General features: G+C 46.7%; 1 protein-coding gene across 1 annotated transcript; it reads left to right on the top strand.

Moving 5' to 3' along the window:
* The first annotated feature begins 36,921 nt into the window (after positions 1–36,921).
* Positions 36,922–67,859, top strand: GTPBP4 (GTP binding protein 4). Its single transcript, XM_056519525.1, has 17 exons — positions 36,922–37,078; positions 44,292–44,462; positions 44,746–44,849; positions 44,925–45,061; positions 53,710–53,810; positions 55,924–56,016; positions 56,971–57,162; positions 57,256–57,321; positions 58,998–59,087; positions 59,168–59,278; positions 60,708–60,785; positions 62,638–62,689; positions 63,574–63,674; positions 64,224–64,421; positions 65,665–65,730; positions 66,544–66,684; positions 67,237–67,859. The coding sequence occupies exons 1-17, from the start codon at positions 37,031–37,033 to the stop codon at positions 67,387–67,389; spliced, it is 1,902 nt and encodes a 633-aa protein (XP_056375500.1). The 5' UTR covers positions 36,922–37,030; the 3' UTR covers positions 67,390–67,859.
* The last annotated feature ends 4,230 nt before the right edge of the window (positions 67,860–72,089 follow it).

Genomic DNA, 72,089 nt, shown 5'->3' with positions numbered 1-72,089 from the left:
TGGTAACAATATCGCCTAGAAATGGTAGGCTGGTCTTGACAAAAGAACACTTTTCAAGTTTTGCGTAGAGTTGGTTGTCACGAAGAAGTTGTAATACTTGACGGAGATGGAGACGATGAGTGTGGATGTCATCTAAATATACAACAACACAGGAGTAGAGCAGATCCCGAAATATGTCACTGACAAACTCCTGGAAGACTGCAGGTGCGTTGCATAGTCCGAAAGGCATAACAAGATACTGAAAATGTCCGTCTCAAGTATTAAACGCAGTCTTCCATTCGTCCCCTTCCCTAATACGAATCAAGTTGTAGGCACCTCTGAGATTTGGAGAAGACCTTGGCACCTCGCAAGCGATTGAACAACTCAGAGATTAAGTGAGGAGGATAACGTTTTTTTACTGTAATTTTATTCAGTCCCCGATAATCGATACAAGGACCCATCTTTCTTTTCCACGAAGAACAAACCAGCTCCGGCAGGAGAAGAGGATTTCCTTATAAACCTTTTCTGTAGATTCTCCTGAATATAGGTAGACATGGCCTGGGTTTCTGGAACAGACAAAGGGTAGATACGGCCTCTGGGAGGCGTGGTACCAGGCAGCAAGTCAATAGGACAGTCGTATGGACGATGTGGAGGCAAAACGTCTGCTTGTTTTTCGCAAAAGACATCAGCAAAGTCTTGGAGGAATGGATGTAATCCTGGTTGAGGAATAAACGAGGATTCTAACTTGGTTACACGTATGTAAATACAGTGATCGTTGCAGTATGGACCCCAGCGTAGGACTTCTCCGGTTTTCCAATTCAACTGGGGAGCATGGAGCTGCAACCAAGGTAGACCAAGCAGAAGAGTGGAAGTACAGTGTGAGAGTACGTAGAAGCACAAGTTCTCCCTATGGGAGACTCCGACCTGCATCAACAGGGGTTCAGTGCGGTAAAGCATGGTACAGTCCAGTTTTTCTCCATTGACTGTAGAGATATAGAGGGGCTTCTGGAGGCAGACGATACTTATGCACTAAGGAAGCATCAATAAAGTTTCCCGCAGAGCCAGAGTCCAAGAAGGCCAGTACTGAGAGAGTCTGTTTGAAGGGGAGAAGAAGCTGGACCGTCAAATTTAAGCGTGGAGAGGAAGGATTTACACCTAGGGAGGCCTCTCCTACGTAGCCTAGGTGCGAGCATTTCCCTGCGGCTGAGGGCGTAGAGGACAATCTTTGAGGAAGTGGTCAGCACTGGCGCAGTGTAGACAAAGGTTTTTGGTTCGTCTAGGTGTCCTTTCCTGCAGGGTCAGATGTGATCGATCCACTTGCATAGCCTCCGCTGCGGGAAGCAGAGAAGAAGGTTGCGGAGGTTGGTGGAAGACAGGCACCAGACGAGGGAAGCGCCGAGGTCGTGCAGATTCCCTTTCTTGTCTCAGTTCCTCAGGTCGCTCGGAGAACCGGATATCGATCCAGGATGCCAACTCTATCAGTTCATTCAGGGAGGCTGGCAATTCCCGGGCAGCGAGGACATCTTTAATTTGGCTCGATAAACCCCTCTTAAAAGTAGCGCAGAGGGCTTCGTTATTCCAGGACAAGCACGGGCAGGTTCCTCGAAGACAGTGCGAAATTCCGTAAGGAATGCCTGGAGATTTGAAGTGATTATATCATTGCGATCCCATAGCAGAGTTGCCCAGGCCAAAGCCTTACCAGACAAGAGACTGATGACGAAGGCCACCTTTGCACGTTCCGTGGAGAACTGGTCCGCCATGAGCTCAAGGTGCATGGAGCACTGTGTCACGAAGCCTCGACAGGACTTGGGATCCCTCTCATATTTTTCAGGAAGGGACAAGCGGAGTCTGGTCTCGGAGGAGACTGCAGCGGAAGGCTGTACTGGAGCTGGAGGAGGCTGTGGCAGTGGTGGTTGCTGCTGAGCGGATAACAACTGCTGCATCATGGCGGATAGCTGGTTAAGTTGCTGTGCCTGCTGGGTCAACTGCTGGGACTGGAGCGCCACAGTTGTATCCATGGCCGGATCTTGCTGTCACGTACCTAGATGCGGATGTCACAGAGCAGGTACTGGATCCTCCACCTGTGTGGCTGATGACACAGACCGTATCGAGGAGCAGAGTCTAAGGTGCCGCTTGTCACGATGCCGGCTGGCAGGTAGTGGATCCTCTGTGCCAGAGAGGGATGGCGAGGACCGCGCTAGTGGACCGGTTCTAAGCCACTACAGGTTTTCACCAGAGCCCGCCGCAAAGCGGGATGGTCTTGCTGCGGCGGTAGTGACCAGGTCGTATCCACTAGCAACGGCTCACCTCTCTGGCTGCTGAAGATGCTGAAGATAGGCGCGGTACAAGGGAGTAGGCAGAAGCAAGGTCGGACGTAGCAGAAGGTCGGGGGCAGGCGGCAAGGATCGTAGTCAGGGGCAACGGCAGGAGGTCAGGAACACGGACTAGGAACAGACAAGGGAACGCTTTCACTAGGCACAAGTGCATCAAGATCCGGCAAGGGAGTGCAAGGGAAGTGACTAGATATAGGGGAGTGCACAGGTGGGAGCCAATGAAGCTAATTGGGAAGATTGGGCCAGGCACCATCATTGGTGCACTGGCCCTTTAAATCGCAGAGACCCGGCGCGCGCGCGCCCTAGGGAGCGGGGCCGCGCGCGCCGGGACAGGACCGAGGGAGAGCGAGTCAGGTACGGGGGCCGGGGTGCGCATCGCGAGCGGGCGCCACCCGCATCGCGAATCGCATCCCGGCTGGAGGCGGTACCGCAGCGCACCCGGTCAGTGGATCTGACCGGGGCGCTGCAACAACGAAGATGAGGCGAGCGCTCCGGGGAGGAACGGGGACCCGGAGCGCTCGGCGTAACAGTACCCCCCCCTTGGGTCTCCCCCTCTTCTTGGGGCCAAAGAACCTGAGGAAAAAAAATTCAATTTTTCCGTGATGAGGTCCGATGCAAATTAGGAGGGGTTCTGTGTGGAAACGTACGAGACAGTCCAATCTTTTATTGTAAAAACAATAGATGTAGAGGGGTCTGGTGAGACTGGTCACAGGAACGTAGAACCTGTTGATGAGAGAGGCCAAAAAAATTTTTCCTGCAGATCCGGAATCCAAGAAGAGCATAGTAGAGAAGGAGAAGGTAGAGGCAGATATCCGCACAGGCACAGTAAGGCGTGGAGAAGCAGAGTTGACATCAAGAACTGTGTCACCTTTGTGCGGAGTCAGCGTACGTCTTTCCAGGCGGGGAGGACGGATAGGACAATCCTTCAGGAAGTGTTCGGTACCGGCATAGTACAGGCAAAGATTCTCCATGCGGCGTCGTGTCCTCTCTTGAGGTGTCAAGCGAGACCGGTCAACTTGCATAGCCTCCGCGGCGGGAAGCACAGGAACAGATTGCAGAGGACCAGAGGAGAGAGGAGCCGGGGAGAAAAAACGCTTCGTGCGAACAAAGTCCATATCCAGGCGGAGCTCCAGACGCCATCCGGAAGAACGCATGTCAATGCGAGTGGCTAGATGAATGAGTTCATGTAGGTCAGCAGGAGTCTCTCGTGCGGCCAGAACATCTTTAATGTTGCTGGATAGGCCTTTTTTAAAGGTCGCGCAGAGAACCTCACTATTCCAGGACAACTCGTAAGCAAGAGCACGGAACTGAATGGCGTACTCGCCAACGGAAGAAACACCCTGGGCCAGGTTCAGCAGGGCAATCTCGGCTGAAGAAGCTCGGGCAGGTTCCTCAAAGACACTTCGAATTTCCGAGAAGAAGGAGTGTACAGAGGCAGTGACGGGGTCATTGCGGTCCCAGAGCGGTGCGGCCCATGACAGGGCTTTTCCAGACAGAAGGCTGACTACGAAAGCCACCATAGACCTCTCAGTAGGAAACTGGTCCGACATCATCTCCAAGTGCTGGGAACATTGCGAAAGAAAGCCACGGCAATACTTAGAGTCCCCATCAAATTTGTCCGGCAAGGACAGGCAGAGGCTAGGAGTGGCCACTCGCTGCGGAGGAGGTGCAGGAGCTGGCGGAGGAGAAGATTGCTGGAGAAGTTGCGACTGAAGTTGGTGCGAAATGGTGGACATTTCCGACAGCTGACGGGTTAGAAGGGCGATCAGTCGGGCTTGCTGGGCGGCCACCGTGGTGAGGTCAGCGACAACTGACAGAGGAACTTCAGCGGGATCCATGGCCGGATCTACTGTCACGATGCCGGCTGGCAGGTAGTGGATCCTCTGTGCCAGAGAGGGATGGCGAGGACCGCGCTAGTGGACCGGTTCTAAGCCACTACAGGTTTTCACCAGAGCCCGCCGCAAAGCGGGATGGTCTTGCTGCGGCGGTAGTGACCAGGTCGTATCCACTAGCAACGGCTCACCTCTCTGGCTGCTGAAGATGCTGAAGATAGGCGCGGTACAAGGGAGTAGGCAGAAGCAAGGTCGGACGTAGCAGAAGGTCGGGGGCAGGCGGCAAGGATCGTAGTCAGGGGCAACGGCAGGAGGTCAGGAACACGGACTAGGAACAGACAAGGGAACGCTTTCACTAGGCACAAGTGCATCAAGATCCGGCAAGGGAGTGCAAGGGAAGTGACTAGATATAGGGGAGTGCACAGGTGGGAGCCAATGAAGCTAATTGGGAAGATTGGGCCAGGCACCATCATTGGTGCACTGGCCCTTTAAATCGCAGAGACCCGGCGCGCGCGCGCCCTAGGGAGCGGGGCCGCGCGCGCCGGGACAGGACCGAGGGAGAGCGAGTCAGGTACGGGGGCCGGGGTGCGCATCGCGAGCGGGCGCTATCCGCCTCGCGAATCGCATCCCGGCTGAAGGCGGGACCGCAGCGCACCCGGTCAGTGGATCTGACCGGGGCGCTGCAACAACGAAGATGAGGCGAGCGCTCCGGGGAGGAACGGGGACCCGGAGCGCTCGGCGTAACACCGCTGGTCTTCACCAGACCCCGCCGCAAGGCAGGATGGATTTGCTGTGGCAGGCGGCACCCAGGTCGCTACCCCCGATATGGCTCGACCACACAGGTACTGGGCAAGGCGAGGTACAGGAGGGTGAGTCAACGTAGCAGAAGGTCAAGGCAGGCGGCAAAGGTTCGTGGTCAAAAAACGTAGCGGGTAACATGGGTAGGCAGAACAGGCAGTGGGAACGCTTTCTCTTAGGCAAAAAGCACTGAAGATCCGGCAACGATGTGTGGGAGGTGCAGGAATTTATAATATAGTGTTCAGGTGCACTTACTAATTATGGGCGCACTGGCCCTTTAAATTTCAAAGCACCGGCGCGCGCACCCTAAGGGACGGGGACGCGCATTCCGAGGCTGAGACGGAGAAACAGCTGCAGTGGACGTGGGTAAGTGATGGGCCGGGATTCGCATGCGGGCCGCGTCCTGCAATGCGAATCCCGGCCCGCCGGAGAGCGGGGACACGGGACTACTTTGCTCCTGGCCAGTGAGCGGGGACACGGAACTACTGCGCTTCCGGCCGGGGAGCAGGGACACAGGGCTACTGCACTTATGGCCGGTGCTAACCACAGGAGCGCAGTATGTAACACCCGTACTCATAGCATGTACACTGTTCACACGTTCTTGGCATTACACGGCTCATACGCTCTTTTGTTCACACGTTCATGGTATTATGCGGCACATGCATCCTTGGCGGTTGGTGCTACGCATGCGCTCCTGGCTTTGTGTTTTTCATGCCCATGGCAGTGGTGCTGCATGTGTGCTTGTGGCGTCCTGTGCTTGTGCGCCTGTGGCGTCGGTGCTGTTCGGATGCTCATACACGCTCGTAGTAGTACTATGCACAGTGATCGGCATCTATGCTCTGTATGCATTCACATAATTATAATGTACATGTGCTAGTTGAATATTGCTCATACGCTCATAGTCATACCATGCACACGCTACAGCATTTACACGGTACACAGGGTCATAGCTTGTATGGTACTTCACGCATCTTGGTACACATGTCCATAGCGTTACACGGTACATACGCTCATAGCATGCTGTGTTACAGGTTTGTAGTATACATGTTATGTATCAGCACAGCATTCTCTCAGGGCATACATACTTTAATACTGTAAGTTCGATTGCAATTTACATTGTTTTACACTATGCAGTCATACGCAGCACGTTACACAGGTCATTAGCTTGCAGCTAATTTACAGGCATACTCCTGACGGTTTCGTCACATCGATAGATTCAACAGTACACTCGCACTACTATAGCCGTCACCCTGCGCGTGTGTTAGACGTTGTAACCACGCACGTGTCTACCACACGTCTGTTAGTTCACCGGAAGTTCCGAATACATATTATACACCTTCAGAGCAACAAAATCTCGACAGACAGATGGTTGTTTACCCATTATGCCTGCCACGTCTGCTGGAGGTGACACCACGCAGGTAATTGCTACCGACACGTCTTCAAAGCAATAACTATACGACACATAGGTGGTTGTTTAACCTTTATGCCTGCCACGTCGACAGGGGTCGGCATCAATCAGTTAGTTGTTACTGACTGGCCTTCAGAGCAATAACACGACACATAGGTGGCTGTCTACCTGTTATGCCTGCCACGTCTGCAGGGGTCGGTATGACGCAGTTAATTGCTACTGACATGTCTTCAGAGCAATAACTATACAACACATAAGTGGTTGTTTACCTGTTATGCCTGCCACGTCTGCAGGGGTCGGTATCACGCAGTTAGTTTCTACTGACACGTCTTCAGAGCAATAACTATACGACACAGAGGTGGTTGTTTACCTGTTATGCCTGCCACGTCTGCAGGGGTTGGTATGATGCAATTAATTGCTACTGACACATCTTCAGAGCAATAACATTTCGACACATAGGTGGTTGTTTACCCATTATGCCTGCAACGTCTGCAGGGGGAGGCGCCACGTAGGATATTGTTACTGACACATCTTCAGAGCAATAACATCAGGAGTCATAGGCTATTGTATACCCGTTATACCTGCCACATCTGCAGAGGGATGCACCACGTAATTGTTGCTACTGACACGTCTTCAGAGCAACAACATCACGTTTCACAGGCTGTTGTATACCCGTTCTACCTGCCACGTCTGCAGGGGAGGGCACTGTGGAATTGTTATTACTGACAAGTCTTCCGAACAACTACATCACGACGCGTAGGTGCTTATATACGCTTCATACCTGCCACGCCTGCAGGAGGATACACTGTGAAGGTATTGTCACGGACACTTTTTTTTTCCACAGAAATAATTTCATGACATACAGTTGGTTGCAAAGAATGGAAATATAATAAATAAGATAAAATAAAAGAGCCTCAGGTCTATAGCCACAATGGTTGCGTAGGATCCGACACGTCCATAGTCAAGATGGTACATGACCACAGGCATGATGGTTCGCGTACAAAACCCTAGCGTCTATGGGTATGTTGGTTGCGCGGGGACTGGGCATGTTTACAGGCATGATGGCCATGAAAGGACTGGTAAATCGCAGAGGGACATCACTCCCAAGATCACTGAGTGGGCAGCTTGTCAGTTGAAGGTAGGGTTTAGTCAGGCAAGTTGCTTATTCGAGGGTAGTTGATTACAAGAGATACGGCTCCACAAGGTTATCATCACCATGTCTGTCAGGTAGCATGCTGTGTGTCATTTATTAACAGTTTTATTTTTGCCCCCTTTTTATTCCTACCAGGTTCATTTTTGCCCACTAAAGGCGTGCCCTCCGTCACGGTCATTGGGCACAAATCTGACCGTTAGGTTTAGTGTAATGTTTCCATACAGATACGTATGTATTACTATAACCACGAGCACGAGTGTGAAGCCCTGAACACAAATATATATACATATATATATATATATATATATATACATGGTGACCCAGTACAGAATATATCATACTGCCCATCCTGTGTGGCAGATGTTGCCTTTAGTGTCCGTCTTGGGCCCACATTACTCAGGGCTCAATATAATCTAATGTTATGCTATGGTTAATGTTTTGGCTTTTTCTGTGTACCTGTTGCTTTAAGCCTGTTAAACCGTGTTAGGGGAGTGTGCAGGTGGTAAACCATGTGACTTGTCAGCCCAATGGGAAGCCCCTTATATAGTGTGGTAGGAGTTCAGTGTTAGCTAAGGTACAGTTTGGAGAAAGTCTGAATAGTGTGAGGTATTCTGAGGAGGTCTCAAGTCTAATCCAGCAACCAAGCAAATCCCCTGCACCCAGGCTATAGCCTAGTAAAGTCAGTTTATCCGTAACCTTAAGTCGGAGTATTTATTGCTCCATGCCTAGCCCAGGTGAAGCTGGCTTAACCTTGGACAGTGTATAGGCCAATCGTGCCCTGGCATCACGAAAAGGTTAATTTGCAAATTATCCTCACCCAATACTATATATATATATATATATATATATATATATTGTTACGCCGAGCGCTCCGGGTCCCCGCTCCTCCCCGGAGCGCTCGCTACACTCCTCTCACTGCAGCGCTCCGGTCGGTTCCACGGACCCGGGGCGCTGCGATACCGCCTCTGGCCGGGATGCGATTCGCGATGCGGGTAGCGCCCGCTCGCGATGCGCACCCCGGCTCCCGTACCTGACTCGCTCTCCGTCAGTTCTGTCCCGGCGCGCGCGGCCCCGCTCCCTAGGGCGCGCGCGCGCCGGGTCTTTGCGATTTAAAGGGCCACTGCGCCGCTGATTGGCGCAGTGGTTCCAATTAGTGTTTACACCTGTGCACTTCCCTATATCACCTCACTTCCCCTTCACTCCCTCGCCGGATCTTGTTGCCTTAGTGCCAGTGAAAGCGTTTCCTTGTGTGTTCCTAGCCTGTGTTCCAGACCTCCTGCCGTTGCCCCTGACTACGATCCTTGCTGCCTGCCCCGACCTTCTGCTACGTCCGACCTTGCTTCTGTCTACTCCCTTGTACCGCGCCTATCTTCAGCAGCCAGAGAGGTTGAGCCGTTGCTAGGGGATACGACCTGGTCACTACCGCCGCAGCAAGACCATCCCGCTTTGCGGCGGGCTCTGGTGAAAACCAGTAGTGACTTAGAACCGATCCTCTAGCACGGTCCACGCCAATCCCTCTCTGGCACAGAGGATCCACTACCTGCCAGCCGGCATCGTGACAGTAGATCCGGCCATGGATCCCGCTGAAGTTCCTCTGCCAGTTGTCGCTGACCTCACCACGGTGGTCGCCCAGCAGTCACAACAGATTGCGCAACAAGGCCAACAGCTGTCTCAACTGACTGTTATGCTACAACAGTTACTACCACAGCTCCAGCAACCATCTCCTCCGCCAGCTCCTGTACCTCCCCCGCAGCGAGTGGCCGCTTCTGGACTACGACTATCCTTGCCGGATAAATTTGATGGGGACTCTAAGTTTTGCCGTGGCTTCCTTTCCCAATGTTCATTACACTTGGAGATGATGTCGGACCAGTTCCCCACTGAAAGGTCTAAGGTGGCTTTCGTAGTCAGCCTGCTGTCTGGAAAAGCCCTGGCTTGGGCCACACCGCTCTGGGACCGCAATGACCCCGTCACTGCCTCTGTACACTCCTTCTTCTCGGAAATTCGAAGTGTCTTTGAGGAACCTGCCCGAGCCTCTTCTGCTGAGACTGCCCTGTTGAACCTGGTCCAGGGTAATTCTTCCGTTGGCGAGTATGCCGTACAATTCCGTACTCTTGCTTCTGAATTATCCTGGAACAATGAGGCCCTCTGCGCGACCTTTAAAAAAGGCCTATCCAGCAACATTAAAGATGTTCTGGCCGCACGAGAAATGCCTGCTAATCTTCATGAACTTATTCACCTAGCCACTCGCATTGACATGCGTTTTTCCGAAAGGCGTCAGGAGCTCCGCCAAGATATGGACTCTGTTCGCACGAGGCGTTTCTTCTCCTCGGCTCCTCTCTCCTCTGGTTCCCTGCAATCTGTTCCTGTGCCTCCCGCCGTGGAGGCTATGCAGGTCGACCGGTCTCGCCTGACATCTCAAGAGAGGACACGACGCCGCATGGAGAACCTCTGCCTGTACTGTGCTAGTACCGAACACTTCCTGAGGGATTGTCCTATCCGCCCTCCCCGCCTGGAAAGACGTACCCTGACTCCGCACAAAGGTGAGACAATCCTTGATGTCCACTCTGCTTCTCCACGTCTTACTGTGCCTGTGCGGATGTCTGCCTCTGCCTTCTCCTTCTCTTCTGTGGCCTTCTTGGACTCTGGATCTGCAGGAAATTTTATTTTGGCCTCTCTCGTCAACAGGTTCAACATCCCAGTGACCAGTCTCACCAGACCCCTTTACATCAATTGTATAAACAATGAAAGATTGGACTGTTCCATACGTTTCCGCACGGAGCCCCTTCTAATGAGCATCGGATCTCATCACGAGAGGATTGAACTTTTGGTCCTCCCCAATTGCACCTCGGAAATTCTCCTTGGACTTCCCTGGCTTCAACTTCATTCCCCAACCCTGGATTGGTCCACTGGGGAGATCAAGAGTTGGGGGCCCTCTTGTTCCAAGGACTGTCTAAAACCGGTTCCCAGTAACCCTTGCCGTAACTCTCTGCTTCCTCCAGTAACCGGTCTCCCTAAGGCCTATATGGACTTCGCGGATGTTTTCTGCAAAAAACAAGCGGAGACTCTACCTCCTCACAGGCCTTATGATTGTCCTATCGACCTCCTCCCGGGCACTACTCCACCCCGGGGCAGAATTTATCCTCTCTCTGCCCCAGAGACTCTTGCCATGTCTGAATACGTCCAGGAGAATCTAAAAAAAGGCTTTATCCGTAAATCCTCCTCTCCTGCCGGAGCCGGATTTTTCTTTGTGTCCAAAAAAGATGGCTCTCTACGTCCTTGCATTGACTACCGCGGACTTAATAAAATCACGGTTAAGAACCGCTACCCCTTACCCCTCATCTCTGAACTCTTTGATCGCCTCCAAGGTGCCCACATCTTTACTAAATTGGACTTAAGAGGCGCCTATAACCTCATCCGCATCAGAGAGGGGGATGAGTGGAAAACAGCATTTAACACCAGAGATGGACACTTTGAGTATCTGGTCATGCCCTTTGGCCTGTGCAACGCCCCTGCTGTCTTCCAAGACTTTGTTAATGAAATTTTTCGTGATCTGTTATACTCCTGTGTTGTTGTATATCTTGATGATATCCTAATTTTTTCGGCCAATCTAGAAGAACACCGCCAGCATGTCCGTATGGTTCTTCAGAGACTTCGTGACAATCAACTCTATGCTAAAATTGAGAAATGTCTGTTTGAATGCCAATCTCTTCCTTTTCTAGGATACTTGGTCTCTGGCCAGGGACTACAAATGGATCCAGATAAACTCTCTGCCGTCTTAGATTGGCCACGCCCCTCCGGACTCCGTGCCATCCAACGTTTTTTGGGGTTCGCCAATTATTACAGGCAATTTATTCCACATTTTTCTACCATTGTGGCTCCTATTGTGGCTTTAAAAAAAAAAAATGCCGATCCCAAGTCTTGGCCTCCTCAAGCGGAAGACGCCTTTAAACGACTCAAGTCTGCCTTCTCTTCGGCTCCCGTGCTCTCCAGACCTGACCCATCTAAACCCTTCCTATTGGAGGTTGATGCCTCCTCAGTGGGAGCTGGAGCTGTCCTTCTACAAAAAAACTCTTCCGGGCATGCTGTTACTTGTGGGTTTTTTTCTAGGACCTTCTCTCCGGCGGAGAGGAACTACTCCATCGGGGATCGAGAGCTTCTAGCCATTAAATTAGCACTTGAGGAATGGAGGCATCTGCTGGAGGGATCAAGATTTCCAGTTATTATTTACACCGATCACAAGAACCTCTCATACCTCGAGTCTGCCCAACGGCTGAATCCTCGTCAGGCCAGGTGGTCTCTGTTCTTTGCCCGATTTAATTTTGAAATTCACTTTCGGCCTGCTGATAAGAACATTAGGGCCGATGCTCTCTCTCGTTCCTCAGATGCTTCTGAAATTGAACTCTCTCCTCAACACATCATTCCTCCTGACTGCCTGATTTCCACTTCTCCAGCCTCCATCAGGCAAACTCCTCCAGGAAAGACCTTTGTTTCTCCACGCCAACGCCTCGGAATCCTCAAATGGGGTCACTCCTCCCATCTCGCAGGTCATGCGGGCATCAAGAAATCTGTGCAACTCATCTCTCGCTTCTATTGGTGGCCGACTCTAGAGACTGATGTGGTGGACTTTGTGCGAGCCTGCACTATCTGTGCCCGGGATAAGACTCCTCGCCAGAAGCCCGCTGGTTTTCTTCTTCCTCTGCCTGTTCCCGAACAACCTTGGTCTCTGATTGGTATGGATTTTATTACTGACTTACCCCCATCCCATGGCAACACTGTTATTTGGGTGGTCGTTGATCGATTCTCCAAAATGGCACATTTCATCCCTCTTCCTGGTCTTCCTTCAGCGCCTCAGTTGGCTAAACAATTTTTTGTACACATTTTTCGTCTTCACGGGTTGCCTACGCAGATCGTCTCGGATAGAGGCGTCCAATTTGTGTCTAAATTCTGGAGGGCTCTCTGTAAACAACTCAAGATTAAATTAAATTTTTCTTCTGCATACCATCCTCAATCCAATGGACAAGTAGAAAGAATTAACCAGATCTTGGGTGACTATTTACGACATTTTGTTTCCTCCCGCCAGGATGACTGGGCAGATCTTCTACCTTGGGCCGAATTCTCGTATAATTTCAGAATCTCTGAATCTTCCTCCAAATCCCCGTTTTTCGTGGTGTACGGCCGTCACCCTCTTCCCCCCCTCCCTACCCCCTTGCCCTCTGGTCTGCCCGCTGTGGATGAAATTTCTCGTGATCTTTCCATCATATGGAGAGAGACCCAAAATTCTCTCTTACAGGCTTCTTCACGCATGAAGAGATTCGCGGATAAGAAAAGAAGAGCTCCTCCCATTTTTTCCCCTGGAGACAAGGTATGGCTCTCCGCCAAATATGTCCGCTTCCGTGTCCCTAGCTATAAGTTGGGACCACGCTATCTTGGTCCTTTCAAGATTTTGCGCCAGATTAATCCTGTCTCTTACAAACTTCTTCTTCCTCCTTCTCTTCGTATTCCTAATGCCTTTCATGTTTCTCTTCTTAAACCACTTATCATTAACCGTTTCTCTCCCAAATCTGTTCCCCCCACTCCTGTCTCCGGCTCCTCGGACATCTTCTCCGTCAAAGAAATTTTAGCATCTAAAAAGGTCAGAGGGAAAACCTTCTTTTTAGTGGATTGGGAGGGTTGTGGTCCTGAAGAGAGGTCCTGGGAACCTGAGGACAATATCCTGGACAAAAGTCTGGTCCTCAGGTTCTCAGGCTCCAAGAAGAGGGGGAGACCCAAGGGGGGGGGTACTGTTACGCCGAGCGCTCCGGGTCCCCGCTCCTCCCCGGAGCGCTCGCTACACTCCTCTCACTGCAGCGCTCCGGTCGGTTCCACGGACCCGGGGCGCTGCGATACCGCCTCTGGCCGGGATGCGATTCGCGATGCGGGTAGCGCCCGCTCGCGATGCGCACCCCGGCTCCCGTACCTGACTCGCTCTCCGTCAGTTCTGTCCCGGCGCGCGCGGCCCCGCTCCCTAGGGCGCGCGCGCGCCGGGTCTTTGCGATTTAAAGGGCCACTGCGCCGCTGATTGGCGCAGTGGTTCCAATTAGTGTTTACACCTGTGCACTTCCCTATATCACCTCACTTCCCCTTCACTCCCTCGCCGGATCTTGTTGCCTTAGTGCCAGTGAAAGCGTTTCCTTGTGTGTTCCTAGCCTGTGTTCCAGACCTCCTGCCGTTGCCCCTGACTACGATCCTTGCTGCCTGCCCCGACCTTCTGCTACGTCCGACCTTGCTTCTGTCTACTCCCTTGTACCGCGCCTATCTTCAGCAGCCAGAGAGGTTGAGCCGTTGCTAGGGGATACGACCTGGTCACTACCGCCGCAGCAAGACCATCCCGCTTTGCGGCGGGCTCTGGTGAAAACCAGTAGTGACTTAGAACCGATCCTCTAGCACGGTCCACGCCAATCCCTCTCTGGCACAGAGGATCCACTACCTGCCAGCCGGCATCGTGACATATATGTATTTATATATGTATATATATAATATATGTGGTGAGGGTGTGATGAGGGCAGATGTTATTACCCTAGGGGCAGATAGCATTAACCCCTTGTGTTCGGGACGCCAGGGCATGGTTTAACCTCTACACCACCCGAAGATATGCCGCTGGATCCTGGGCTAGGCGTGGGGGCAAATAATGACTCTGATGCCAAGTTATGGGACAACGGCAGCTTTACTGAGGTAGACAGGTGTAATAGTTGTTACGCCGAGCGCTCCGGGTCCCCGCTCCTCCCCGGAGCACTCGCAGCGTTCTCTCATTTGCAGCGCCCCGGTCAGACCTGCCGACCGGGTGCGCTAAGATATTACTCCCAGCCGGGATGCGATTCGTGATGCGGGACGCGCCCGCTCGCGATGCGCATCTCGGCTCCCGTACCTGACCCGTTCCCCGTCTGTGTTGTCCCGGCGCGCGCGGCCCCGCTCCTTAGGGCGCACGCTCGCCGGGTCTCTGCGATTTAAAGGGCCACTGCGCCACTGATTGGCGCAGCAGGCCTAATCAGTATCCTCACCTGTGCACTCCCTACTTATACCTCACTTCCCCTGCGCTCCCTCGCCGGATCTTGTTGCCATTGTGCCAGTGAAAGCATTTCCTTGTGTGTTCCTAGCCTGTGTTCCAGACCTCCTGCCGTTGCCCCTGACTACGATCCTTGCTGCCTGCCCTGACCTTCTGCTACGTCCGACCTTGCTTTTGTCTACTCCCTTGTACCGCGCTTATCTCAGCAGTCAGAGAGGTTGAGCCGTTGCCGGTGGATACGACCTGGTTGCTACCGCCGCTGCAAGACCATCCCGCTTTGCGGCGGGCTCTGGTGAATACCAGTAGCAACTTAGAACCGGTCCACCGACACGGTCCACGCCAATCCCTCTCTGGCACAAAGGATCCACCTCCAGCTAGCCGAATCGTGACAATAGTCTTGACAGCTCAGTTAGTTCCAAGAAGGTGACCAGTGACTTCGGAGACTCTAGGACTCATTGGGACTTATAGTGGATTTGGACAATTTGCTGCTGGCCCACACTGACATAGGCTGTATACAGACTGATCTTGACTGACTTGACTAGACTGACTTCACCCCGTATGTTGCTTACCAGGTTTTGTCGTTCACCTGTGGGGCACTGGATCAGTGGAAGCGTGGCTGCGTGGTAGGCCTTGGGCTGAACTAGCTCCTCCCAGGGTTTATATGGAGGAGACTCTGGAGGGGTCCCAATAAGTAACCCTGTAAGTCACATGATCACTGGTACCTTCCTTGGTTACAACACATGACAACAGTATTTAAAGGTATATAACAAGATATATACACTACAATAGACTATACCAGGTATGACCATTTAACATATACAAGGGGAGAGGGGACTTAGGGGACACCGAAATAGAGCCCGCCTGACAGGGCATCAAGGGTACAGGGGTGCAACTCCTGTACTGGGCCACCACAAACTCCCCCTCTTAATAACAGCCATCCTCAGCACCCAGTCCTGGAGGGCGGATGAATATATGGTGGTCACGGAGGCCATGAGATAGTCACAAGCAGTTCCTGGTAAGACTTGGAATACACAATGACATCTCCAGGTACAATAAGACATTTTGGATATTCAGATGGCCCAGGCACCTTTCCATCAGATGTTGGAACGTAGCAGGGACATTACATAGCCCAAATGTCATACTTTTAAACTCGAACAACCCCATGGGTCGCGAAGGCAGTCTTCTCCCGAGCTTCCACAGCCTTGGGCACTTGCCAGTAGCCGCTGGTTAAATCCAGGGTGGAGAAGTAAGCAGCAGACCCGAGGGCCGTAAGCGACTCCTCAATCCTTGGCAAAGGATAAGCATCCTTATTTGTGACATTGTTCAGTTTCCTGTAGTCGACACAGAAGCGGATGGTTCCGTCTTTCTGCTTGACCAGGACGAGTGACGCCGCCCAGGGACTCCGACTTTCTTCTATCACGTCCACCTCTTTCTTGTCGGCTAGCATCTTCTTAACAGTCGGATACATGCCTGGGGGTAGGGGGGGCCAGGGCAATTTTTTGCATCGGGGCCCTGTGGTTTCTAGCTACGCCCCTGATAGGGGTGCTACTGCCAGGAGGATGACCCTGCCGATGGATAATGGGGGTGCTACAGCCAGGGGGGCCATTAGCACCCTCATCATCCATCTGCAGGATCATCAGAGGGTGCAGTGGGTGGCAGTATTTTATTCAGGGGGGGTACAGTATGTGTTATGTCTGTCTTGGTAGTATTGGATTTGGTTGTGTTTAAATAGTTTTATTTTCCCCAGTCAGGGAATAGTTAAAGCCTTTGGCTTTCTATCCAATAGCCCTTTTGGTGTGTCTAGATAAGATCTGCTCAGTCTAGCTTCTGGGCTGGTGATTGACATCTTGACTTCCTGACATCCTTTCTTGCTTAGAGAAAAAAGAAAAAAAAGAAAAATAGGTGCGCTCTTAGTGCAATATTGTCAGCTAAAATTTGGCCCAAAAAGGTAAATTAAGGCTTACCAGAAATGGTTGCGCTAAGAGCACAACACCTCTGCAGGCATGTAAACTCGTTCTGATGTCGAGGTCAGCTGCTCCAGAGTCCCTTTTGGGTGACGGTTGTCAGACCAAAACTTATGTAGGCAATGTGCACAGAATAAAAATAACCATGTTTTAAAAGTAACTGGTTGTTCCTAAGATTTTTCATCGGAGGGGAAGCGCCTGGATAAAGTCCCTATTATTATTGCTGGAACGCAATATCCACACTGCCTATCCTTTCTTGCTTGACATGCTGCTATGGAGCTCTTGGTGAAACACTCTTTGGTTGAGTCTTAAATTCTACTATCTCTGTCTTAACATGCATCTTGCATTTATCTTTGATATCTTCTTGGCTTTTACCCATCTTAGTAGATTTAATCTGTGTTTGTATAGTCGGTTTTAGGATTTGTATATCCTTTTTGTTATGTATCTATTCACACTGTGTTTTCTCTTGTATCCATTTTCTGTGTTTCTGTAACTAGATATCCCTGTTACCGGTCCATGGTGACTTCGGGGAATTGAGAATTAATACAAGATATCTCTGTGCTCCATCCTGGACTTTGGGAGATTGAGTGTTAGTGTCAAGACATTCCTGTGTCTACTGGAGGTTCTGAGGGATTGTGATTATTCCTGTTTAGCAATATTCCATTTACCTTTGTGTGGGGGACTCAGAGGGTATTGTTATTCCTGTGTCCACCAGAGGTTTTCTAGGGGATTAAGCTTATTTCTGTTTGTTCCTGGAGTCTGTTCAGACTCATCCGTTTTCCTGTCTTGTGTTCAGTGTGAACAGTGTTCTATGTTTGTATTTCTGTTTGGTATTCTGGAGTCTATTCAGACTCATCTAGTTCCAGTACCTATGCTTTGTATTCTATAATTCCTGTCTGTTCCTGGAGTCTGTTCGGACTCATTCATTTCTTGTCTTGTGTTCAGTGTGAACAGTGTTCTAAAATTATATCTGTTGTATGCGTTTCTCTGAGTTGTAACTAGGCGTCCCTGTTACCTTTCCATGAGGACTCCGGGGAATTGAGAATTTATACAAGATATCTCCGTGCTCCATCCTGGACTCTGGGAGACTGAGTTTTAGTGTCAAGACATTCCTGTGTCTACTGGAGGTTTTCTTGGGGATTGTTTATTCCTGTTTGATTCTGGAATCTATGTTGACTCATCCGTTTCACTTTCTGGTGTTTTGAACTCTATATGTTTATTAGTTCATGATTTCAGATCTTTGGAGTTTTTGTACATGCACTGATCATAGAGTACATGATCACTTAACTAGTGTTTTCCTCTGTGCTTTACCATTGGTTTATAGTGTCCTCTGTGCTGCTCACTGATCTGTGTCCTCTGAACTTAATCTGTTTTGTGTTTGTTACCTGAGTCCAGTAATTATTGAGTTCTTTGTTCCTGTTGTTTCTGGCTTGTGACAGATTGTTTATTTGTATGTGTTTTTAAGGCCACTGCACTTTAGCTCAGGGAGGGACCGGCGCCCAGTTGTCGATCAACCATTTAGGGTGGATGGGCAAATAGGCAGGGAGAAATAAGCTTAGGGCTCATTCTCCCTGTCCCCTGGTCGGTCCCTGACAGTATGTGCCAGAATTATATTCTGGGAGGGTGCAGTGTGTGGCTATATTTTATTCAGGGGGTTCAGTGTGTGGTAGTATTATATTTGGAGGACACAGTGTGGCAGTATTATATTCAGAGGGGGCAATGTGTGGTAGTATTATATTTAGAGGGTACAGTGGGTGGCAGTATTATATTCAGAAGGTGCATTGTGTGTCAGTCTTATATTCAGAGGGCACAGTGTGTGGCAGTCTTATATTTAGAGGGTACAGTGTTGCCGAATTATATTCGGGGGGGGGGGGGCAGTGTGTGACAGTATTATATTCAGAGGGTACAGTGTGTGGCAATCTTATATTCAGAGGGTTTAGTGTGTGGTAGTATTATATTCAAAGGATACAATGTCTGGCATAATTATATTAATAATTGTTTTCAAATAGAGGATTAGAATGCGCTGACAAAGTGAGGAGCCATCTGGGCGTCAAGTTCTGCAGACAGAAGATGTAGCTTGAAGAAGTCATGGTGGTATGTACCATCTGAATTAGATAAGGAAAGACTATAGAGAAGACATCACCTGTAATAACTTATATTATTGTGTATTGTACCGGACTATGACCCATCAGAGCTGTATCCACTTGTAAGTTCTGAAGTCAACAACTCCCAGAATCCCCTTATCACTGGTTACATCATACAGACAGCTGTAGGTTTACATTGTAAAAGCTTCTTTGGTGCTTTCCCCTTACTTGGAAATTGGTATATTTGATTATTTTACTGGAAATACTTTTCTGCGATGTACGTTGGTGTCTCTCACAACAGGCTAAAATTACTTTGGTGGAGTGGGGTGGGGGGGCTGTTATGGGGTGACACCATTTTCTTCCGCACCGGGTGACACCAACCCTAAATACACCGTTCTGCCTACCCAATATGTGGGCAGAACAATCAGGTGCCTTCGTGAAAGGATTACAAAGCACAGAAACAAATAAAGGGGGGATGATTTGGCACAGGGGGAATAAAGTGGCACGGAGGGGGGGGATCAGGGAAAGAGGGGGTGAATGATGTGGCCGGCGGATGTACAGAAGCAGGAGACCACTGTTTAAACATCTGCTTCTGTGTTGGGGCTTCTGCAGGAGGGTGCAGCGGGGGCCTGGGCCTCTTACTGGGGTATTGGCTGTATCCCCTGACGGCGGCCCTGTGTACTTGGTAGGGCCGGCACATAAGCCTGGTCGTCCCCTAATGGGAGTGTTTTGTGACCTATTGTCCCCTATTGGGTGTCTGTTATTGGGAATGTCCCCTATTAGAAGGGTGCAAATACATTAAAGGGGTACTCCGGTGGAAAACTCTATTTTTTTTATTCAACTGATACTAGAAAGTTAAACAGATTTGTAATTTACTTTTATAAAAAAAAACTTTTCTTTTTGATTTCTTTTCTGTCACAACCACAGTGCTCTTTGCTGACACCTCTGTCCATGTCAGGAACTGTTCAGAGCAGGAGAAAATCCCCATAGCTAACATATGCTACTCTGGACAGTTCCTAAAATGGACATGGAAATTGAGTTGTTAGCAGAAAGCACTATGGTTGTGACAGAAAAGAAATCCCAAAAGAAAAGAATTTCCTCTGTAGTATGCAGCCGCTAATAAATACTGGAAGGATTAAGAATTTTTAACAGAACTAATTTAAAAATCTATTCAACTTTCCGGCACCAGTTGATCTATAAAAAAAGTTTTCCACCGGAGTACCCCTTTAAGTCTTATGGGGCGGTGTCCCCTATTGGGAGGTGTCCGCTAAGGGAGATTTTACTTTATATCTATTTCACGTTTTATAATCCCTCCCCTCCTTGTGACACAAGCCGCAGGCAATTTGTCTGATTTGTTAGTGGTTTTCCTATGGCCGGGAAGAACTGTTTGTGCATTTTCTAGCTTCATACCTTTCTGGAAGTGTTACAACACCTAAAATAAGAAGAACATGGTAATGTAGGAGGAGCTGCTAATTCATTCTATATGTTTTATTTCACAATATTGAGTTTAGGATTGTATACATTCTCTCCCTATTATTCACCACCAACTCCCTTCTAAAGCAGTGAGGCACTTCCCGGCACATATTCCACCCAGCATTTCTTCCTCCCTATTATTCTTTTTTACGAGCTGAATTCTAAGTGATCTCAGTATTGTTGGCCACTTACATAACACTGGTTAGATTGTTATTAACCCATAAATGACCACAATGCGTCTATTCATTGGAGTCATCAAGGTGGTTTTCCCACAATGACCACTGTTCATTTATTCACAGGATAGGTGATAAGTGATCAGTGAGTGTCTAACTGCAGGGACCTCCTCTAATCACAAAAACTGGGGTACCAAGTGCTGTTCTTCTCAATGGCTGTACTTGGCACCATACTCCAACACAACTTTATTCAAATGGACACTTGAAACCCCTGTTTTCTTAATGAGTGGTGGTCTGACCATAGGTGATAAGTTGTGGATAGCTAATAAGTTGTCTCCCTTTAGGATATGTTCACATTACGAAATTCCTCTACTCATCCATGGTAAAATAGATCAGAAAAGATTTGAAAATGGAGCTTATTTTCAGTGAAATTTGCTGTGGGATTTTGACCTCCAAAAGGATAGGGGATAAGATGTCTGATTGTGGGGGTCCCGCCACTGGGGACCCCTGTGATCTCCCTACTGCACCTGGCGGTCGTTTAGAGCATCGTCGGGTGCAGCACCAGAGTGCCAGAGGCTTGTGACATCATGGCCACACCCCCTCAATGCAAGTCTATGGGAGGGGGCGTGACAGCCATAATGCCCCCTCCCATAGACTTGCATTCAGGGGCATGGCGGTGACGTCACGTTCACACCCAGCTTGTGACGTCATGACCATGCCCCCTGAATGCAAGTCTATGGGACGGATGTCCAAATGTCTTGGGTGACGCAGCCGAGATCGCGGGGGTGTCCTTTGGATAGGGGATAAGATGTCGAGGGGGCAGAGTACCCCTTTAATGGGCTTTTACTAACAAATTCCAAAGGAAAAATGAACATGTTCATTCTTCTAATAGAGTCTGGATCCGCCGGAAAGTCCACAAGAAAAATACTCTGTGTGCACAAAGCAGCAAAAAGCCCATTGAAGTTGAGAGTTGGGAGTTTGGTGCAAGGTGGAATCTTTGCAGAATTTGATTGATTGATTGTAGAACTGCAACTTTGATTAGACTTTCTAACCCATATAACAAAAAATGTATGACTTAAAAGTCAACATAAATCAGAAACCACTGCAAAGAGCAAAACCAAAAGTGTATACCGAAGTCATTTTAATAAAAAATTACTTTGCCAAAAGTCACACAAATTTTGCGCAAAAAATCATCTCTTGCAACAAAAATTGAGGAAAAAATTGTTTTGCCCACAGACCTGGACTGTCTTTATTGGCATAGCCAACCAATAAAGAAGTGGTTCTGCAGGTGGTGACCACAGACCACTTCTCAGTTCCTATGCTTCCTGGCTGATGATTTGGTCACTTTTGAATGCTTTCACTCTAGTGGTAGCATGAGACGGAGTCTACAACCCACACAAGTGGCTCAGGTAGTGCAGCTCATCCAGGATGGCACATCAATGCGAGCTGTGGCAAGAAGGTTTGCTGTGTCTGTCAGCGTAGTGTCCAGTGCATGGAGGCACTACCAGGAGACAGGCCAGTACATCAGTAAACGTAGAGGAGGTCATAGGAGGGCAACAACCCAGCAGCAGGACCGCTACCTCTGCCTTTGTGCAAGGAGGAGAGCAGGAGGAGCACTGCCAGAGCCATGCAAAATGACCTCCAGCAGGCCACAAATGTGCATGTGTCCACTCAAACGGTCAGAAACAGACTCCATGAGGGTGTTATGAGGGCCCGACATCCACAGGTGGGGGTTGTGCTTACAGCCCAACACCGTGCAGAATGTTTGGTATTTGCCAGAGAACACCAAGATTGGCAAATTTGCCACTGGCGCCCTGTGCTCTTCACAGAACAAAGCAGGTTAACACTGAGCACATGTGAGTCTGGAGATGCCGTGGAGAACGTTCTACTGCCTGCAACATCCTCCAGCATGACCGGTTTGGCGGTGGGTCAATAATGGTGTGGGGTGGCATTTCTTTGGGGGGGCCACACAGCCCTCCATGTGCTTGCCAGAGGTGACCTGACTGCCATTAGACTGCTGATGAGATCCTCAGACCCCTTGTGAGACCATATGCTGGTGCAGTTGGCCCTGGGTTCCTCCTAATGCAAGACAATGCTAGACCTCATGTAGCTGGAGTGTGTCAGCAGTTCCCGCAAGAGGAAGGCATTGATGTTATAGACTGGCCCACCTGTTCCCCAGACCTGAATCCGATTGAGCACATCTGGGACATCATGTCTTGCTCCATCCACCAACGCCAAGTTGCACCACAGACTGTCCAGGAGTTGGCGGATGCTTTAGTCCAGGTCTGGGAGGGCATCCCTCAGGAGACCATCCGCCACCTCATCAGGAGCATGCCCAGGTGTTGTAGGGAGGTCATACGGGCACGTGGAGGCCACACACACTACTGAGCCTCATTGTGACCTGTTTTAAGGACATTACATAAAGTTGGATCAGCCTGTAGTGCGGTTTTCCACTTTGATTTTGAGTGTGACTCCATATCCAGACCTCCATGGGTTGATAAATGTGATTTCCATTGATAATTTTTGTGTGATTTTGCTGTCAGCACATTCAACTATGTAAAGACGAAAGTAATGAATACGATTAGTTCATTCATTCAGATCTAGGATGTGTTATCTTAGTGTTCCCTTTATTATTTTGAGCAGTGTATGTTTTGTGGATATGTTTATTGTGGTAAATGACAAAAAAAAATATAAAAAACAGTAATTCAAGAGATAAAGCAACTAACAGCATATGCTTGTGTAAAACACATCTTCCAGGCATGGTGCAGGATGACCACAGATGGATAATTCCCAATATTGTCAATCAAAAAACTATACCTAAAGGTTTTTCTGGCAGTATTGTCCTAAACACAGTTTCTTCTTTTATTCCTAATGTCCCTTCATTTACCATTGTAAATCCTTCCAGAGGCTACATACTTTAGTCCTTTGCAGTTGTCTTTGAATTTATGTAGAAAAAATGGTTATGAAATGGTTATTACATTTTTTTAGGAAGGAACGGAGGCATAAAAGTGCCAAACATCAAGATATGAAGATGGATCAGAGATTCCGTCGCTCTGTATAATGTTTCTGGTAGGTTATAGGTATTTAGCCTCCACAGATGATAGCAGTCCATTGTATAAGTGCAATGTCTACCTAATGGTCCGACAGGAATCAAATTTCCATGAAACAACTGTGTTGGCTGGGCTCATAAAACTCTGACCATACATTTACCTGGCATTACAGGCTAGATAGCCAGAGTTCCTTTGTAGCCTTGGTAAAAAAAAAAAAAAAAAAAAAAAAAGGCTTGTCTCCATGTTAAAAGGGTATTCCATGAAAAAAAAAATGCGCGTTCTGTGCCCATGGCAGAGGTCACAGAATAGAAAATCAGATACTCATCTGGCGCTCGCAGGATCCGTCCAGGTGGTCAATAAGGTAAAAGACTACAGGTTTGGTAAAGAGTTCAGTCTTTATTTCTTCATAAAGGACAGACAACGCGTTTCGAGGGATCGCCCCTCTTCCTCAGGTCATGACCTTGACCCATGACCTGAGGAAGAGGGGCGATCCCTCGAAACGCGTTGTCTGTCCTTTATGAAGAAATAAAGACTGAACTCTTTACCACACCTGTAGTCTTTTACCTTATTGACCACCTGGACGGATCCTGCGAGCGCCAGATGAGTATCTGATTTTCTATTCTGTGACCTCTGCCATGGGCACAGAACGCGCATCTTGACAAAACCGCCTCGGCCATCTCGAGAAACGGAAGGATACAGGCTGCCGCGGATCGCACTATTTCGATACCAAGCCCACAACGGTGTCGCGCTCGCAGCGCGACGCAATAAGGTGAGCAACTTCCCACCCCCATTTTTTCTCTTGTCCCCACGAGCTAACGGCACAGGGTGCGCTGGTCTTTTGTTCCCTTTTTCTCCTCCCTTTCTAATGAAAAAAAAAATGTCATATCAACTGGCTGCAGAAAGTTGAACTGATTTGTAAATTACTTCTATTAAAAAAAATCTTAATCCTACCAGTACTTATCAGCTGCTGAAGTTGAGTTGTTCTTTTATGTCTGACCACAGTGCTCTCTGCTGACATCTCTGGAACTGTCCAGAGTAGCAGCAAATCCCCATAGCAAACCTCTCCTGCTCTGGACAGTTCCTGAGACAGACAGAGGTGTGAACAGAGAGCACTGTTGTCAACTTCAGCAGCTCATAAGTACTGGTAGGATTAAGATTTTTTTAATATAAGTAATTTACAAATCTATTTAACTTTCTGGAGCCAGTTTATATGAAAAAAAAAAATCAGTCATGGAATACCCCTTTGAAAATGTTGCTGTGCCCCACTTTTAGTTCTGGAAATACAGTAGAGTCCATTCACTGAATTAATCATTTAAAGGGGTATTACCATGATCAATTTTCCACAGGAAACCTAATTTTTGTTAGGCTGAATAAAAATAAAATGTCTACATCTAAAAAATAAGGCAGATGTGACCTCATTTTCTTGTTTTTGCCTTCTTTTTAACCACTCCCCTTTTCATATGACAATCTGTGTGGTAGGCAGAGCTTTTGACTGTCACATAATTTGCTTTGAATTTCATTTCCCAGCAGTAATCAAGAGAATCTCATCTTCATAATGGTAAAGTTACCTCTTCTCTCCTCACACAGTGTGCAGTGTTAGTATGTTGAATAATTAACCCCCTCTCTCCCCACAGTGTTACAGACTGTAATATAGAAGCTATAGCCGTACATGATGTATATTTACCTCATCCTGGTCAGTGAATATTCAGTCAGACAGCCAGACTCCCTCATATATAAGTATGTGAGCTTTAGGCAGCAAAGCACCTTTATATTAAACTTAGCATGTCTGACCAGAAGAGGAAACTAACTACAAGAAGTGTCCTATGGCAATGTGGTGTCCCGGTACCGTATAGTATACCGTACCTTGTATGGTGGACCCCAAAGCCAGAGTTACTTCGTTCCCGTAGGGTCCTCCTGGTGGGATAGCCCCTAGAAACCACTTCCTTTTTCAATTTTGTGATGTTTGTGTGTGTATATTTAATTGTATATTTAATTGTGTATATAGTGTCGCAGGACCTTAAGTCATGTGACTAATGTTAATTCTCTTAGGGAATGTTAATGGACCTTCCTAGGTCACATGTATGGTCACATGTTTAGACCATAATTCCTTGTGTAAAGTGAATGACAGATGGTATGGACCAATGAGCTCAAGGCCAGCCCCTGCCTATATAAGGGAGCTGCCAGCCAATCCTCGCTCTCTTGGGTTCCGGACTAGCAGAGAGAAGAGATCCGTGCAACTTTCAAAGACAAGACCAGGCCAAAGCCTGATAATACTGCAACTTACCAAATCGTGAGTTACAATACAACTCCCCGCTAAAGTCTGCGTGACTGCTGGACCTAAACTCAATCCCCTAAATCCAGCGGAACAGCGCATATAAATCTCCTGAGCTTAAAACTCACAAGGTCCCAACCAACTGTCAGGATCCTAATAGACTGTGATTGTACAAAGACTGTTCCTGTTTAATTCTGCATAAAACCCGCAGTAAAAGTCCCGACAGTTTTCTGAAACCTCCGGTTGTGGACATTCATTTATTATACCTCCCTATCGCTCTTGGGACGGGTGTCGATAGGACAAGTATATACAGAGAAACCTTCACCCTGGCGTCACGACAGTTAAGGGTTAAACCAGCACCCTTTCATTAGTGCACATCTACACCCCATATACCCTATACCCCCACAAGCTTAACACAGCAACAAGCAAAAAACAAGAGAACACCCAGCCTATATTGGTAGGTCCACACTATTGCACTAAAAAGTGGTCTTCTATGGGAGTGGTGTTCTCAAATAAAATAATCACTATGCATATAGGATCCTGGACTGAATTCCTTTACATGAAACCTGGTCTGGATAGGAGAGTGGTCTTCTCAAAGAGCTATATACTATAAAGAACATCAGAATTGTTTGTGGAGTATTTCTACTAAACTCTGGCAAAAATATAATGTTTTGTTTAGTTGGGGGTTTCAGTGCTGAGACTCCCACCTATCTCTAGATATAGCCAGGAGAAGTGCACAATAAATGCGTTCTCAGTTCTTTCTGCTTGACCATAATAGACTTCTATAGAAAGTCTATGGGACCGTCTCCTGTCATGTGCACAGAGTTAGAAGCAGCGGTGCTTAGCCTTGTGGAACACCTTAAAGGGGTATTCTGGCCAAATACATCTTATCCCCTATCCAAGGTTTTTATGTCATGAAAAAATGAATAAAAAGTGATCAAAAAGTCCTATCAATGCAAAAATGGTACCGCTAAAAACTTCAGATCACGGCGCAAAAAATGAGCCCTCATACCACCCCATACACGGAAAAATAAAAAGTTATAGGGGTCAGAATATGACAATGTTAAACGTATAAATTTTCCTGCATGTAGTTAGGATTTTTTCCAGAAGTGCGACAAAATCAAACCTATATAAGTAGGGTATCATTTTAATTGTATGGACCTACAGAATAAAGATAAGGTGTCATTTTTACCTAAAAATGTACTGTGTAGAAACGGAAGCCCCCAAAAGTTACAAAATGGCGTTTTTTTTTTTCAATTTTGTCTCACAATGATTTTTTTTTCCATTTTTACGTAGATTTTGGGGTAAAATAACTTACGTCATTACAAAGAAGAATTGGTGGCGCAAAAAATAAGCCATCATATGGATTTTTAGGTGCAAAATTGAAAGAGTTATGATTTTTTAAAGGCAAGGAGGAAAAAACAAAAATGCAAAAACGGAAACCCCCCGAGTCCTTAAAGGGTTAATGATTCAAATAACTGATCACAACGGATCATAAGGGATGGCCAATGTCTGTTATTTTAATGGACATCCTGTTAATATAATTGACATTGGCCATCCGTTATGATCTGTTATTTTATCCATTATGATCCGCTATTGTCTGCTAATTTTAACCCCTTTTTAACTTCCTGTTGAGAGGCTTTACTGAGCATGCTCAGCAGCAATAATGAATCATAACAGAGTACAAAAATAACGGGCAAAAACAGATGTCATTTGTTAACATCCGGCACCCATAGACTTCAATGTTAAAATTTTAACATCTGTTATTCCACCGTTATTTTTGACGAGACAAAAATTAGAGCATACAACGTTATCTGGCCTGTCATAAATAACGGACGTTAGTCATAACGGGACATAACTGATGATGAAGGATGGTCAATAAACCCCATTGAAATGAATGGGATTCTTTGACGGTCGTTTTATGGACTTTGTGACGGAGGATCATTACGGGAGATTTTGCAGGAACATTACGGTAGTGTGAAAGGGGCCTTAGATTGGTGAGAACTATTTCCCCCCACTACCTTAGTAACATGCACACTTGGCCAAGCATGTTTCTTTCTATGGGAAGGAAGAAAGAAAGAAATCAGACTTACTGGCATCTCCTGCAAAGAATCAGGCATATTAAAATCCAGCATGTCCAATCACCGTCTCTATAAGCGACTGTTCACATCACATTGATGGTTTATATTTCTTGCATGCAGCATGTTAATTTACTGAATCATGCCAAAGGTAAAATCTATGGATAGTCTGCTGTGATACACACACTGAATGTGCACACTAAACATGCTGCAAGCATAGCCTTAGAATGTTTTCCAATCCTGCCTAAAGCTGGCCATACACTTTAGATATCAGTCAAATAAATACTTATTTGGTCGACAGATTTAATGCCCATCAGTCCCATATACATACATGTATGTTTTTGTTTTAATGGAGAGAGGTGTGTGTGTGTCTGTTTGGGGGGTATGGTATAAGCCACTATGAGACTTTATCTTCCTAAAGACAGTAGGATTGGGCAGTTGAAATCCAGCTGCATGATCTATATCTACAAATAGGGAGAAAAGGGAGGATGTAATATGCTATAAAGGGGTTGTCCAATGAAAGAAACCGTCTGTATATGGTGTCAAAAAGTATAAAAAGTAACATGCTAATATAAACCATAGTTCACAACTCTTCCATTTGGGCTCATGTCTCTGTTTTCCACTTCCCACTGTTTTATCTGTCATATTACTATAAGCAGTAATATGACCCCCTCCCCCTTCACATCTTGGCCTTGTTTCAAGCAGACAGTAGGGGAGGGGGGAGCAGGGATGGGAGCTCAGCATTGACAGCCTGTAACATGATGTCACATCTTACAAAGGAAAAGGGCACAGCTGATATGGTGAGGTCTGTGCACTATGGCAAATAACAATATACTAGTGTGGTGGCCCGGTACAGGAGTTGTACCCCTGTACCCTAGCTGCTCTGTCAGGCAGCCTCCTGCAGTGTCCCCTGCACCTGTTCCCTTTATATATTCACTTGTTTATATGTTATCCAGTGTATTATACCTGTAAAGTGTTATGTCTTTAAGAACAGTTGTCATGTGATTGTAACCCAGTGAGGTATCAATGACCATGTGACCTAAGGGTGACCTATGGGACCCCTCCTAGTCTCCCCCATATAACCCCGGGGTGGAGCTAGATCTCTCTCTTCCTGCTTTGCTGAGGTCCAGTGCAGTCAAATCCTAAGAGTGTGTCTGGAGTCCATAGGAGGCCTCAAGTCAGTCAAGCAGCCACAAGTCTACAAGTCAGCTACAATCAGGGTATAGTCAGTCCAGGTCAAGTCAGTCAAAGTCATCTTATATCAAGTCAGAGTGGCCTGCACCAAAACTGTCCAAGTCTACTGCAAGTCCCAGCAACCCCTAAGGTCTCCGAAGTCACTGGTCACATCCGTGGGTCTGGCTAAGCTGTATAGACTATTCCACCTGTCTAACTCGATAAAGCTACCGTTGTTTCGTAACTTGACGTCAAAGTCAGTATTTGCCCCTGTGCCTAGCCCAGGATCCAGCGGTATACCTTCAGGTGGTATTGAGGATAAACCACGCCCTGGCGTCACGAATACAAGGAGTTAATACCATCTACCCCTAGGGTAATTCCATCTGCCCTGCATCACACCCTCTACCACATTAGTAAGTTGCTGTTTTTTAAATCATATACAGGTTGTTTTTTTCACCGGGCAACCCTTTTGAATGTTCAGCTTGTCCAGCCAGGTTTGGCCAACAATTGGATGACTTTGATCTAAGGTGTAGACATCTGGCATTAAGATCTATTCTAGTGGGTAGAGTTGCCTCCACATAGCGACCCTTTAAGTTTTGATGAGAAGGGTAAGGCCGAAGAGCTGCCTATACAGTGGTCCCTCAACATACGATGGTAATCTGTTCCAAAAGGACCATCGTTTGTTGAAACCATCACATGTTGAGGGATCCGTGCAATGTAAAGTATAGGACAGTGGTCTACAACCTGTGGACCTCCAGATGTTGCAAAACTACAACACCCAGCATGCCCGGACAGCCAACGGCTGTCCGGGCATGCTGGGTGTTGTAGTTTTGTAACATCTGGAGGTCTGCAGGTTGAAGACCACTGTTAGAGTAAGTTTACTTTTTGGTTGAACTTGATGGACATATGTCTTTTTTCGACCGTACTAACTATGTAACTATGTAACTATGTAACTATGTACTCACCTGTCCCCGCTGCTCCGGACTGTCACCGCTGCCCGGGATGTCGCCGTCCATTGCTGTCGGCGCGTCCCCGGCGCTCCGGCAAGGCCTCTGCTTCCCCGGCATCCTCGCTCTCGGTCGCCGCCATCACGTCGCTACACACGCCGCTCCTATTGGTGACGGGACGGCGTGCGCAGCGACGTGATGACGACGATGGAGAGCGCCGACGATGCAGGGGATCCTGAAGAGGACGCGCCGGAGCCCCGAGGACAGGTAAGTGATCGTCAGCGGACCACACGGGGCACCGTAAACGGCTATCCGGTGGCAGCTGAAGCAGTCTGCGCTGCCGGATAGCCGTTTATGCGATGGCCCCGACATACAAAAGCCTCTGAGAGACCATCACATGTTGATATTATCGTATGTCGGGGCTTTCGTAGGTCGAGGGGTCACTGTATTTAGATGAGCCTCTCTGATTTCTCTCAGACAATATACAGGACAGACATGATTCCTGTGATCTCTTTAGACATGCTGTATATTGGCTACGATGGACCAGAAAATCTCATCTATAATCCTTTAGCTGCACCAACATACTGGCATTGGGGCATCTTATAGCTTGTATATCATCTTTAATGGTGACATTATGCAATACTGTATGTTTGTATAGGGTGACAACCTACTTCTCCCTTCCTCTCATAAAGAATATGACTAAGAATACAGTGATCCCTCAACTTACAATGGCCTCAACATACAATAGTTTCAACATACAATGGTCTTTTCTGGACCATTGTAACTTGAAACCAGACTCAACATACAATGCTATGGAATCTGCGAAACGTGTCCATGGCTGGCAGAACCTCCCAATCACAATGGACATTTCACTGGTAAAATCCCTGTATTTCTAAAGTGCATGCACTGACTGGTGTCTGGTAGCGCCCCCTACTGTACAGGGAGGTACTACATGTTCTGTACTACTCTTTACCTGTATTACTGAAGTGTATGCACTGACTGGTGTCTGGTAGCGCCCCCTACAGTACAGGGAGGTACTACATGTTCTGTACTACTCTTTACCTGTATTACTGAAGTGTATGCACTGACTGGTGTCTGGTAGCGCCCCCTACAGTACAGGGAGGTACTACATGTTCTGTACTACTTTTAACCTATGCCAGGGTTAGCTGCTCCTTTGAACACCAAGTAAGGGCGGCTCCATTTTACTTTTTTTAAGGACATTTTGTATATTGTACAGGACCCTGAATAAGCTCCTGTCCTCTACATAGACCAGTGTTTCCCAAAGAGGATGCCTCCAGCTGTTGCAAAACTACAACTCCCAGCATGCCCGGACAGCCTTTGGCTGTCCGGGCATGCTGGGTGTTGTAGTTTTGCAACAGCTGGAGGCAGCCTGGTTGGAAAACACTGAAATAGACAGTGATTACAGCTCCCAGCAGATCTTTCTTACTTTTATGTGTAAGGATTTGCTTTATCTATATTAGTTATCTACTTATTTTTGTTTAATCCTCACTTTTTCCCATTTTTGGATGACACTTTGGGGCTTCAGAACCAATTACCAGGTTTCCATAGAGTTTTGGTCTCAACATACGATGGTCGTCCTGGAACCAATTAATATTGTAACTTGAGGGACCACTGTATGACTCTTAAAAGCTGCAGTTCCTGTAATGTACAGCTTCCAGAGACACCACAGCTCCCAGATGATGCTGCAGATTTGTCAGCTGATAAGTTTTTATGCCAATTAATAGGAAATAAAAATCTGTACACTGGGAGCCTAATGGTTTCTAAAAATAAACTAATCCTTTCAAATAAAAGACGTCGACACGGATTGTTAAGAGAATTATCAATGACTAACAAATCCTGCGTGCCAGAAAAATAGGAGAATTTTGCAAGACTCTCTCACTCCGAGCAGATCCCCACACAGGGATTAATAAAACATTACATTGTCTGACCCCTTTCGTTCATTTTTCCTATGTATGTCTATAATATGGGATGATTCATTGAGAATGCACATTCATGTAAGTTCAATGCATCACTTCTAATTTTAACAGACGTTTCTACCTCATATCAAATAATTGTCCTATTTAAAATGAGTCATCTCCATCAACGGAGTAATAAAGCGTATGAGCCTCTCATGGTGATATCTTTATAGCCGGGTGACAACCAATATGGGTGCCATGACAGGTCCGGTAAAAGTTGGCAGCCAGTGATGACGGATTTCTTTATTACTGTATAACTAGATGAGGAGTTTGAGAAACATATATTTATAGGCCATAGGGGGGAGACTTATCAAAACCTGTCCAGAGGAAAAGTTGCTGAGTTGCCCATAGCAACCAATCAGATCGCTGCTTTCATTTTTCACAGCCCTTTGCAAAAGTGAAAGAAGCAATCTGATTGGTTGCTATGGGCAACTCAGCAGCTTTTCCTCTGGACAGGTTTCGATAAATCTCCCCCATATATGTTGATCAGACATTTGTGGCATATTCACAGGAAACCAGATGGGGGTCCCAAAGGTGGCTGAACAAGCACATTTCCTTTAAGGGTATGTTCACACTGCGGAATTCCGTGAGTGAAATTCCACAAGCGAAATTCCGCACAGTGAACGTTAGCATCTGTGTGAATGGGTCTTCCGCCAGACCAGTTCACACTGCGGAATTTCAGCAGCAGACAATTCCGTCGCTGAAATTGTTCTGCGCAAAGAAAGAACATGTTCATTCTTTGCGCGGAAGGCCGCGATCACTGCATAGCCGTCAGAAATGTTGTTATGTGTAATATAGAGAAATGACACGGGGAAAAAGTATTGAACACATACAGAAAGGGAGGTGCAAAAAGGCATGGAAAGCCAAGACAACATTTGAAATCTATCAGTAATAAAAGCAATTCAGCCCCTTGTCAGTGCAAATTAATATCAGCTGGTTCAGTCCGAACTGATGGCTACAAAAAGATCTCATTGTCAAGGTGTATAACTTTAAACGGGGTACTCCGCCCCTAGACATCTTATCCCCTATCCAAAGGATAAGGGATAAGATGTCTGATCACGGGGGTCCTGCCACTAGGGACCCTCGTGATCTCCCTGCTGCACCCGGCATTCATTTAGAGAATTTGGTTCAGCGCCGGAGGATTGTGTTGTCACGGCCACGCCCCCTTAATGCATTGCTATGGACGGCCCTCACTCCCACAGACTTGCACTGAGGGAGCATTTGGCTGTGACGTCACAAACGGGGCGTGACCGTGACGTCACGAGCCTCCGCCCCGCATCACCAGTCATCCGGCATGGAGCGAAGTTCACTCTGTGCACCGGATGTCTGGGGTGCCGCAGCCGAGATCGCAAGGGTCCCCAGCAGTGGGACCCCCGTGATCAGACATCTTATCCCCTATCCTTTGAATAGGGGAAAAGATGTCTAGGGGAGAAGTACCTCTTTAATGAAAAAAATGTAAAGGGCTTGTAGACTTGACTAGAGAGAGCTGGATGTGCTGCCAGCTCTTCTAATCCTTCGCTCTGATTTGCTTCCTTGAATATTAACATTTGTCTCACAGACTGGAGGATCCTATCAGAGGAAGTCCCACTTTCCACTGTGGATATGTCATGTATTTGGCTGTCCATAAACATTGAATTCGTTTTAGCGGACACCACTTTTGTTTAGAGCTGTCAACATTCTAATATCTATGGGGACTATTCACTCCTACTGTAATAAAATGGATCAGCTCCTGTCTGGTTCCCCTACAGATAACAGCTGATCACTGGGGAATAACACAGGAGAACCTGTTATCAAATTTTCAAAAAATTTAATTAAAAAAAAGGCTGTACTTTGGATTTTGGTTAGAAGTAGAGATGAGCGAACTTACAGTAAATTCGATTCGTCACGAACTTCTCGGCTCGGCGGTTGATGACTTATCCTGCATAAATTAGTTCAGCTTTCAGGTGCTTCGGTGGGCTGGAAAAGGTGGATACAGTCCTAGGAGACTCTTTCCTAGGACTGTATCCACCTTTTCCAGCCCACCAGAGCACCGGAAAGCTGAACTAATTTATGCAGGAAAAGTCAGCAACAGCCGAGCCGAGAAGTTCGTGACGAATCGAATTTACTGTAAGTTCGCTCATCTCTAGCAGTAATTAAAAGATCGTCTAGGTAGGGAATGATGGTGATGCCCTCTAGTCTGAGGGAGGCTACTACCAACACCATAGCTTTTGTAAATATCCTCGGTGCCAAGTTCACTCTTCTCTAGTTAGAAGTAAATAATTCCCCGGGCAATACCGGAAAGTCACTCTTTCATTACGACAGTCATGCAGAAGAAGAATCCAAGGCACCAGACCTCCAATGCAAACACTTGATAAAGGCCAGCTGAGGCCAAAATGTTGCTGTTTGTACTTTATTAATGCAACAACGCACGTAGAAAATAAAAAGGCACTCACCAGGTCCGTTACAGAGCATTTTATTTCTTCAGTGCAGTGTCACATATAAACGCTGTGCCAGCGTTGTCGTCCCCCTGTTTTTATGTGACACTGCACTGAAAAAATCAAACGTTCTGTAAAGGACCCAGTCAGTGCCGCTTCATTTTCTACTTGCGTTATTGAACTATCTGCCCACTTTGCTCTTGGAGCTGGGCACCACAAAAGAGCTTGTGTTTTATGCATACTGTGAAAGCCTTAATTAAAGGGGCACTCCACTGGAAAACATGTATTTATTTATTTTAAATCAACTGGTGCCAGAAAGTTAAACAGATTTATAAGTGACTTCTATTTAAAAAAAAATCTTAATCCTTCCAGTACTTATCAGCAGCTGTTATGATCCACAGGAAGTTCTTTTCTTTTTGAATGTCCTTTCTGCCTGTCCACAGTGCTCTCTGCTGACACCTCTGTCCATTTTAGGAACTGTCCAGAGCAAGAAAGGTTTTCTATGGGGATTTGCTGCTCCTACTCTGAACAGTTCCTAAAATGGACAGAGGTGTCAGCAGAGAGCACTGTGGTCAGGCAGAAAGGTAATTCAAAAAGAAAAGAACTTCCTGTGGATCATACCGCAGCTGATAAGTACTGGAAGGATAAAGATTTTTAAATAGAAGTAATTTACAAATCTGTTTAACTTTCTGACACCAGTTGATTTATAAAAAGAAAAGTTTTCCAGTGGAGTACAACTTTAACCCCTTAACGACGCAGGACGTATATTTACGTCCTGCGCCGGCTCCCGCGATATGAAGCGTGATCGCGCCGAGATCCTGCATCATATCGCGTCGGTCCCGGCGCTCATCAACGGCCGGGACCCGCGGCTAATACCACACATCGCCGATCGCGGCGATGTGCGGTATTAACCCTTTAGAAGTGGCGGTCAAAGCTGACCGCCGCTTCTAAAGTGAAAGTGACCCGGCTGCTCAGTCGGGCTGTTCGGGACCGCCGCGGTGAAATCGCGGCGTCCCGAACAGCTTACAGGACACCGGGAGGGCCCTTACCTGCCTCCTCGGTGTCCGATCGACGAATGACTGCTCCGTGCCTGAGATCCAGGCAGGAGCAGTCAAGCGCCCATAACACTGATCACAGGCGTGTTAATACACGCCAGTGATCAGCATAGGAGATCAGTGTGTGCAGTGTTATAGGTCCCTATGGGACCTATAACACTGCAAAAAAAATGTAAAAAAAGTGTTAATAAAGGTCATTTAACCCCTTCCCTAATAAAAGTTTGAATCACCCCCCTTTTCCCATAAAAAAAATAAACAGTGTAAAAATAAATAAAAATAAACATATGTGGTATGGCCGCGTGCGTAAATGTCCGAACTATAAAAATATATCATTAATTAAACCGCACAGTCAATGGCGTACGCGCAAAAAAAGCGCATTTTTGGTCACTTTTTATACCATTAAAAAATGAATAAAAAGTGATCAAAAAGTCCGATCAAAACAAAAATCATACCGATAAAAACTTCAGATCACGGCGCAAAAAATGAGTCCTCAAACCGCCCTGTACATGGAAAAATAAAAAAGTTATAGGGGTCAGAAGATGACATTTTTAAACGTATAAATTTTCCTGCATGTAGTTATGATTTTTTCCAGAAGTACGACAAAATCAAACCTATATAAGTAGGATATCATTTTAACCGTATGGACCTACAGAATAATGATAAGGTGTAATTTTTACCGAAATATGCACTGCGTAGAAACGGAAGCCCCCAAAAGTTACAAAATTGCGTTTTTTCTTTGATTTTGTCGCACAATGATTTTTTTTTCGCTTCGCCGTGCATTTTTGGGTAAAATGACTAATGTCACTGCAAAGTAGAATTGGCGACGCAAAAAATAAGCCATAATATGGATTTTTAGGTGGAAAATTGAAAGGGTTATGATTTTTAAAAGGTAAGGAGGAAAAAACGAAAGTGCAAAAACTGAAAAACCCTGAGTCCTTAAGGGGTTAAAGGAGTACTGCCGGCAGTGAAATAAAACTTTTCCCATATCCTTTGGATAGGGGATAATTTAAAGATCGTGGGTACCCCCCACGATCTCCAACGTGGGACCCCGGCAGTCCCCTGGATGGGGACGTGCCGACCCTCTATGGGATACATGGAGGGGGTATGTTGACCATGGCAGACCCCTTCCTGGGGTCTGCCGGTGTCCCCCGTTCAGGAGATCACGTGGGGTCCCAACACTCGGAAGATCGATAAATTATCCCCTATAATTTGGATAGGGTTTAAGTTATATTTCACTGGAGTACTCCATATTAAAACAGTGAATGCTTTCCTCCCCCCGCTGTGCTGGACGCTGTCTCTTCGTGATCATCTTTTACTTTATTGGAAGTGTTTGCATTAGAGCCCTGATGCTTCGGATTATTTTGCATGATTGTTATTTTTAGTTAGGTTCCATGCACCATATAGAACTTTGCATATTAGTATATTTTCTACCATTTATAATGTAGTACTCACTTTAGTGATCTCCCTGCTGATCTCTTTCCAATGTGTCCCAGGTCCCCTGCCAGTTTGCTCTATACCCTTTTTTTTGTTGTTACTTTATTCTGAAGCAGTGTTTCACAACTTTTGTGTCTCCAGCTGTTTCAAAGCTACAACAGTTTTTCCCAATACCGCTTCATGTGAATGTATCCTATAGCAGTTCAGTCTGTTTCTATCTGAACTAGAAACACTTGCCATAAGCTATATATAACTTCAAGTATGGGCAAAGTTGCCCTTATCCAAGAAGGCGGCTCAGAGATCCCCAGAGTGTTTCCGCTTCCGTCTCTTTCCACGTGCTCGTTTCCTGCCTCTTCCACTCTGTCCGGACTGGGACAGGACGGGCCGCAGACATGGCGCTCTACAACTTCAAGAAGATCACGGTGGTGCCGACCGCTAAGGTGAGTGAATGGCGGCGGAGGGGACAGAGATGTGTGCGGCCGTAACTACGTGCATGGCCCGGGGCGGTCTGTTGTATAAAGCCCCGCAGGACGGACACGTGGAGGGGACTCTCCGGTGTTAGCCGCCTGTACCCGGATACTTTAGTTGTATACGTCTCTCAGGAGATGCGGTTGATTCCACCGAGCACGTGTGGTCATTGAGGTAATAATGATACGGAGGCCGGGAGGGACCATCACTGGGGCAGCTGTGTCCAAGTGTCATGAGGAAGGAACCATTCCTGGCTTCAGGAGGGGGAGGAAGGGTATTCGATGAAAACATTTTTAACTTAAGCTCCGCCCTTATACATATGTTGGAGTGACCCCTTCTATAGTATGGTGTACTGGTGAGAAACGGGGCCCCCCTATAGTATGGTGTACTGGTGAGAAACGGGGCCCCCCTATAGTATGGTGTACTGGTGACAGCCGGGGGCCCCCCTATACTATGGTGTACTGGTGAGAAACGGGGCCCCCCTATAGTATGGTGTACTGGTGAGAAACGGGGCCCCCCTATAGTATGGTGTACTGGTGAGAAACGGGGCCCCCCTATAGTATGGTGTACTGGTGACAGCCGGGGGCCCCCCTATACTATGGTGTACTGGTGAGAAACGGGGCCCCCCTATAGTATGGTGTACTGGTGAGAAACGGGGCCCCCCTATAGTATGGTGTACTGGTGAGAAACGGGGCCCCCTCTATAGTATGGTGTACTGGTGAGAAACGGGGCCCCCCTATAGTATGGTGTACTGGTGAGAAACGGGGCCCCCCTATAGTATGGTGTACTGGTGAGAAACGGGGCCCCCCTATAGTATGGTGTACAGGTGACAGCCGGGGGCCCCCTATAGTATGGTGTACTGGTGACAGCCGGGGGCCCCCTATAGTATGGTGTACTGGTGACAGCCGGGGGGCCCTCTATAGTATGGTGTACTGGTGACAGCCGGGTCCCCCCTATAGTATGGTGTACTGGTGACAGCCGGGGGGCCCCCTATAGTATGGTGTACTGGTGACAGCCGGGGGGCCCCCTATAGTATGGTGTACTGGTGACAGCCGGGGGGGCCCCCTATAGTATGGTGTACTGGTGAGAAACGGGGCCCCCCTATAGTATGGTGTACTGGTGAGAAACGGGGCCCCCCTATAGTATGGTGTACAGGTGACAGCCGGGGGCCCCCTATAGTATGGTGTACAGGTGACAGCCGGGGGCCCCCTATAGTATGGTGTACTGGTGACAGCCGGGGGGGCCCCCTATAGTATGGTGTACTGGTGACAGCCGGGGGGGCCCCCTATAGTATGGTGTACTGGTGACAGCCGGGGGGCCCTCTATAGTATGGTGTACTGGTGACAGCCGGGGGCCCCCTCTATAGTATGGTGTATTGGTGACAGCCGGGGGGCCCCCTATATAGTATGGTGTACTGGTGACAGCCGGGGGGGGCCTCTATAGTATGGTGTACTGGTGACAGCCGGGGGGCCACCTATAGTATGGTGTACTGGTGACAGCCGGGGGGCCCCTATAGTATGGTGTACTGGTGAGAAACGGGGCCCCCTCTATAGTATGGTGTACTGGTGACAGCCGGGGGCCCCCCTATAGTATGGTGTACTGGTGACAGCCGGGGGCCCCCTATAGTATGGTGTACTGGTGACAGCCGGGGGCCCCCTCTATAGTATGGTGTACTGGTGACAGCCGGGTCCCCCCTATAGTATGGTGTACTGGTGACAGCCGGGGGCCCCCTATAGTATGGTGTACTGGTGACAGCCGGGGGGCCCCCTATAGTATGGTGTACTGGTGACAGCCGGGGGGCCCCCTATAGTATGGTGTACTGGTGACAGCCGGGGGGGCCCCCTATAGTATGGTGTACTGGTGACAGCCGGGGGGGCCCCCTATAGTATGGTGTACTGGTGACAGCCGGGGGACCCTCTATAGTATGGTGTACTGGTGACAGCCGGGGGGCCCCCTATAGTATGGTGTACTTGTGACAGCCGGGGGGCCCTCTATAGTATGGTGTACTGGTGACAGCCGGGGGGCCCCCTATAGTATGGTGTACTGGTGACAGCCGGGGGGCCCTCTATAGTATGGTGTACTGGTGACAGCCGGGGGGCCCTCTATAGTATGGTGTACTGGTGACAGCCGGGGGGCCCCCTATAGTATAGTGTACTGGTGACAGCCGGGGGGCCCCCTATAGTATGGTGTACTGGTGACAGCCGGGGGGCCCCCTATAGTATGGTGTACTGGTGACAGCCGGGGGGGGCGCTCTATAGTATGGTGTACTGGTGACAGCCGGGGGGCCCCCTCTATAGTATGGTGTACTGGTGACAGCCGGGGGGCCCCCTCTATAGTATGGTGTACTGGTGACAGCCGGGGGGCCCCCTCTATAGTATGGTGTACTGGTGACAGCCGGGGGGCCCCCTCTATAGTATGGTGTACTGGTGACAGCCGGGGGGCCCCCTCTATAGTATGGTGTACTGGTGACAGCCGGGGGGCCCCCTATATAGTATGGTGTACTGGTGACAGCCGGGGGGCCCCCTATAGTATGGTGTACTGGTGACAGCCGGGGGGCCCCCTATAGTATGGTGTACTGGTGACAGCCGGGGGGCCCCCTATAGTATGGTGTACTTGTGACAGCCGGGGGGCCCCCTATAGTATGGTGTACTTGTGACAGCCGGGGGGCCCTCTATAGTATTGTGTACTGGTGACAGCCGGGGGCCCCCTATATAGTATGGTGTACTTGTGACAGCCGGGGGGCCCTCTATAGTATGATGTACCGGTGACAGCCGGGGGCCCCCTATATAGTATGGTGTACTTGTGACAGCCGGGGGGCCCTCTATAGTATGGTGTACTGGTGACAGCCGGGGGCCCCCTATATAGTATGGTGTACTTGTGACAGCCGGGGGGCCTCTATAGTATGGTGTACTGGTGACAGCCGGGGGGCCCCCTATAGTATGGTGTACTGGTGACAGCCGGGGGGCCCTCTATAGTATGGTGTACTGGTGACAGCCTGGGGCCCCCTATGTAGTATGGTGTACCTGTGACAGCCGGGGGGCCCTCTATAGTATGGTGTACTGGTGACAGCCGGGGGGCCCCCTATAGTATGGTGTACTGGTGACAGCCGGGGGCCCCCTCTATAGTATGGTGTACTGGTGACAGCCGGGGGGCCCCCTCTATAGTATGGTGTACTGGTGACAGCCGGGGGGCCCTCTATAGTATGGTGTACTGGTGACAGCCGGGGGCCCCCTATATAGTATGGTGTACTGGTGACAGCCGGGGGCCCCCTATATAGTATGGTGTACTGGTGACAGCCGGGGGCCCCCTATATAGTATGGTGTACCGGTGACAGCCGGGGGCCCCCTATATAGTATGGTGTACCGGTGACAGCCGGGGGGCCTCTATAGTATGGTGTACTGGTGACAGCCGGGGGGCCACCTATAGTATGGTGTACTGGTGACAGCCGGGGGGCCACCTATAGTATGGTGTACTGGTGACAGCCGGGGGGCCACCTATAGTATGGTGTACTGGTGACAGCCGGGGGGCCCCTATAGTATGGTGTACTGGTGACAGCCGGTGGGCCCCTATAGTATTGTGTACTGGTGACAGCCGGGGGCCCCCTATAGTATTGTGTACTGGTGACAGCCGGGGGTCCCTCTATAGTATTGTGTACTGGTGACAGCCGGGGGCCCCCTATAGTATTGTGTACTGGTGACAGCCGGGGGTCCCTCTATAGTATGGTGTACTGGTGACAGCCGGGGGCCCCCTATATAGTATGGTGTACTGGGGACAGCCGGGGGCCCCCTATATAGTATGGTATACTGGTGACAGCCGGGGGGCCCCCTATATAGTATGGTGTACTGGTGACAGCCGGGGGGCCCCCTATATAGTATGGTGTACTGGTGACAGTCGGGGGGCCCCTATAGTATGGTGTACTGGTGACAGCCGGGGGCCCCCTATAGTATGGTGTACTGGTGACAGCCGGGGGGCCCTCTATAGTATGGTGTACCGGTGACAGCCGGGGGGCCCCCTATATAGTATGGTGTACCGGTGACAGCCGGGGGGCCCCCTATATAGTATGGTGTACCGGTGACAGCCGGGGGGCCCCCTATAGTATGGTGTACCGGTGACATCCGGGGGGCCCCATATAGTATGATGTACCGGTGACAGCCGGGGGGCCCTCTATAGTATGGTGTACTGGTGACAGCCGGGGGGCCCTCTATAGTATGGTGTACTGGTGACAGCCGGGGGGGCCCTATAGTATGGTGAACTGGTGACAGCCGGGGGGCCCCTATAGTATGGTGAACTGGTGACAGCCGGGGGCCCCCTATAGTATGGTGTACTGGTGACAGCCGGGGGCCCCCTATAGTATTGTGTACTGGTGACAGCCGGGGGGCCCTCTATAGTATTGTGTACTGGTGACAGCCGGGGGGCCCTCTATAGTATGGTGTACTGGTGACAGCCGGGGGGCCCCTATAGTATGGTGTACTGGTGACAGCCGGTGGGCCCCTATAGTATGGTGTACTGGTGACAGCCGGGGGCCCCCTATAGTATGGTGTACTGGTGACAGCCGGGGGCCCCCTATAGTATTGTGTACTGGTGACAGCCGGGGGTCCCTCTATAGTATGGTGTACTGGTGACAGCCGGGGGGCCCTCTATAGTATGGTGTACTGGTGACAGCCGGGGGGCCCCTATAGTATGGTGTACTGGTGACAGCCGGGGGGCACCCTATATAGTATGGTGTACTGGTGACAGCCGGGGGGCCCTCTATAGTATGGTGTACTGGTGACAGCCGGGGGGCCCCTATAGTATGGTGTACTGGTGACAGCCGGGGGGCCCCTATAGTATGGTGTACTGGTGACAGCCGGGGGGCCCTCTATAGTATGGTGTACTGGTGACAGCCGGGGGCCCCCTATATAGTATGGTGTACTGGGGACAGCCGGGGGGCCCCTATATAGTATGGTGTACTGGTGACAGCCGGGGGGCCCCCTATATAGTATGGTGTACTGGTGACAGCCGGGGGGCCCCCTATATAGTATGGTGTACTGGTGACAGCCGGGGGGCCCCTATAGTATGGTGTACTGGTGACAGCCGGGGGGCCTCTATAGTATGGTGTACTGGTGACAGCCGGGGGGGCCCCCTATAGTATGGTGTACTGGTGACAGCCGGGGGGGCCCCCTATAGTATGGTGTACTGGTGACAGCCGGGGGGGCCCCTATAGTATGGTGTACTGGTGACAGTCGGGGGGCCCTCTATAGTATGGTGTACTGGTGACAGTCGGGGGGCCCTCTATAGTATGGTGTACTGGTGACAGCCGGGGGGCCCCTATAGTATGGTGTACTGGTGACAGCCGGGGGGCCCCTATAGTATGGTGTACTGGTGACAGCCGGGGGGCCCCTATAGTATGGTGTACTGGTGACAGCCGGGGGGCCCCTATAGTATGGTGTACTGGTGACAGCCGGGGGGCCCTCTATAGTATGGTGTACTGGTGACAGCCGGGGGGCCCTCTATAGTATGGTGTACTGGTGACAGCCGGGGGGCCCTCTATAGTATGGTGTACTGGTGACAGCCGGGGGGCCCTCTATAGTATGGTGTACTGGTGACAGCCGGGGGGCCCTCTATAGTATGGTGTACTGGTGACAGCCGGGGGGCCCTCTATAGTATGGTGTACTGGTGACAGCCGGGGGGCCCCTATAGTATGGTGTACTGGTGACAGCCGGGGGGCCCTCTATAGTATGGTGTACTGGTGACAGCCGGGGGGCCCCTATAGTATGGTGTACTGGTGACAGCCGGGGGGCCCTCTATAGTATGGTGTACTGGTGACAGCCGGGGGGCCCTCTATAGTATGGTGTACTGGTGACAGCCGGGGGGCCTCTATAGTATGGTGTACTGGTGACAGCCGGGGGGCCCCTATAGTATGGTGTACTGGTGACAGCCGGGGGGCCCCTATAGTATGGTGTACTGGTGACAGCCGGGGGGCACCCTATATAGTATGGTGTACTGGTGACAGCCGGGGGGCCCCTATAGTATGGTGTACTGGTGACAGCCGGGGGGCCCCTATAGTATGGTGTACTGGTGACAGCCGGGGGGCCCCCTATAGTATGGTGTACTGGTGACAGCCGGGGGGCCCCCTATAGTATGGTGTACTGGTGACAGCCGGGGGGCCTCTATAGTATGGTGTACTGGTGACAGCCGGGGGGCCCCCTATAGTATGGTGTACTGGTGACAGCCGGGGGGCCCCTATAGTATGGTGTACTGGTGACAGCCGGGGGGCCTCTATAGTATGGTGTACTGGTGACAGCCGGGGGGCCCCTATAGTATGGTGTACTGGTGACAGCCGGGGGGCCTCTATAGTATGGTGTACTGGTGACAGCCGGGGGCCCCCTATATAGTATGGTGTACTGGTGACAGCTTCTGTCATGGTACCAAGCAGAGGTCACAGCAGTGGTGGGATATGTCATTTTTAGGGTTTGGTCTCTATGCAAGGGGGCCTCCTGGGTTGTGTGTTTTAAATCAGCTATGGGGTCTATATAGGGGGTGAGGGAGTGTCTTCTGCTATGACATCAATATTAAGGGGGGCGATGTCCTGTCTTTATTTAGGAGGTCTGAGGTGGGGGGTCTCTGTGGTGTCTTGTATAAATGGGCAGGGTCTGTGTTGGCACTATTCTTACCATTACATCTGAAGGATCTGCTGCCATGGTCTCAGGTCAGCCTCTGTGTCAGTGTGAACTTAGCCTTATATTATTGCAGATCATAGCTTCATGTGTAAGGGTATGATGGGAGTCGCTAAATCCTGTACAATGAAATTTAAAGTGTAGATGCCACTTAAAGAGTTAAAATTGGTTGAGACTCTGACCAGTCAAAACATTTGACATGTCTCTGCTTTTCTATAGTTTCCCTGTATTCAGTATTGACCTCCTAAGGGTACGTTCACACGTACAGGATCCTGCGCAGATTTGAAGCGCAGGATTTAACTGCTGATTAGAAGCTGTGCTCAGTCATTCAATTTACATTGAAATCTGCAGCATCAAATCCTGCGCATCAAATCTGCGTACGTGTGAACATACCCTATATATATATATATATATATATATATATATATATATATACATACAATTTCTTTGTATAATGCCTTCTGATTTAGGGAATAAAACGTAACACTGCATGTTCCTTCTTTTAACCCTTTGTGCCCATGTCTTGCAGGATTTCATAGACCTCACGTTGTCGAAGACCCAGAGAAAGACGCCGACGGTCATTCACAAGCATTATCAGATTCACAGGATCCGCCATTTTTACATGAGAAAAGTGAAGTTCACCCAGCAAAATTACCACGACCGCCTCACGCAGATTCTCACAGATTTCCCCAAATTGGATGTAAGTATGTGTGTGCACTTGGAATGCGTCCAGGGGGGCACCAGGTGCTGCTCTAGGCATAGCAGTGGTCTCCAAACTGGGGACCTCCTACTATTGCAAAACTACAACTCTCAGCATGCCCGGACAGCCAACGGCTGTCCGGGCATGCTGGGAGTTGTAGTTTTGCAACATCTGGAGGGCCAAAGTGTGGAAACCACTGATATGTAACATATATCCTTCCAATAACTTATAGCTACATTTGTAAACGGACGCACAAAATGCTAATTCTGTTTTCTCCCCATAGGACGTTCATCCGTTTTATGCAGATTTAATGAACGTCCTTTATGATAAAGACCACTACAAGCTGGCGCTGGGGCAAATAAACATCGCCAAGAACCTGGTGGACAAGTGAGTTTTCACATAGACGCCGATGCATGGTGTTGTCTTCCATTGAGCACTTCTGACTTTATTTTATGTCGGCAGTGTGGCCAAGGATTACGTGAGGTTGATGAAATATGGCGACTCCTTATATCGCTGTAAACAGCTGAAGAGGGCGGCACTTGGGCGCATGTGCACCATCATCAAAAGGCAGAAGCAGAGCTTGGAATACCTGGAGCAAGGTAACGCCACCCTCGCCTTGGTGTTTGGAGAAATGCTTGAGAAATAGCTATTTAAATGGGCACTGTCACTTTAAAATAAAACTTTTGACATGTAGGGACATACCGAAAGTTTTTGTTGGTTGAGTGTTGAGACAACCGATCAATAGATGGGGGTAGGTTAAAAGTGGGCTAAGCGCGATGCATGGTCACGGCTAGAGATGAGCGAACTTACAGTAAATTCGATTCGTCACGAACTTCTCGGCAGTTGAGGACTTTTCCTGCATAAATTAGTTCATCTTTCCGGTGCTCCGGTGGGCTGGAAAAGGTGGATACATTCCTAGGAAAGAGTCTCCTAGGACTGTATCCACCTTTTCCAGCCCACGGGAGCACCGGAAAGATGAACTAATTTATGCAGGAAAAGTCCTCAACTGCCGAGAAGTTCGTGACGAATCGAATTTACTGTAAATTTGCTCATCTCTAGTCACGGCAGCCACAGGCCTTACCTGGCCTTCCATGGTTGCCCATGATCTTCTATTGATCTTACTGATCTATATATGATATTTGTCCTGTATTGATCTTTATGAGCCATGCATTAATGGCTTATAAAAGTCCCCTTGTGGGGTTAAGTGTTAAAAAATAAATGTGTGTATGTATATGACACGCGTGTATGTGTGTGTGTGTGTATGTATATGTGTATATATATATATATATATATATATATATATGTATGTATCTAACCCGCTAAGAAATTAACCCCATTCCATATTGAAAGTCTGAGAAGGGACTAAATAAAAATGTATTTGTTATTGCCAAGTGCGGAATTGTGGTAAGTTGATCCCATCCCAGGAATACAGGGAATAAAAGGCGATCAAGAAGTCTGATTTACGCCAAATTGGTACAGAAAAAAAAAAATACTGATCATGGCACACACAAAAAAATCTATAGTCAGAAAATCAAATATTGATACCAATCTAATATTGATAACCTATCCCCAAAATAGTCCAACTTTAAAAGTGGTTTGAAGGGCAGTAGAGATGTTCTGCATCCTTTATCCTCTATTCTGCCGTGACCCCACATCATATCGGGTCGGTCCCGGCAGCTAATGAACCCGGGACCCTGGGCTAATAGCGTGCGGCACCGATCATTGTGACTCTGTGATCAAAGTTGATTGCTGCATCTAAAGCTGAAGAAAATTGCATCCCGGCAGCTCAGTCGGGCTGGTCAGGAACACCGCGGTGTCCCAATCAGCTGGATGGGGCAGGGGGGTCCCTTACCTGCCTCCGGCACGTCTGATCGGCGATTGACTTCTCCATGTCTGATAATATCCAGGCAGGAGAAGTCAAGTCCCAATAACACTGATCATCCACATGTAGTTCTATGCCGATGAGCAGTGTTGGGAATCAATGTAATGCATGTTATAGCCCCTAGAGGGGGCTATAACATAGCAAAAAAAAAAAAAGTGGGGAAAAAGTTACTGATAATTTAACCCATTCCCTAATAAAAGTAAGAATCACCCCCTTTTTCCTATTCCCCCCCCCCAAAAAAAAACTGTCAATAAAAATAAACATGTGGTATCGCTGCGTGTGGAAATGTCCGAACTATAAAAATATATTGCTAATTAAACTGCACTGTCAATAGCGTACAACCCAAAAAATTCTAAAGTCCAAAATAGCGTCTTTTTTTTGTCACACTTTATAGCACAAAAAAATGAATAAAAAGCAATCAAAAAGTCCAATCAAAACAAAAATGTTACCGATAAAAACTTCAGATCGACTTCCGGTTCCGGCGCGGGAGATGTAGGCGGCTGAGACGGTGAGCTCCCACATCCCTGGCTGCAATCTGCCACGTACCGGCCTGTATCATCGCCCCGGGAGCCCCGCACACCACCCGCCGCTCCCCGACACCGTACAAAATGGATCGCTTCGTTCAGCGAAGCGCCACTCCGGCCCCGCAGCCCCAAACGCTGCCGGAGCTCTCATCGCAGCAGCGCGGCGCAGCGAAGATGGCGCCCGCGCTCACCGCTGAGACCGCACAGACCAGCCTGCCAGCGCAGGAGGCGACATATACTCTCCCCCAACAACAGCCGAAATGCCTGGAGAGGACCGCCACAGGGGACACTTCCAAAGGTACTGCTGCCAAATCTACCAATATGCCAAGCCCAAGGGAGGCTGAAACTGGCATGGACATTACTACATCAGGGGACACTATGAATACCACAGAGCAATGCAGCACTCCTGCTGCACCACCTGCATCACAAATCTCCCCAGACTGCCAGGGGCAACCTTATGAAGGGGGTGGCATTGACTACCAACTAATAGCAGAAAAGGTGGCGCAGAAAATGTTCCCCACGGTGCAACATATTGTAGAGGAGGTTCTGAAGTCCACCCTCCAAAACCTACATATTGATGTGGCTTCTCATTCCACCCGCCTGCAGGAAGCTGAGCATCGCATTTCTACTTTGGAGGACTCAGACACTACCACGGCTAAGCGCTTGCAATTGGCCGAAACGGAACTCCGGCGGATCTCTGAAAAGATGGAAGACTTAGAAAATAGATCCCGCAGAAATAATCTCCGTATTGTGGGAGTAAAAGAATCAGTGGCGCCTCAGGACTTACAGCGATTCTGCGAAAGGGTCCTTCCAAAAGCCCTAGGCCTGAACCACCCTTGCCGGGTAGAGAGGGCGCACCGCATTGGCCAAGGTCAGGCTCCAGTTTCATCGCAAGGTCCTTCATCGACGACGGATCACCGCCCCCGACAAGTAATCCTCCGCTTTTTAGATTTTAATGATAAAGTGGAAATTCTCCAAGCATACAGGCGCTTGTCTCAACCGTTTGAACTTTTTGGAATGCGCCTTCTTCTATTTGAAGATTATTCGGCGGAAGTAGCGAAACGACGGAGAGCCTTCAGTGCAATCTGCACTTCTCTATTCAAGGCCAAATACAGATTCCAACTACAATATCCAGCAATTTTGCGTGTATTTCACCCTGACGGCAGCATCTCAGTTTTCAAGTCTCCTGAAGCTGCTTCAACGGCCCTGGACCATCTTCATAAGTCATCCACACCACGTTCATCGAGGCGAACACACCGGAGATCTCGCTCGCCCAGAGGACCACGCTGCTCAAGATCTTCCACGAGAATCTCAGCCTACTCACCGGACCCAAGAGATCGTCGCAAAAGGCTACGCTCCCCAAGAAGAGGTAGTGGGGACAATCGTCGATCCTCGCCGGAGTGAAGAGATTATCTGTGACGATGGACTATGATTCTGCCTTGTTCCAGTTTGCCACTGGTTTGGAGTGATTATTGCTCTGATCTCCTTCTCAGGTCGTATGTGAATACACTGTCTAATTAATGCATTTCTTGCGTGCATGTAATAATTAAGTATCACTTCTGTGTCTTGTTTGCCAATGTGCTTTGTACTCTTGCTAACACGGGGGGGAACAGTTAGTTGCACACTTTTTCACAATACCAGTTGTGGGGGTCCGAGGGGTGATGTGTCGGGGATGGGGGGGCGGAGCTGTCAATCCTCTCAATGTGGCTGTTTTCACGCTCACCCCCTGCACCCCCCGAAAAAAGGGAGTCCTATACCCCAAGAGAAGTAGGGAGTTTAGCCCTGCCTCCCAGGAGGATGCCTTCTGTTCAGGTTTTTATGTTTCCCTGGTTTTTGTTTTCTTTTGTTCAGAGATACTTAGTTTATTCCTGTTCAGTCACGCTCATTACACTACAATATAAGCTTAGCCCTCAGTATATGTCGTTCATGCTCTTGATCAGACACCTCTTGCTGCAGCACTCTTACTATGGCAGGAACAATCAAACATTTCAACGCTATTTTGTTTTAGTCACCTGACAATATAGTTGCAATGGTATCTTTTATCTCTTGGAATGTCAAAGGTCTCCGTTCACCTCATAAGAGACGTATGTTCTTAAGACACCTGAAAAAAATGCAGCCGGACATAGTTTTACTACAGGAGACTCATCTGACAGACTTAGACTTCTTTAGGATGCAGCAGCAATGGGTGGGACATGCTTATGGTTCATCAGCTCAAGAGGGGAAGGCAGGTGTTCTTACACTCATTAATAAATCATTCCCGTTCACGTTCATTTCCCACGACACAGACTCTGAAGGGCGACTTTCCCATCTCCTTATAGATCATCACGGGGAAATACTTAGCATTTATAATATCTATGCCCCAAATGGGGCTAACACGACCTTCTATAGAGACTTAGTGACCAGGACGCAGTCAGACACCAACTTGAGTAGAATATTTGGGGGTGACTTCAATTCTGTAGTGGATCCCTTGGTGGATAGGAAATCTGTAGGCGCCCGCCCGGTACCCACCAGGACCAGCGACCAAATTCTCCCGACCTTTATGGAGCAGCTGGGATTGCAGGATGCCTGGCGATTATGTCACCCTGATGATCGTGAGTTTACTCATTATTCCAATGCCCATGGTTCGTGGTCAAGGATTGATTATTTTTTCCTCAGTGATGATCTGAGTGGCCGCCTGCGAACGGTGGACATTGGGGAACTGGCACTCTCTGATCATGCCCCAGTAATCTTGTCCTTACAGCCGACATTCCCAAAAGGCTCGGATATATTATGGAGATTCCCCTCATTGCTAACCAAAGATTAATCTTTTCTAGAACTCTTAAGGGGATGGTGGTTAGAATATGATTCCCTAAATTCAGAACATAAAACTGACTCGCTATTGTTTTGGGAAACGGGAAAAGCGGTATTAAGAGGTAAATTGATAGCCCACATGTCTGCCCTGAAGCGAACTGCCTTGACTAACTATGTAACAGCTAGGGATAATCTCAGAAAGGCGTACTCAGCATTTGTGTCATCCCCAAATGTAGAACTTAGAAATAGATGGAACGATGCTAGAACCCAGTATGAAACGTGGCTCGATCGTAAGGAACGTTTAAAAAGATCATACTTTGAGGTAGATCTCTTCCGGTATGGTAATAAGGCAGGACGTCTCATGGCCCGCTTGGCCAAGGGTGGTCATGCTCCCCATCATATAATCCAATTGAAAGATTCCACGGGTCAATCTCATACGAATCCCCACCATATAAATAGGATCCTAGCACAATATTATGAGAATTTGTATAAAGACACCCCGTCGGATTATTCTGCCGGCCAACGCTTTTTAACTGATATTGAAATGCCTACACTGACGGAGGATCAACGGGAAATCCTTAATGCCCCGATCACAGAAGAAGAAGTGAATCAAGTCATTAAACATTTACACAACTGTAAAGCTCCAGGTCCGGATGGATATCCCGGGGAATTTTACAAGGCCCTGTCGACTCATATTTCACCAACGCTGGTAGGTGTCTTTAATAGCTTTATGACGACAGGACACCTCTCCAAAGAAGCCTCTCTAGCCTACATAAAAGTGCTTCCGAAACCCGGAAAAGACCCCTCAGACCCAGGATCGTACCGTCCAATATCATTATTAAATCAGGATGTAAAGATACTTTCCAAAATATTAGCCGATCGCCTTTCCCGCTTTATGCCCTCTCTGATAGGCCCTCACCAGGTGGGATTTATCAGGAACAGATCGGCTACAATAAACTTACGGACGGTTATGGCAGTCTTAGACAGGCTTCATCACCACCCTCAGCCAGGAGACCAACCAGCATTGCTCACACTTGATGCGGAAAAAGCATTCGACAATGTACGTTGGGACTGGTTGGGGATGGTATTGGATAAAATTGGTCTTCAGGGAGCGTTCCGTACCTATTTATCGGGGGTTTACCGAACCCCGGTTGCAAGGGTATATTCCCCAGGGATCTTATCTACACCTTTCCAGTTGTATAGGGGCACGCGCCAAGGATGCCCTCTCTCCCCACTCTTATTTGACCTTGCAATAGAACCCCTGGCGCGCTCCCTCATACATTCTTCGATCTACAATGGGATCAAACTGAAAAGACGACAGGTTAAACTGACCATGTTTGCCGACGACATCTTACTTTTCATTAATGATCCGGGCACTTCGCTTCAGGGCATTCTGGCACATCTTAAACAATTTGGGGACTTTTCTGGGTATCGCATAAATATTTCCAAGTCGGAACTACTGCCATTGGGCCTCTCAAATCCTCGTGGGGTGGAGAGGATCTTGGATTTGGGAATAAAACTTGCCTCCACTCATATAACATATTTAGGGATCAAACTGGGGCGTACACCGGATAAATTGTATACCCTAAATTACCCGCCTTTGTTTGAAAAAATACATGCGGAATTGAGAAGATGGAAATCGATTCCTCTTACATTCCTGGGGCGCTGTCATCTCTTGAAGATGATAAGCTTCTCCAGACTTTTATATCCACTTCAAACCCTGCCCTTACTACTACGCCACGATGATGTCAAAAAATTAAATTCGGGATTCACAAAATTTATATGGGCGGGTAAAAGGCCTAGAATTGCCCTACGCAAACTGATGCTGGACAAACAGGACGGAGGCCTCAATTTTCCAAACATCAGGGGTTATAACTTAGCATGCCTCTTTCGCTTCACGGTGGACTGGATTCACGGCTCCTCCTTTCATGCCATCTATGACCTTGAGGCAGACTTAGCCTCTCCATGGACTCTATCTGCCCTCCTACACACGTCATACTCGAAGTTGCCTCCTCTCGTAAGGAGATCTGCTCTTCTGAGAGATACGATAGTGGCATGGAAGGAGGTCCGGAAATTGTTCCATCTTCCCTTCCTGATTTCAAAACATCATCCATTATCAGGACACCCGGAAGCACCCCATAACATACCTGACAGGATTAGGGCGACATGGGCGGAAAAGGGTTTGAGGAAAGCCGGTGATTTTATGGAAAAATCAAACAGCTGCTGGTTATCCCCATCTATGTTACGGGCGAAATATGACCTGCCACCCTCACATACATTCCCCCTGAACCAACTGCATTCATTTTTTGCTTCCCGCTTGCGGGCCCTAAATATAGAATTAACAAATCATGCTCTGGATTATGTGATAGGGGATGGTTCCCACAGATTAACTGTGTCCACCATTTATCCAGTCCTACGAAGAAAGTTACTCAACATAGACACCAACACCCTTTTTTCCTCATGGTCCTCATGGATACCGGGAGATGACGTTTCGGACTGCATCCTACAAGGGTGGCGCATAGTGAAACGACTTATAATAAATGAAAGATGGCGGGAAACTTATTTCAAGCTCGCTCACAAAGCCCTTTATGGTTTCAATATTCTCCCTTCTCCCGACTTCCCCGACCGAATAACATCCTGCCCGAAGTGCTCTACACCCCTGACTGACCTGTGGCATGGGATTTGGACGTGTACACACACCAAGACATACTGGCACATGATAATGTCTTACATTAACACCGTATGGGATCTCATTTTACCTTATTCACCCAGAACCCTGCTGTTTCACCAATTCCGTCCCCCGGATATAGCAGGATGTCCAGGTACTAGGGTCCCCCCACTGGTACATATCACCTTGCACATAGCTCTCCGCTGTCTTTTTGCTTCGTGGCTTTCACCCTCAATACCAACTTTGGGTATGGTTATTACACAAATGAAATTGTATTGCAGAATAGATAAACTAGACACTGAAAGACACAAAACCACGAAAACAGAACAATTCTTTGAAAAGTGGAAGGTTTTTATTGTTTCCCAATACACTCCGACTGAGATTGCAGAAATCGTTCGACCGTTTAGCGCAACGGAATGGTATTGTATGGGTATGTTGGGGGACACTCTGGGTGCCTTACGCTTACCTTCCTAAGAGTCAATTGTATGCCATCGCTCTCGGACATTGTGACAACAAATGTGGATCTTAATGGAGGGTACTACATGATGGCCTATATGAATCTTCCTGTATACTTATCGCAATTGCGTGAACGACTTCTGTATCCTGAGGCCCGCCACACCTTTCGGATTGCTTCTTATCTCAGGGACTGTTTATCGATGGAGAAGTGGCGAGCCTCGGAGAGGACTTTTCAATGACTGGATGGGCTGAGCTATATGAGCAAATAATTGTTCTTCTTTTCTTTTCTCTTTTTACACAAAAAAAAAAAAAAAAAAAAGTTTTCCTCTTCTTACTCCTTTGCAAGGAGTATATTTCATGATCTCTGTTTATTATGCATAACTGAAATAAAATGTGTTTTAAAAAAAAAAAAAAACTTCAGATCATAGTGCAAAATATGAGCGTTCATACAGGACCGTACGCGGAAAAATAAGTTATAGGGGTCAAAAGATGAACATTTTATGCGTGTTAATTCTCGTGCATGCAGTTATTTTTTTTCTAGAGATAAGACAAAATCAAACCAAAACAAAAATCTAATCGTATGGACCTACAGAATAAAGATAAGTTGTCATTTTTACCCAAAAATTTACTGCGTAGAAACAAAAGCCCCCCAAAAATTTACAAAATGGAATTTTTTGCTTAAATTTTTTTGCACACTTAATTTTTTTTTCTGCTTCGCCGTTAATTTTTTGGTAAAATGACTGTCACTGCAAAGTAGAATTGGTGGCACAAAAAAATATCCATAATATGGAATTTTAGGTGCAAAATTGAAGGGGTTATGATTCTTAAAATGTAAGAAGGATAAAACGAAAGTGGAAAAACCCTGAGTTCCCAGGGGGTTACACAGTAAAGTTTGGATTTAACTTTTTTCTTTTTTTCTTTTGACAGTGCGTCAACATCTGTCCCGTTTGCCAACCATTGACCCCAACACACGCACCCTGCTTCTCTGCGGCTACCCAAATGTTGGAAAATCCAGCTTCATAAATAAGGTTATTACAATACATAATTTTTTTAGGGCAGTAGGGATAACGTCATATTGTGCACACATTGTTAGACGGGCCTATCTGGTATAGAGTGATTTGTCTGGCTCCTATGTAGCTAGCTTTACCTAAATCAGTGTTTCCCAACCAGTGTTCTTTCACCTGTTGCAAAGCTACAATACCCAGCATGCCCGGACCGCCTTGCGCGGTTCAGGCATGCTGGGAATTGTGGCTTTGCAACAGCTGGAGGCACCCTGGGTGAAAAACACTGATTTAAAGGCTCCTGATCACTATAAGACACCATATTCCCTAATACAGAATACAGTTTTGCTAGATGAGAAATATCATTATTTATATAGCGCACACAGATTCCGCAGCGCTTTACACTCAAATTGGCACTCACAATCTTAACATATCAGTATGTTTTTGTAGTGTTGGAGGAAACCCACGTAAACACGAGAGAACATACAAACTCTTTGCAGACTTCTATTATATAGCTTGCGAGAGTTTAGGGATATTTTTTGGTGTCTGTGTAGAAAATCAGAGCAGCACAGAGGTGCAGTATAGACCCGCAGCAAGCTAAGAGTAACATATCTCTAAATGTGGACATTACTATGTTAGGTTACTGCCTAAAAAGAATTCATATCATTGTTACCAATTCATATGACATTTGTATTCATAAGCTATCAGTATCGTTTACACTGTGGACAGCAGCACAACCCATCTGTCTGTACTGATGGCCATCTGAGCCATAGTTTAATAAGTGCAACTTGGACTATACTTAAATGGGCACTGTGACTAATACAAATTTTTGCTATTGCACTCCTTATAAATTTTAAAATCTTTCTAATGTACTTTGTTTAAAAAAAATACAAATAAGTTTTCTATGTTTTATTTGTGTTAAAAAAAAAGCTGCCACTAGGGGTCTCACTACTTGTCCAGAGCAAATTTCTCCCCTTCTCTTGCACAGACTTTGGACTCCTGCTGGCCTGGCAGAAGTCCAAAATCAGGAAATGCAGTCTGGAGTGCTGAGGGGGGGGGGGTGCAGCCTTAGCCAATCATAGCTCATCTCACACTGAACTGCTCTGGGCTGTGTGTAGCAGAGTGAGGGAGTTCTCCCCTGTATGGCTTTAGATGATGTCATGACTGCTGGGGAACGCCCCTTCCCAGTCTGTGAATCTGACTGAGACTGAGCAGAAAATACAGAACAATATCAAGGTAGAAAACTTAAAAATAAAAGAAGGAGGCGGTTTATCATGAAGGGGGCAGTGATCGGGGAGGATTAGAACATTTAACAAGATCATGACAGGTACTTTAAAAAAAAAAAAAAGGCTGCAACAAAATTTATGGGTACTGCAGAGTTAGGACGCAGTGTCGCTATGTGACGTACAGCTCTATAGCTGTATCTAGAGATGAGCGAATTTACACTAAATTCAATTCGTCACAAACTTCTCGGCTCGGCAGTTGATGACTTATCCTGCATAAATTGGTTCAGCTTTCAGGTGTTCCGGTGGGCTGGAAAAGGTGGATACAGTCCTAGGAAAGAGTCTCCAGCCCACCGGAGCACCTGAAAGCTGAACTAATTTATGCAGGATAAGTCATCAACTGCCGAGCCGAGAAGTTCGTGACGAATCAAATTTACTGTAAATTCGCTCATTTCTAGCTGTATCCTAACTGATGGTGAAATTAAATAGATGTAATAGTGGATTTGGGGTTATCCAGGAGTAAGAAAACAGATGATTTTTTAAAAATACAGCACCAACCCAGTCAACAGTTTGTATGTGGTATTGCAGCTGTTTGATTGAAGTGAAAGGCGCCACGTTTTAATACCACACACAACCTGAAGACATGGGTGGTGCTGGTTTAGAAAGAAACTCTATTTCTATTCCTGGATAACCCCTTTGATTAAGTAAATCCCAAAGTATTTCTACAGTCTTGTATTAAACAGTGTGAGCAGCAGGTACATTAGGCACAATACAGACAATGTGAAAGGAATAGATTACACATCCCAGTACTACCTTCTTTTAATATGTAATAAGTTACACTATAAAGTTAATATTAGGTTTTTATTGAGTGATAAGACAATGATTCCCTTGTAACTGGAGATGCTTTTGCTTTTCAGGTGACCAGGGCGGATGTAGAGGTACAGCCATATGCATTCACTACCAAGTCATTGTTTGTGGGCCACATGGATTACAGATACCTCCGCTGGCAGGTGGGTGTGCTGTACAGCATGGAGCACTGCATGCACCTCTCTCTAACATGTATTTGGGTAATGTAAACCCCTATTGATGATGGAATTTCATTTAGAAGCAATATAAAGCTGGGTTCAACTTTGTCGGCAGGGTTTGATCTGTTAGAAAGCATTGAGAAGCCAATCTCTATGGTTATCTTCACATTTGTCGGGAGCTTCATTGCATAATCTGTTTAAATAGCGAGTCCTGAGCAAGGGAAAAAAATCACTGCTTGTAGATTGAATCCTACTAAATAAACATGACCCGATGGACCATTCAGATAAACTGAGCCGATGTGAATAAGGTCTTTAAAAGTACTGCAGTGAAGGACAATTTTTTTCCCCCCATAAGTTAGTGTTTCCCTACCAGGGGGCCTCCAGCTGTTGCAAAACTACAACTCCCAGCATGCCCGGACAGCCAACGGCTGTCCGGGCATACTGGGAGTTGTAGTTTTGTAAAAGCTGGAGGCACCCTGGTTGGGAAACACACCCCTGCGTGTCTGATCGCTGGGGTTTGGGGGTCAGGGGGTTCCGGCCTTTTGGACTGCCCGCCACTCCAGGTCCTCCTACTGCAAAGAGCGAGGATTGACGCACCCTCTATTCATCCAGCTCTCCCATAGAGATGAATGGAGGGTGCGTGCAGAGAGCAGTGTGGGAGGAGAGCTGGAGCACCAGGTAGGAGATCACGGGGGGTCCCAGCAGATGAACCCCCCGTTATCAGACACTTATTCCCTATTCTTCACGTCAGTACTCTTCAAGCAAACTTAATTCTGCAGTAAATGGTGAGTTGAACAGCCAGGTGGAGCGATCCACTTTCCCTAAAGCGAATGCATCTTCCATATATGTTGCTTTTTATCAGTACTCTTTTACATTTGAAGCTCTAATGTGAATGACCTGTTGTTAAGTGACTGACTTTCCTCATATGACACATTGCAGGTAGTGGACACCCCTGGGATTCTGGATCATCCCCTGGAGGAGAGGAATACCATTGAGATGCAGGCCATCACGGCCCTGGCTCACCTCAGGGCTGCCGTCCTGTATGTCATGGATGTCTCTGAGCAGTGTGGTCACACTATAGAGCAGCAGATGGAACTCTTCAACAACATCCGTCCTCTGTTCGCCAATAAAGTGAGTCCGGTTGTCCTATGCAGGATACAGACTTTATAACACAACCAAATGAAACTACAATCTTATTGTATCATTGCTTTTTTTTTTTTATAGCCTCTTATTATGGTTCTGAATAAATGTGACGTGAAACGTGCCTCTGAACTCACCGAGGAACAACAGGTATGTGAAACCTATAGGACATACTGTACCTTAGCAGGTAGTTCTGCAGAAAATATTCAGCACAGGTTTCCAGTGTTTCCACTATTCCAGTGTTTCCCAACCAGGGTGTGCTGGGAGTTGTAGTTTTGCAACAGCTGGAGGCACCCTGGGTGGGAAACACTGCCCTACACTATACATCATACTACATGCTACGCTAACATTCCTACACACATTATATAAAAAAAAAGTCAAATTATGAAGTGCTACAGACAATGATGAATAGGAAGTTGGGAAATAGGTCTGAAGCTTTATTTTAAGATAATACACGTCAAGTGAAGAGGGAGAACGAGGTGTCAGTCCTTGCATATTGACATCTGGACTGTCCAAGTTGGAATGGTCTTTGAACTGGTTGTAGATCAGCCTATGGCAGTCCTGCTGTCTATTCTCAAAATGAGGTGGTTCCTGACATATTGCATCGTTAAAGGATTACTGCAGTGTAGGACAACTTATCCCCTATCCAGATAAGTGTCTGATCATGAGGGATCCGACCACTGAAGCCCCCCGCGATATGCTGCTCGGCGCCCCGGCTCTCCCCATGCCGGAGCTGTGTCCACCGCAGCATGGAGCTGCGGCCGACATGCCCCTTCCATGCATTTCTTTGGGAGAGCCAGAGATACCAGATCGCTGTATTTCCAGCTCTCCCATAGGGGTACATGGAGGGGGGGGGGGGGGGGCATGTTGGCCGCCGCTCCATGCTGTGGTGAACACAGCTCTGCCATGGCGCCGTGCAGGATATCGCAGGGGTCCGGGCAATGGAATCCTGCTGATTGGGGATACGTTTTGTGATATTGCATAACCTCTTTAAAACATAAGGTGTAAGGCCTCCTGGATTGCACCAACAGTTTTGTCCCTTAGGAATAGTCCCTAAAGTAAAACTAATAAGAATAAGAGACCATCAGTCATCCAAAAACGATTACAAAATATGAACTTGGTTTTACTGAGATTTCAGAAAACTGAAGTAACTACATATAAATAATTGCTAACAAATACTTAATGACAAGGAACATCTAGGAACACCACTTGAAATTGTGTGGGGTTTGGATTTGTTTAGGAGGGCTTAACATGTTTGTTTGTGCTTGGATTTCTGTGTATTGTAGGGTTTCCCAACCAGGGTGCCTCCAGTTGTTGCAAAACTACAACTCCCTGCCTGCCCGGACAGCCTTTGGCTGTCCGGGCAGGCTGGGAGTTGTAGTTTTGCAACAACTGGAGGCACCCTGGTTGGGAAACACTGGTGTATTTTATTAATGATTGCTGGAAATACTGTTGCTGTATACTGCTTTCTATGTGAAAACCATATACAGCTGCATTGCAAAATGTATATATTGACCTTCTTATACAAAAACGTACACAAGTAGATGTATCCAGTTGTGTACGTTTTTGTACCTGTACGTTTTTTGGCCTTTTTATTTTTTTATATACCAGGCTCAGTTCTGTCTGGTTTAGGAGTCTTTCATGATGTTATAAAAACCCTATGCAGATTTTATATCTCCGTATTCAATGCAAAACGAGTAGGCATTAAAATACGTAAGGTTGTGTAAGTTTTTTGTTTCCCGATTAGGGAAATAAACTCATATAAAACGCGTATGTATGTCAAAATGGTGATGGGAATGTAGCCTAACACATCACTGTTTATGCAGAAAATCTTCAAAGACTTGGAGAATGAGGGCTTGCCAGTGATCGAGACCAGCACCCTCACAGAGGAAGGCGTCATTCAAGTAAAGACTGAGGTTTGTTCTCCTTGTAATTGTTGATCATAGATTTGGGCTCTGAAGAATAGAACATGAATTTCTCTTTTCTGATATTTCAGGCTTGTGATAGACTGTTGGCTCATAGAGTGGAAACCAAGATGAAGGGGAACAAAGTGAATGATGTTCTTAACAGGCTGCACCTGGCTGTACCAACAAAGAGAGACGAGAAGGTGAGATAGTGACGGTCTTCTCATGTTGGTCAGGAATAGCAGATTGACTTTATTTCCGTGTGCAGATTAGGCTCTGTTCACATTGCAATTTGTTCCTTTAGGGTCTATTCACACGTACAGTGTTCTGCGCAGATTTGATGCGCAGGATTTCAAGCTGTGTTCAGTTTACATTGAAATCTGCGCATCAAATCTGCACAGAATACTGAACGTGTGAATAGACCATTAAATGGGCACTGTCCGATACAAAAACTTTTGATATGTTGTAAAGCATGCAGAACCAATAGGTTTTGCAATTGCTTTCATTAGAACATTTTCAGTATTTCATTCTGAAAAAGCCAGTCAAACAACTGCCCCCCCTGCCTGCTTGGACACAATACTAGTCCTGCTGTGTCCATGCATCATCACGTATGTCATGGACACACTTCCTTGATTGACAGCTGTGAGCGCAGCTGTCAGCTTGTGTCCCACTACTGTCCATAAGGACAAGCTGGGACTTGTAGTTTTGTTAATGTTAGGGGAGATGTGAGCAGACAGCATACTGAGGGAGGGGGCGGAGACCTGCACAGTGAGGCCACACCCCCTCCCTTTGAGAGGAATTCAGACTAGTGAGCTAAATTAAAAGTGTAATAAATAAATAAGTAAAGGTGATAAGACACATAGAAATTAGATGTACATGGTCAGGATTAGGTACTGAGTGATATATTTTAAGTCTTTTTGTTGGATCTGATGGGTACGCTTTAAGGTACGCATACGTTGTAAAACTTGCCAACGTATCTGTGCTCGGACTGGCATTGACTCCGCTAGTGACTACGTTTGGGTCATTTACCAAGCGTATACAAGTTTTGGTTTGGACTTGACTGAAGTGGCTTGCAGCACTTCACAGTCTGAGACAAAACTCTGATACGTTCAGAAAACTTAGTCACTAGCTGACTACAATCGAGTTACTGACCTTAAAAGGGGTAATTCACCCCTAGACATCTTACCCCCTATCAAAAGGATAGGGGATAAGATGTCTGATTACGGGGGTCCCGCCGCTGTGGACCCCCACGATCTCCCTGCTGCACCCGGCATTCCTTCAGAGCACCGGCTGCAGTGTTGGAGGTTTGTAACTAGAGGTGGTGTACCCCTTTAATAAGGCCTGTGCCTGTCCAAGCTCAGATACTTTGCATCCCATTTTGACAGTGTGGAGGTATTGTGACTGACTAATGTACTGCTGGAATCTCCTGACAATACTGAACATACACTCAGAAATAAGACTTTGTATGCAGCCTCTCATACTACAGCACTTCTTCAGTTAACTCTTTTAGCCTCTACTTGCTACACTATCTTTATGCAGAAAAAGCAGTTTGCTTGTTTGGCTCATTTCTAAAAAGGAAAAATGTTCTATAAACTATTGTTAAGGTAATATAAACGCTTGACTTGTTTTTAGGAGAGGCCACCCTTCATTCCAGAGGGCGCTTTAGTAAGAAAGAAACGTATGGATACCAATACACCAAAGAAGAAATTGGTAAGTTCACCCATTTTTTTAATAGGTGTATGTGTAGCTGAAAACGTATGTTAAAGGGATACTCCGCCTCTAAACATCTTATCCCCTAGCCAAATGATACGGGATAAGAAGTCCAATCGTGGGGGTCGGGCCGCTGGGGAACCCCACAATCTCCGGCGTGGCACCCCTGTCATCTGGTGCACGGAGCGAACTCCATTCCAAGCTGGATAACCACAGCTGCTATGCCCCCCACCATCCAGGTCTATGGGAGGAGGCGTGACAGCTAAGTAGACATGAATGGAGGGGGCATGACGTCACAAACACAGAAGCCTCAAGCATCCTTTTCACCACCGCGCTGGCCCGGAGATCGCAGGGGTTCCCAGTAGCCGGACTCCCCGCGATCCTTTGGATTGGGGAGAAGATGTCTAGGGGCAGAGTACCCCTTTAACCCCTTAATGACAATCGACGTAAATATGTGTTATGGTGGCGTGGTACTTAGCGCACCATGACGTACATTTATGCTCTGTAATGACCGAGAGTATCGGACCGGTTCTCGCGTCATGCACGGCAGGTAACGGCGGACATCTGTGATCAAGCTGATGTCCGCCATTAACCCTTCAGATGCCGTAATCAGTACAGATCACGGCAATGTGGCACTTAAAATGGATGATCGGATCGCCCAAAGAGCTGCCGCGAGTGTCCCATCATCCAGCCGTCTCCACGGGTCTTTTGCTCTGGTCTGAGATCGCCGATAATACTGATCAGTGCTATGCCCACTGAACAGTATTAGCAATCAACTTATTTCTATAAATAGTCCCCTATGGGGACATAAAGTGTTTAAAAATAAAAATAAAAAAAATGTGAAAATCCCCTCCCCCTGTAAAAATATCAATAATCCCTTTTTCCCATTTAACCCCAAAAAGCATGAATAAAAAAATTAATAAACATATTTGGTATTGCCGCATGCGTAATGTCCGAACTATTAAAATATAATGTTATACCGTATGGTGAACGGCGTAAACGTAAAAAAATTGTCCAAAATTTCAGCTTTTTTGATTAAAAAGTTAAGTATAAGCAAAAGTGGTACCAATAAAAACTTCAGATCACGGTGCAAAAAATTAGCCCTCATACCGCCCCGTATACGGAAAAATGAGTTATAGGTGGACAAAATAGGGTTATTTTAAACATTATAATTTTGTTAAAAAAATAAATAAATCTCAAACAATTTTAAGCGGTAGAATAGAAAAGCATATAACATGGGTATCATTTTAATCATATTGACCCACAGAATAAAGAAAACATGTCATTTTTTACCATAAAGTGTACAGCATGAAAACAAAACCTTCCCAAACGTATGTATTTCTTTTCAATTTCCCCACGTAATGTTTTTTTGGTTGCCCCGTACATTTATATGGTAAAATGAGTGATGTCATTACAAAGGAAAATTGATGACGCAAAAAACAAGCCCTGATATGGGTCTGTAGATGAAAATGAGTTATGATTTTTAGAAGGTAAGGAAGAAAAAACAAAAATGCAATGGGTCCTTAATGGGTTAAGGTTGTCTAGAGAATGTCGGTTTACGTGAAATCAGGATTAGGCACGTTTATTCCGTCAGCGGCCCCAATATGCATTGCCGTCAATGATTATGTCCGAGCAGTTGTAGCACAAACTAAATAAGTCTGTGCTGCTGTGCACTGAATGCCCCCCCCTCCCCCACCCTCCCCTGAATTTCTCCAGGTAGACATTTTATAGTGTTAATGCACAGTTAGGCCCCGAATCTGCACCTAAGTTCTGTCAAAATCCTGTGAACAAAATTGTGTGAACATGGCCTAAAGGACAATTAAACTTTTTTTCTTCTTTTTGTTTCTTTTAGGAGAGAGATTTGGAAATAGAGATGGGCGATGACTATGTCCTGGATCTGCAGAGTAAGTGTCCTCCTCAACTTTTGTAGCACAAATGTCCCCTAGTCTGTGCCAGTGCTTACCCCTTCATCAGTGTTTCCCAACCTGGGTGCTTCCAGCTGTTGAAAACCTACAACTTCCAGCATGCCCAGACAGCCAAAGGCTGTTTTGCAACAGCTGGAGACACAGTGGTTGCCCTACATAAATCTGTAGATAAATCAGGTATTTTTGGAGTCCCAGTGTCATGGATATATGCCACAAATATAGTGATACTGTGGTGGATAAGCCTTGTATGCCATGTCTGATTTAAAAGGGGGCACCCCTGGAAAATATATTTTTTTTATTTATTTATATATTTTTTTTTTATAAATCAATTGTTTCCAAAAAAATTTAACAGATTTGTAAATTATTTCTATTTAAAAATCTTAATCCTTCTAGTACTTATCAGCTTCTATTTGCTCCATAGGAAGCTCTTTTCTTTTTGAATTTCCTTTCTGTCTGACCACAGTGCTCTCTGCTGACACCTCTGTCCATATCAGGAACTGTCTAGAGTAGGAGCTAATCTCCTTAGCAAACCTCTCCTGCTCCAGACAGTTTTTAAAATGGACAGAGGTGTCAGCAGAGAGCACTGTGGTCAGACTGAAAAGGAAATTCAAAAAGAAAATAACTTCCTGTGGAGCAAATAGAAGCTGATAAGTCCTGGATGGATTTTGATTTTTGAATAGAAGTAATTTAAAATCTGTTTAACTTTCTGGCACCAGTTGATTTAAAAAAATAAATAAATAAATAAAAAAATAAAGGTGAAGACGGGAACACTCTTAGCACAATAACTTTGTTTAGTCTGAGGTGCTTCAGTGTTCTGCCTATTCACAAGTTGAAGTTTTAATTCTTTATATTTCATTTTAAAGAATACTGGGACCTAATGAATCCATCAGACAAGTACGACAAGATCCCAGAAGTCTGGGAGGGACATAACATTGCAGATTACATAGATCCTGATATCATGAAGGTGAGTAATAGGATACGGGATCCTATTTAGAGCTTATAGATGTATAGGCTACTTTTTAAAGAATTTCTATATCTTGTGTTGATGTATTGACAGGGTATGCCATCACTTTATGATCGGTGGGGTCTGACCTTTGACTTTCTCACTTTTACAATTTCTATAATACCTTGTTATCCACATTATTTACATCAGTGTTTCCCAACCAGGGTGTCTCCAGCTGTTGCAAAACTACAACTCCCAGCATGCCCAGACAGCCGAAGGCTGTCTGGGCATGCTGGGAGTTGTAGTTTTGCAACAGCTGGAGGCACCCTGGTTGGGAAACACTGATCTACATAATCTCCGACACTTTCCCATGGGTTGCCCAGTATTGCATTGCCCTATTCATTGTAATGGGGAAGGGAAGCAATGCCATACACAGCAGTAGTACCATTTCTGGTTATAGTGAGTACTGTTAAAGCCTTTGATTATAGGAGGAAAATTTCTGTGTATAGTAATATTTGTGATTTAAAATAAGTGCACCCCCCCCCACCATCCTTTTCTTTATTTTGTTAGAAATTAGAAGACTTGGAAAAAGAGGAGGACTTAAAGGAAAAAGCTGGGGAATATGACAGCGACATGGAAAGCGACGACGAAGAAATGGCAGAGATTCGCCAGCTCGCTCAGCAGATTCGTGATAAGAAAAAACTAAAGGTTCTTGCATCAAGAGAAAAAGATATTCATGGGCCACGGCTTCCGAGGACTGCTAAGAAGGTAAGGGCCCTAAAATCGAGGTGTCCAGTAAGGATTATGGCTGAACCTTATAAAGAAGGGGGCATGGGCCTCTGGCTGTGAGTAAAGGTCTCATTTCACTATCCTCTAATAGTGTTTCCCAGCCAGGGTGCCTCTAGCTGTGCAAAACTACAACCCTCAGCATGCCCAGACAGCCTTTGGGGGGGAAAAATTAATGGTTCATGGATTGCAAATTTGCATAATTGTTTAATACAGTGACCCCTCTACCTACGATGGCCTCGATGTACGATAATTTCAGCATACGATCACTCTGAGATGCCATCACATGTTGAAGGCAGCATCAACATACGATGCTTTTGTATGTCGGGGCCATCGAATAAACGGCTATCCGGCAGCGCAGACTGCTTCAGCTGCCACCAGATAGCTGTTTACGGTGACCCGTGTGGTCCGCTGATGATCACTTACCTGTCCTCGGGGCTCCGGCGCGTCCTCTTCGGGATCCCCTGCATTGTTGGCGCTCTCTATCGTCGTCTTCACGTCGCTGCGCACGCCGTCCCGTCATCCAATAGGAGCGGCGTGCGTAGCGACGTGATGGCGGCGACGGAGAGCGCGGATGCTGGGGAAGCAGAGGCCTTGCCAGAGCGTCGGGGACGCGGCGACATCCCGGGCAGCGGTGACTGTCCGGAGCGGCGGGGACACGTGAGTACAACTTCCTCTACCAGTGGTCTACAACCTGCGGACCTCCAGATGTTGCAAACTACAGCACCCAGCTGTCCTATACTTTACATTGCACGGATCCTACAACATACGATGGTTTCAACAAACGATTGTTCATTTGGAACGAATTCCCAGTAGAGATGAGCGAACTTATAGTAAATTTGATTCTTCACGAACTTCTCGGCTCGGCAGTTGATGACTTTTCCTGCATAAATTAGTTCAGCTTTCAGGTGCTCCCGTGGGCTGGAAAAGGTGGATACAGTCCTAGGAGACTCTTTCCTAGCACTGCATCCACCTTTTCCAGCCCACCGGAGCACCTGAAAGCTGAACTAATTTATGCAGGATAAGTCATCAACTGCCGAGCCGAGAAGTTTGTGAAGAATCGAATTTACTATAAGTTCGCTCATCTCTAATTACCATCGTATGTTGAGGGACCACTATATAGGCAGGATATTCTCCTGACATATAGGAGAGAGACCGGAGCATCTATCATCCTAGAATTATTGCAAGAATACAAATAAAGGCATGCATTATATTCTATTAACAGGTGCAACGCAAGACATTAGAGAAAGAGATGGGTGAGCTTGGGCTCGATATGGATGAGAAGAACGAGGTAAGAAATTATTATTATTATTTTTTATTTATTTTTTTTAAGTTCTTTTCTGCAATCACACTCTTCTCTATTGGCCGAAGGGAAAATCTGCTGCTGCAAAGAGCGCGTTTCTGGAGTACAACCTTATGCTACATAGTCGGTAATTGACGACTTTGGGTGTAATAGAACATTAATGTAATAGAACATTAATGGAGTGTGTACACAAGCTGAAGCCACTCTATTCCAATTGGATAGAGAAGTGTTAAAGGCTTGAATACCCCATTAATTTTTCCTGTAGTGAATTCACCCAAAACTACCCCATGTGACAACCGCAGTTAGTTGAAGATTTTAGTAGCTGAACACTAGTAGTTGGTTCACTACATGGGGGCTGCCTGAGAGGAGAATGTTTTCCTGGGTAAATTTTGCCTTTTGGGTCCCTATTTTATGTAGTAGTCATTAGGAATAATAAAAATAGTAAACATAATAATAAATTATAATACAAAAATACAACACACAATATGGATATTCCTTATGCAGCTGCCGATGCATGCGGCATACCACGGTTTTAGGTCTGGGCACAAAACAGGATACGGAGTCACTATCTGACTCTGGTTGGCTCATTCAAATGAATGAGATACGGGCCGGATCCGGTGACCGTATCTTCAAAACGTAGTGTGAACCCACTCTAGCCATGCTGACTTGTGCCATCCCCATTAACAGCAATGCAGTCCTTGCAGAATTGTTCCGAAAAAATGTCCATGTTTAAGTGGAAAGTAGAAAATGTTAAGTAATCACATTTCCACCAGTAGTTTTCATGTCCTCCATTCCTTTCAGAGCCACTATGCAGTGCAAGCCAGATCCAGGAGTTTACAAAGGAAACGTAAGCGGGAAGAGTCTGAACCACCAGCATCTGTCACTCGCAGCCGAAGCAACTCCAAGCCCCCGCGAGACCAGTCTGGGGTTCGTGATGCAAAGGTGGGTGCCCCTATTACTATGTATGACTGGTTAACTTCATATAGATTCCAGTGCAGAAATTACTGCCTGGCTGTCTCATGCATTATATTTATTTAAGGGGGTTCTCTAGGGTTGAACATTCATGACCATTTGTTGCAAAACTACAACTCCCAGCATGGAGGCTGTCCAGGCATGCTAGGAGCTGTAGTTTTGCCTAGGCAATCAGTGTTTGACCAGAGCTTGACCCCTGCTGATAATAATAAAGGGGATGTCATGATTGTAGGAACAGTAGGATCCAAACTGGTCAAACATTGACTATCCTAACTAGAACTATTAATGCTTCCTGGAGCACCCCTTTCCCGCCTGTGGAGCATACAGCAGCTGATAAATACTGGAAGGATTAAGATTTTTTTTAATATAAGTAATTTACAAATATTTTTTTTTTCTGGCACCAGTTGATTTAAAAAAAATAAAATTTCTAGTGGAGTACCCCTTTAACAAAAAGGGTTTTGCGTAGTTCCAGACACGTACATGCTGCAGCATCTCATGATAAATTTCCTTTATATCTACTAGATGGCCAAGAAAGCAAAGACCATCATGAAGAAATCTCAGAGGAAAATGAACAGACTGAGCAAGAAAGGAGAAGCTGACAGACACGTGTTTGATCTGAAGCCCAAACATTTATTAGCTGGCAAGAGGAAATCTGGCACCCATGACCGACGATAAGGTGGTCACAAGCAGAAGAACATCTCGCCTCCTGGTGTGCTGCTGAATGGACTTCCAGTGTAGAAGGAGCTATCGCCATCTTTTTAAAGAGCTTTCATCCTGTATTTGCCGTGGAGACGAACAGTGAATTTGTTTTATGGATCGGACTAATCTGGACTTCACCACCACTCAGGTTAGGCCTTGTAATTCTATAGGTCAGTGGACATTGCACCATCTAAAAGGATTAGTTTGATGCCATCATCTAATAGTATTTTCCAAACAGCGTGTCTCCAGCTGTTGCAATACTACAACTCCCAGCATGCCCGGACAGCCGTTGGCTGTCCGGGCATGCTGGGAGTTGTAGTTTTGCAACAACCGGAGACAGGCTGTTTGGAAAACACTGATCTAATCTGTGCAGCCTGTTTTCATCATGGATAGGGCACATTCCAACTATGCCTTTATGTTCAGATGAATAAAACAACTTGATATTGTGTCACGTTTTGTGCTTTATTTAAAATATTTGTCTACATAACTTATACACAACTTTCCTTATGTCCTAAGCAGCAGCACAATTTCATTGTACGGATGTTAGGACTTAGGGAAAACAAATTATCAATTTCACATTGCAAACCCACTGCATATTTTCCTATGAGCAGACACACAGAGCTACCCTGCAGCATTCGTGTGTGCATGTTAAGTCAGTGCACTGTCCCCTCCTCCAAACCTCACTGTGCACACAGGGATGCCACGGGAAGCCCTGTGTGTCTGCTCGTAGGAGAATATGCAGCAGATCTTGCTCAGCATAAAATAAGCTGCAAATACGCTATGTGTGACCCTACCCTAATCATAATTATTTTAAATTACATTAATTTCAAGTCTGGCAAGTAAATACCTGATCAAAGCGGCCTTAGTCACTGCTCCCAGCATATTGGGATAGGAGATGGTTCCCCCCGCTTGTGAGACCCAGGACCATTACATTTTACTGTTCTTGGCCGGCAATAGTTGGTGGGGTGCTGACACCCCATCAGCTTCAGTACCTGAATAAACCAATGTATGGATGTGAAAGCCTTGGTTTTGTAAATAGTGGTGATGAGTTACTGCAGCACAGTTCCCCAATAACATGAATAATGAAAGTAAAGGATGGACTTTACTTTCCTTCCTTTTTGGATCCGCTTCTGTCTTAGGCCATGTCCACGCTGGAATGTCCATGCGGACATTCTGCCAAAATACTGTGCGGACATTCTGACCTTGTTTTTAGAATTCCCTGTTCTTATGGGCTTCCTTCTCTCCTTTAAGGGAGACAAGGAGGCCCCGAAGAAAACGAAGGAAAAGGAACCCAAAGTTAAATCTAAAAAAATGTGGGGTTTGTGCTATTATACTGCATGAAGGATATAATAAGCCCTATGTAAAGCCTGTATGGATAGGTTAATTCAGCAGGAATCCCCCCTTTTTTTTATTTTTTATTTTTTTGGGAGGAACTTCGCTCTATTCTAAAATCTGAAGTTCAAACTTCTGTTGCTGCGGCTCTGCCTAAAGCTAAGTTTGTTGATCCATCGCCACCGGTTGATCTGTCCCAAATGTCGGATCTTCCTTCCTTTTCGGATTCTCCTCCACTGTGCTATTAAATTCAGATTCTGAAGTTGATATTGTTTCTTTGGGTTCTAATTAGAGATGGGTGAAGTTGGTGATTTTTGATTCGTCACAAACTTCTCGGCTCGGCAGTTGCTGACTTTAGCCTGCATAAATTAGTTCATCTTTCAGGTGCTCTGGTGGGCTGGAGACTGTCTCCTAGGACTGTATCCACCTTTTCCAGCCCACCGGAGCACCTGAAAGCTGAACTAATTTATGCAGGCTAAAGTCAGCAACCGCCGAGCAGAGAGGTTTGTGACGAATCAAATCACTGTAACTTTGCTCATCTCTAGTTCTAATTCACAAGAGGAAGGTGATGTCATTGAACCTTGTACACACAGAACCATAAGAGATATTATTTCTCCTCTGAGGACACGGAAATTTTAGTTAATGCTGTCAGAAATGCTATGAACATTCCTGAAACCGCTGGGTCCACTTCTATCCAAGATCTCATGTTTGTGGGATGGAAACCTGAAAAAAAAATTTTTCGCCATTCATGACAATATTAAGGATCTTATTCTTGAGGAATGGAAATAACCTGAGAAAAGGCTGTTACTAGAGATGAGCAAACTTACAGTAAATTCAATTCGTCACGAACTTCTCGGCTCGGCAGTTGATGGCTTTTCCTGCATAAATTAGTTCAGCTTTCTGGTGCTTCGGTGGGCTGGAAAAGGTGGATACAGTCCTAGGAGACAATTTTCTAGGAATGTATCCACCTTTTCCAGCCCATGGGAGCACCTGAAGGCTGAACTAATTTAGGCATAAGTCATCAGCTGCCGAGCCGAGAAGTTTGTGACGAATCGAATTTACTGTAAGTTCGCTCATCTCTAGCTGTTACCTACCAAGGAATTCCATTACAGATTTTCACTTAATGAGTAGGATATGAAATTATGGAACGAAATTCCAAAAATTGATGTACAAGTATCTAAAGTGGTTAAGAAGACATCCTTACCATTTGAGGATAGCTCTAAACTAAAAGATCCCTTAGATCGACAGATTAAGAAAATTGCGTGACTCTTGTTCTGCTCAGATTAACCCCAATATTGCGGCTACGACGGTAGCAATATCCTTGTTCATCTGGCTTGAACAAGTAGAAAATAATTATCTAATAAAACTTCTAGAGAGGATATTGTCATCAGTACCTATATTTAAACTTGAAGACTGAAGAACAAGCGCAGGCGAGTATGGAATGATGCTGCTTTATTCAGATAAAAACTTCAGGTACATAGACGACACGGACAACGGTGACGCGTTTTGGCCTTGATGTCAGGCTATAGTCATGGTATGAATAAGGCCTGACATCAAGGCCGAAATGTGTCAGAATGTCTTCCAGATCGGCTGTTCTGTCCAACTCAGTCAGGCGAGCCTTATGGCTTAAAAATTGGCAGGGGGGATTCTACCTCAGAGTAAACTTTGTGGTTTTCTTTTCCAAGGTAACACTGTTTGGCCTAGTCTTAGATAAAATTGTGGAACAAGCTGCGGACAGGAAAAAGTTCTTATCTGAAAAAAGATCTACCAAACAAAAAAGTAATTTTCCAAAAACAAGCAGTATAAAGGAAAGGGAAAAACAGGTAGGTGGAGTTACCCAAAGGGAGGCAAGAGCAGAGAATTATTGCTCAACCCTCTCTCAAACTCTTCTTCTTAAAAAAAAAAAAAAAAAAAAAACAATGACTGGCCTCAAGTGGGGGGGAAGACTCACTCTATTTTTGTCACCAGTGGGCGAACATTTAAAAAAACAGTTTATTCTGAACTCTCTGGAGTTTGGCTTCAGAATTGAGTTTGCCTTCCCTCCTCCTCAAAGATATTGCATTACAGATCTAGGATCAAAAAATGCAAACATGAGGCTCAGGTATAAAAGATCTGTTATCCCTTGGGGATAGTATTCCGGTTCCTCAGCAAGAACAAGGCCTAGGACACTATTCCAGCCTATTCCTAGTTCCAAAGCCCAATGGTTCCTTCAGGACCATAATAAATTTAAAGGGTCTAAACAAATGTATTACATACAAAAAGTTCAAAATGGAAACGGTGACGTTTTCATTTCACTAATCCAAAAAGACGCCTGGATGGCGACTATCAACTTAAGACTCTTACCTCCATATTCCTGTCTACGAGCCTCACCAGAAAGATCTTCAGTTTGCAGTCCAATTAAACAAAGTCTTTCATTACCAATTCAAGGCTTTAGCTTTTGGAATATCCTCGGCACCGAGAATATTTACAAAAGTTATGGTGGCGGTAGTAGCCTCCCTCAGACTAGAGGGCATCACCATCATTCCCTACCTAGACGATCTTTTGATTACTGCCAATACTTTTCTTGTGCTATCGCTGCATGTACAGCAAGCAGACAGTGTCCTGCCTGCAAGACTTGGTTGTGGAGTGAGAGAGATCAGACTTCTGGAAATGTATTATCCAGCCCAAGAGATTCTTAGGCATGATTCTGAATTCAGAGGTACAAAAAAAAACTTTCTTCCGATGGAAAAAGTATCCTCCATTCAGCAGAAGATTAAAAAAAAAGGTGATGCGAAACAAATCTGTGACCTTGAGGAAAGCCATGTCCCTGCTAGGGTCCATGACTTCCTGTATACCAGCCGCACCCTGGAGTCAGAGTCATTCCAGAACTCTTCAGTCACAAATACTGAAAACCTGGGATCGCTCTCAGTTGTCCATAGTGAGCAAGATGAAGGTTCCTCTTATGGTAAAGAAATCCCTAAAGTGGTGGTTGAAGAAGAAAAATCTTCTTGTAGGGGTGCCATGGATGTCTCTTCCATCTATCTCCATAATAACAGATGCCAGTCTGTGGGGCTGGGGAGCTGTGGTGGAAGATCTACAACTTCAGGGTTCCTGGTCCCAAGAAACCCAAACCTGTTCCTCAAATTATCGAGAATTAAAAGTGATATTCAAAGCTTTAAAAGCTTAAAAAAAAATCTAGTGGGGGCCTTCATGTAAGGCCCCTTTTTCACTATAAAGTTGCTCCGTTAAAAGACCTGTTATAAACTTCCGTTAGAAAAGCCTTAAAAACGGATGTTAAACGGCCATTACAAAATCCCATTAAAGTCTATGGGATTTTTGGATTATCCATTATGACCCGTTATAGC

This window comes from Hyla sarda, chromosome 5, assembly GCF_029499605.1.
Source record: "Hyla sarda isolate aHylSar1 chromosome 5, aHylSar1.hap1, whole genome shotgun sequence".
NCBI lineage: Eukaryota > Metazoa > Chordata > Amphibia > Anura > Hylidae > Hyla > Hyla sarda.
The sequence above is the reverse complement of the archived record's forward strand: the minus strand, read 5'-3'. Positions and strand labels throughout refer to the sequence as shown.

Bases quoted from the DNA above. Each gene is read 5' to 3' on its own strand.
- GTPBP4 (XM_056519525.1), top strand. From the start codon at position 37,031: ATGGCGCTCTACAACTTCAAGAAGATCACGGTGGTGCCGACCGCTAAG. The intron at 44,463-44,745 runs GTAAGTATGTGT...TTCTCCCCATAG, and splicing joins CAGATTTCCCCAAATTGGAT to GACGTTCATCCGTTTTATGC. The intron at 45,062-53,709 runs GTAACGCCACCC...TTCTTTTGACAG, and splicing joins CTTGGAATACCTGGAGCAAG to TGCGTCAACATCTGTCCCGT.